This window comes from Podarcis muralis, chromosome 12, assembly GCF_964188315.1.
Source record: "Podarcis muralis chromosome 12, rPodMur119.hap1.1, whole genome shotgun sequence".
Classification (NCBI taxonomy): domain Eukaryota; kingdom Metazoa; phylum Chordata; class Lepidosauria; order Squamata; family Lacertidae; genus Podarcis; species Podarcis muralis.
The window spans coordinates 38998717-39058668 of NC_135666.1; the positions used below are offsets into that span (position 1 = coordinate 38998717).

General features: G+C 42.5%; 3 protein-coding genes across 9 annotated transcripts; 2 read left to right on the forward strand and 1 right to left on the reverse strand.

The window, feature by feature from the left end:
• The first annotated feature begins 8834 nt into the window (after positions 1 to 8834).
• GALNT15 (polypeptide N-acetylgalactosaminyltransferase 15) lies at positions 8835 to 28956 on the forward strand. 2 transcript variants are annotated; one of them, XM_028749762.2, is made up of 10 exons: positions 8835 to 10025; positions 13092 to 13258; positions 14323 to 14527; positions 20161 to 20328; positions 20545 to 20662; positions 21221 to 21415; positions 22558 to 22689; positions 24032 to 24133; positions 25763 to 25903; positions 26450 to 28956. In XM_028749762.2, exons 1-10 carry the CDS (start codon positions 9472 to 9474, stop codon positions 26582 to 26584), a joined length of 1917 nt encoding a protein of 638 aa, XP_028605595.2. In that variant the 5' UTR covers positions 8835 to 9471; the 3' UTR covers positions 26585 to 28956. The 2 variants fall into 2 exon arrangements, with proteins under 2 accessions (XP_028605595.2, XP_077793180.1); XM_077937054.1 differs by having other exon boundaries at positions 9874 to 10011.
• Positions 28957 to 29320: 364 nt separating this feature from the next.
• On the reverse strand, positions 29321 to 33649 carry DPH3 (diphthamide biosynthesis 3). The gene is made up of 3 exons (XM_028749761.2): positions 33414 to 33649; positions 32755 to 32829; positions 29321 to 30818 (listed from the first exon to the last, which is right to left on the reverse strand). The coding sequence occupies exons 1-3, from the start codon at positions 33519 to 33521 to the stop codon at positions 30753 to 30755; spliced, it is 249 nt and encodes an 82-aa protein (XP_028605594.2). The 5' UTR covers positions 33522 to 33649; the 3' UTR covers positions 29321 to 30752.
• Positions 33650 to 33816: 167 nt separating this feature from the next.
• OXNAD1 (oxidoreductase NAD binding domain containing 1) lies at positions 33817 to 59655 on the forward strand. Of its 6 annotated transcripts, none has more exons than XM_028749758.2 (9): positions 33818 to 34134; positions 35821 to 35927; positions 40454 to 40599; positions 42285 to 42348; positions 44567 to 44673; positions 51649 to 51790; positions 55269 to 55511; positions 56850 to 56958; positions 57528 to 59655. In XM_028749758.2, the coding sequence occupies exons 3-9, from the start codon at positions 40478 to 40480 to the stop codon at positions 57680 to 57682; spliced, it is 942 nt and encodes a 313-aa protein (XP_028605591.2). In that variant the 5' UTR covers positions 33818 to 34134; positions 35821 to 35927; positions 40454 to 40477; the 3' UTR covers positions 57683 to 59655. The 6 variants fall into 6 exon arrangements, with proteins under 6 accessions (XP_028605593.2, XP_028605591.2, XP_028605592.2 ...); XM_028749759.2 differs by having other exon boundaries at positions 33818 to 34091; XM_028749754.2 differs by lacking the exon at positions 33818 to 34134 and adding an exon at positions 34526 to 34634.
• Positions 59656 to 59952: the final 297 nt, after the last annotated feature.

The window sequence follows — 59952 nt, forward strand, 5'->3', positions numbered from 1 at the left end:
TTTGATCACATGATGAATGTTTCCTCATCTGTCTAGCTTATAATAGATCATGGAAATGGCAGAATGCCTGGTCTTTGGAGAAAGCCTAAGTTGCAAAGAAAATGGTTTATATCTCTGACTTGTGGCCACCACATTTATGATGTGCCAAACAGTAGTGTGGGAATGTTTGCAGTCTATTGGCACTTGTGCAAAAAGAGCAAAACAAATGTGCAAGAGGACCACAGGAGTTTTACGTTTTGGCAAACCCAGATGCTGATCTTACAGACCTATTAAAGGTCTTGGGGCCTTTACAGAACCATCAATTAGCATTCCCATATATTTCCATTGTGTGCTCCAAAGTTCACAATGGATGTACTCAACTTTACCTTTTCATAACCTCACCCACAACCCTCCTTCCAATCTACACATGCAATAAACACTTTGCTGGAATAGTCTAATTTTAACAGCGCACCTAATCTAGTCTTTGCAATGCTCTGTATGTGCTCACCTAGCATTGTGGAGATGGTCAAAAGACCTGGTAGTTACTGATTCCCTAGGGTTGCAATCTCGTATATTGTTAAGAGTTTTTTGGGGGTGGGAGGGGGGAATAGGCTGTATGCCCTTCTGACCCCTGGATCCAGCAAGTGTTAAAATATAAGTCAGGCTAGCTTCCTGATGAGGCGATCGCCTGGGTGATGGGCCATTCAGGTTAAACAAAGGAAAGGGGCTCTGTGTGTGATGGCAACGGGATGGAGCTTCCCCCCAGCTCACGGTTAGTTAGAAGAGAAAAGCCAATTTAGAGTCGAAAGTTGCAAGGATGTGGGCCAGATGTAAAGCAGCAAGCTGGGAGAAGAACGAGAGACAGAGCAATGTTTGATATCTGTTTGGGTCCAAGGCTGCAGATATGGGAGAAACAAGACTTTGTTAGGGTGTTAATGCTGTTGAACCCCCACCTCCACCCCCCATCCTAGGCTTGGGTTGCATATATGTGTAAACAAACCACATATAATAAAGGCACCACAGCCTCTGCTTAGCCTAATTTCTAAAGGAAACATGAACCCTGGGCAGTCGCCTGGAACCCCTAAAATCTCGCACCACAAGTTGGGGCGGTGTGCAACAGTGTACATTGAACTGAATGGCAGTTCCTTCTCCATATATATGCATAGGATTGCCCTGATTTATAGCCAATCAGACTGTATGCTTCCCCTACCAGCTGAGTTAATCTAGGGCTCTGATTCAGTCACCTACAATGACTGCAGATAAACAGAATGGACTGAAAAGGGCAAATGTCATCATCATGAGATCTGCTGTAGAAATAGTGTTATGCTGAACCTTTGTGTAGCTATAGTCACACCATTTTGAATACAACTGAAAAATAAAAAAATGGTATTAAACATTTGTGTGTGCGCGCACACACCCCCTGACATTGTTTGGCAATTTGAGTATCCCCACATGCACACACACAAAAACCAGAACTTGTTGGCCATCCCTGCTGTAGAATAAAAGCAGTGTGATACCTATCACAGATACTATGGCAGCAGATTTATTGCATTGACAGCAGGTTGGAATAGCATTTGTGGTCCTTTCGCACTTTATGATTTCATGAAGAACTGAACACTGATAAATGACCAGATATACCATTAGTTATGGATTGTACCACCGTGGTGTTTTTCTGCTTTATTTTCATTTTGTCGTTTGATGGCCAGTTTTCCCTTGTTAGATCAGAAGATCTGACTGAAGATCAGAATACGGACTATAACAATTAATCTTTTTTTTAAAATGAAATGCATAACATTTTTTACACTGAATAGGCCACTGCAACTGACCATACAATCCTGGGAAATGACAATAACAAGGTTGCCGTCTTCTGTTGGGTGTAATATTGTGCAGAGTTATTCTTTCCTCGCACAGTTTGAACTGAAATTGATGGAACAGATGGGTAACTACAAGCATATTGCAAAATGTAGGCGGGCAAGATTGTGAAATGCAACCCTGTTGTAATTTCAGAGTTCCTAAATAAAGATTTTTACAGCCCACATTGTTTGGCGATATGAAGGTTAAAAACGTTTTAGTTACATGCTTGAACCTTTACCTCTATAGAGCTCTTCTGAAATGTAACAAACTTGGTTAGGTCATAAAAACGAGCCTACAATGGGTGCTAGCATTTTGTGGAACAAAATTCTATTTCTGATCCATGTCACTTATGTGTCCAGTCATAGGTTTTTTCTGTCCCCCCCTTTTTTTTAATCTGCCTTTTTAAAAATAAAAACACAGTACTACCAAAAAGTCAAATTGGAATGTACATTTTCATATGTACTTTTGAACATGTCTGCTCTAAAAATGCACATCTCTAAACATATTTTATCTCAAAACACACTTTGCAAAATGCATTTTGATACTTTTTGTGTTTTGATCTTTATTGGTTTTGTAAAATACATCACAGTTATCATTCTCCGTCAGAAGTGTACACAAAGGAAATACTGAAGTGTTGGAAATAAAGTAAAGTTATATCATGAAGTATTGAGACTTCCCTCCACCCCAACATGTGTTTTCTACATTTCGATATTAACTGCATATTGAATAAGTCTAGTTGATATTTTATATGCCTGTTGTCTTTGTCATGAAGTGAGAGCTGGACTCACTGGAAGGACAGATCGTGAAGCTGAGGCTCCAATACTTTGGCCACCTCATGAGAAGAGAAGACTCCCTGGAAAAGACCCTGATGTTGGGAAAGATGGAGGGCACAAGGAGAAGGGGACGACAGAGGGCGAGATGGTTGGATAGTGTTCTCAAAGCTACCAGCATGAGTTTGACCAAACTGCGGGAGGCAGTGGAAGACAGGAGTGCCTGGTGTGCTCTGGTCTATGGGGTCACGAAGAGTCGGACACGACTAAACGACTAAACAACAACAACAGTTTATATTTATCCAATATTTCCATAAGTTATGTCACATTGCACTGCAATGTGGCATTTTGACACTTTTTGGCCAAGAACGATGTCACAACATTCAGAAAAGTGCAAAATCCGATAAATAGGTGTGTTCCAGTCCACAGATTAGTTCCAACTTGTGCATCAGGGATGTGCAGTTCAGGTTAGTTCACAAAAACCAAATTCCTCAAGCAGCGCTGTCCTTAGCATATGCGCAGCCGGGGTGCAAAGATCTGCCCAGCACCCCCAAATTTAGTTTAACACCAAAATTAACTTTTATTATGCTTATGTCAGACACCACACTTATGCCTTATCTCTTGTTTACAACCTGACAAGTGCTGCCGTTGTGAATGACAAGCGCCACCGCTGGCCCGGCACGTCTTTGGTAGATGAGTGCACAAAGTCGAAAGTCCTTTAGTGAAACAGTAGGTATACATTTCGGTAATACCTAGGTATATATGTATTTGGTTTTTCTAGCTTGATCAAAATTATTTATTATTTCATAACAGGTAGATAGTTAAGAAGGGACGCGGGTGGCGCTGTGGGTTAAACCACAGAGCCTAGGACTTGCCGATCAAAAGGTCGGCGGTTCGAATCCCCGCAATGGGGTGAGCTCCCGTTGCTCGGTCCCTGCTCCTGCCAACCTAGCAGTTCGAAAGCACGAAGTGCAAGTAGATAAATAGGTACCACTCCGGCGGGAAGGTAAACGGCATTTCTGTGCGCTGCTCTGGTTTTGCCAGAAGCGGCTTAGTCATGCTGGCCACATGACCCAGAAGCTGTACGCCGGCTCCCTCGGCCAATAACGCGAGATAAGCCCCACAACCCCAGAGTCGGTCACAACTGGACCTAATGGTCAGGGGTCCCTTTACCTAGATAGTTAAGAGTTTAGGCAGCTTCAGCGGTGGGCGCCTGGCGCCCCCCAGAATTTGGCATCTGGGTGCCCCGCACCCCCTGCACCCCTGGGTAAAGACAGCCCTGTCCTCAAGCATCCCTGGGGACAGTCATATAGAGATATCCAGGCTTCTGTAACTTCCTTCTGCACGTGTCTTATGGATCAGTTCATGTCCCAAATGTTCTTTCTGCCATCAGCATCCAGCCCATTCGCCATCAGAAACTATTCAGAAAATGCCAGGTGTCCTTATGACTGGCTGGTGGAGCCATAGTTCAGCTAGAAGAGTCCTCTAGTCTTGTGTCTTCCAGGTCAGCATCTGGGACAGTTCTAGAGACCAAATCTCATCTTCCTTCTAAATCAATGTCACCCTCATAAACACTAATACTTTAATTTTATAATCAATTGGCCAGGCACTACATCTGAGAAGGCTCAGTCAGTTTTCTTCCGTTTCGTGGAATCTCTCACCCACCAAAACATACCCCCATTTTCAAATAAAATGATGCAAGGGAAATGCCGCAATACTCTTGGCTGACCACATGCATATTGACATATAAATACAAGTTTCTCCCTAGGTAATTAATTCAATGACCCTTATCACAGAACGATTAACGTGGGGCAGTAATTTACCCTGCACAGTATAAGACCTCAGGGGACCATTGTGGCTAATTAAGGAACTTTGAGTCTTACAAGATACGATATTACAGAGATTAAGTTCGCTGATGCAGAGATCAAAAAGAGGCTGTCAGATGAACAATTGCTGCCAGTGCGTAAAATGCCCCCCTCTTTTCTCTCTTTGTTCCCCAAACTCTTTGAAAAGCACATTCCTAGACACTTCATTTCTTATTATTTTTGCAGAGTTCTACCCTAATTTGTGCTTTCTTTTCCTGACCGCATTTCAGCTGCTATCTGTCAGCTGCTAATTTTTTAGTCTTGAGACGTGACACTGTCAACAACGGCTGTGGTTACCCTCTGGCTGGATCGCAGATCCTGAGTAATCTGGGGCTGTCAAATGGGGGGATGAGACCCTTGAATGGTGAGGAGAAGGGGAGAAAAGGAAATGTATGCAGGCAACATGTGTGCCCCCCCAATTGCATGCTTAAGAAATGTTTAAAATTTGATTGAAACAGTCAGTTATGCTGTAACTCCATTGTAAAGATGCGACACCAGATGGTGCTGTAGAGCAAAAAACTTTGTCAATGTGATTTTATTTAGGGTTTTTTTCCTTTTGTTATAACGATCTGATTCATGAGTTATTTCCTGTCTATAGATCCAGCCCAGGTCAGGTCAGCTCTGGATTGTTCCAGGTTGGATCAGACCCAGAATCAGATCCGTGGGTGGGGGCAGGCACAGCCCTTCTTGCTCCTATTGTGGAATCATCAATGCTTAATAAAGTATTTAGAACAGTAGCTAGCTGTCTGGCTCTTCCAGTGTACTTACTGTAGCATCTACTTTTGGCACACTCCTGCAAGCACCTGAAAAGTAATATTAGTGTGGGTGTTATGTAGTGAGTTGAATAGGATCCAAAATGCAGCAGTCTGATTGGTCCCAGAACAATAGGATTCAGAATGCAGCAGTCTGATTGGTACTAGAACAATGCAGCAGTATGATTGGTCTGCAGGAGCCACCCAATCCAGCTCCGGATGGAAGTGAATCCACAACCTGATTGGCCTACAGGAGAATTCCAGAATTAGCCAATCACATGCAGCCCATTGTGTAAATAATGTATATAAAGCAGATACTATGAGGGAACTTTCATTCCTCCTCACCACTATGAGCTGAATAAAGAGCATGAAATCCACTCTCGACTCTGAGTATATTTCAGTGGATATGCCCCAGACTGGAGCGTAGTATATCTGAAGGAATGTCTCCACCCCCATCGTTCTGAGAGTCTTCTAGCAGTTCACTCACTGTGAAAAGTGAAGTTACAGGGAACCAGGTAGAGGGCCTTCTCAGTAGTGGCACCCTCCCTCTGGAACGCCCTCCCATCAGATGTCAAGGAGATAAAGAACTACACAACTTTTAGAAGATCTCCGAAGGCAGTCCTGTATCAGGAAGTTTTAAATGTTTGATGTTTTATTATGTTTTTATATGTGCTAGAAGCTGCCCGGAGTGGCTGGGGGAACCCAGCCAGATGGGCAGGGTATAAATAATAATAAAAACATTATCCATTTGTCTTGAGGGACAATGGAATATACCTCTGGGGGTGAAGTCAAACCGCTGCATTAGCAGTACAAAGTGACCTCTCTGCATGTGTATGGAAGTCTTGAGCTGCCCAGACGACAAGGCCATATTCTTGCCTCAGCCTCAATGATGTGGTCCAACGGAAAGCAGGACAATACATTTGGCACCAGCTTGGCTGCAGAAGTTGACAGAAGGTGGCATACAAGGTGTCTTATGGACTCTACTCTAGATGTCTGTAGGGTTTACTCCTTAGCCTTTTCTTCTACTGAAGATGTCTTGCAAGGCAGTAGAGGTTTAAGTCAGTCTTTTCCTTCTTCTATGTGGGCCCCCTTCCCAGGTTGATGAGCCTCATCTGCTCTTCACTTCCCTTTACAGCATGTGCAGAAACCGCCTTCTTGTCCATTGGACCCACTATTGGTCTCGTTGACTCAATCCACCAAAGCCTGTCCTCGTATGGCAGAAGAAGTCCCTAACTCACCGAGGGTTTGAGACTCATCGGCTGCCCTTACCTGGTTTAGTCACATGCTGACAGTTTCTAGGAGCCACAGGTAAGAACTGAGTGCAGGGTGTGGACCAAAGGTGGACAGACTACCCCAGAAGGAGCATGACATGTCCCCCACCAGAGGTACTGCCGATCCCCTAACACCCTCCACACCCCTTAGTGATGATAGCTGTGCATAATCTACTCATGTTCAGCTGGATCTGTCATGCACAGGCTCTCTCCCTGTGGCCACTGAAGTGTAGGTGGGTTCCTATGAGGCAAGATGCAGTGATACAGCAAGAACCTTTATTGAACTACATAACTGGGAAACAGGGGCAAAGCAACTGCTTATATACATTCCTGAAAGCCTGGGCCACTCCCACTCCCAACATGATTGGCTGTCTAAACTTCCAAGCTGCGAATCACGGCTCAGAGTTCAAGGGCCAATGGCAGAGGCCCAAATCCTGAAATGTTCTGTGACTGGACATCATGTATCGAATCAGAACACAGGAGCTCAGAATCCTTAGTCCAGACTCAAGCTCAGGCAAACACAGATCACTGAATACATAACAGCCACCACACTGCCAAGTACAGATGTGACTTGAAGCCTGCAGTCAAAGCCTATCAGTCAGTAGAAGAGCCTGTTAATCAATCCTGGCTTCTCCTTCTCGTTTTGTGGATGTGCCCAACACGGAAACCGACTGTGAGGAATATAAGCAATGGCGATGCAATTAATCCCACTTAATTGCATCGTTTTTAGATGTTAACATAGTCTGCCTCTCTTATTAGGCAAAACGTCGCTAAGTAAAATTCCAGTCACACATAATAAGCCTCTCTCCTTCTCCCACCAAGGCTGCAAATGTACTTTTAATCATACAGTCGGTGCTAAAATCCTTGTGAGTCATCAAGAGTTCTGAACATTGAGCTCCGATAACATCAGACATTGTGTTCTGAGCAATTCTGTTCTAATTTATTATTAACACACTACTAGAAAATGCCTTTGAAGCTCCCGAGCAGTAAATCATGCCAAACGCACCAAATAGCAGTGACCACAGCAAATAAATTACAGTTTCCAAGCTCCAAAATATTCATCATGGTGCTGTGGGAAGAACGAGGGAATAATTGCATTACAGAGCCACCCAGAACCCTTGGAATTCGTATCGTCAACCACATGGTTTATATAGATTTGTTTTATTCTCGGCTGAGCACAAGAACACCCAGGTGAACATTCTTGATCAGCTGTGCCCATCATTTGTAAATTAAAAAATGTAAAAAAAAATCGCATATATGAGAATGAGTATACTTGTGAGAATGAAGAAACCAGAGAATGTTTACCATATTTTTGAAGGTGATGGCTCTTTAAGTGGTTGGTGCTGGGATAAAGTGATTCTCTGCCCTTCCCCCTTTAATGCCACAAAATAACATTCCACAACAAAAATGACATTTTGACACTTGTTGGACTAGAGAGGAACTGAACTTAGAGGGACCAAAACGGACCCAGTCCTATGCTTAATAGGAGCAAGTCCCATGGAATGCAATTGGTCTTACTTCTGAGGAGACATGTATAGGATTGAACTGCTGATCTCTATGCCCCGGATGCTCCAGAGGTATCAGGGTTCCATTGTTAGTATTGCTGTATTAGCAGTAATAGCATTTCTATTATTTTAGACTCTCTCTCTCTGTGGCTCAAATCATATTACCTGCACGCAGAGGTCAGGGTTTGAGTGGCAACATTAATTAAGGCGGTTATTGCTCTTTTTGTAGTCTGTGGAATAGATACTTGCACTAGCAACTTTCTGATTATTTTTTCAATCATATTATGCACTTGCATGTCTAAACCCCGTAACCTGGCTCCATATAGAAATATCTGCTCTGCAAACCTTCAGAGCAGAATCAATTATCCTTTTTTTTTCAAGGAATAGTGTAGCTATTAAATTAGAGCTGGGGAATTCTAGTCACAAATCCTCATGCAGCTTTTAAGCTTGTTGGGTGATAGCCAGTCACCAGCTCTCATTCTAACCGACCTTACAGGGGTGTTGTGCAGTCATAAAGGGAGGGATCTTTGCTGCCTTGGCCTTCTGAGAAGGAAGGGCCGGATATAAATGAAATACCAAACAAATCCAGAATGAGTTCCTCCAACAGCTTGTTTTATTTTCATGATTCTTTGATAGTGTAGTAATGCATCAAAAACATTCTCAACTCCTGGAACAAAATGTGCCTTTTTTTTTCTTTTTTACAACAGACACTCCCTTGTTTAGGAAGGAAATTCTGAATGAGCATAATGAGTTGTACATCCTGATTGGTTTTCAGCTTCAAGATCTCCCCCACCCCCTCCTGATTCTATTGCTTGCAAGGATCTGATTTGATAGGTGAAGAACAGTGAGGGCATTAGGACCAAGAAAAAGACACACACACACACACACACACTGCTCTGTTATGTCTGGCAAAGTGTGTACTTATGTGTGAAACTGAGCCCCAGTAGTTTGCATCAATTGATCTCGAAGCATCAGAGGAGAGGAAGACAGAACTGTCAACTCTGCTTTCAACAGAAAGTCCTTTTCCTCTGCATCTCTGACAACATTTGGAATTTATTTCTGCTGTTGCAGCCAACCCATGGAGGAAAACCATCAAGACAGTTTGGAGTTGTTGTTTCCCCCCCCTCTTACAGAATTAGAAGGAAATCAGTTCAACTTTTAAGATACTTTTTAATGGACTTTTTGGCCGACTTGTCGCATTTTCCCCACAAACAGCAACAAAACTGGAACTCTGTACAATGACAAGAGATCATTCTTTTGCTCAGCGAATCCATCTAATCGGTGAGGTCTCCTTCCCAAGTAAATATAGCCATTTGAAGAGCTAGGATTTTATTTGCAAGTAAAGGAATGAAGCATCAGCGGTAATATCCAAGGCTGGTCTCCCAAGGGGTTGCAATGAAAGCAGACAACAGCTCCACGAGGCATGTGTGACTGGCTTTTAACATGACAATCTGTGTGACTTTGCTACTGAAACTATGTACCCAAGGACAAGGTGCAGGTATGGGCCACAGAAACTGCAGTTTCTCTTGCTGGTTCTGGTGCTGGCCTTTTTGCTGATGATGGTAACAATGCTGAACCCATCCGTCAAAGATCTGAACAAGGAGAGGATACCCCAGCCTGCAAGGTCTGTCCCTAAAGAAGGATACCGTGTGGATTTCGGCGAAACTCAAGAGATCTTAGATGCTCAGGAGGACAGCCAGCAGCATATGCCCCTGGAGGGGCTGCCGCCTTTCATCTCCCTAAAGGAGGATGAGCTCTTGGTGGCTGTAGGGTCACTCACAGCCAAGAGGAACCACAGCAGAACCAGGAAAGGATACCGAATGGTCGGGCAGCAAAGCATTCGAAGGCAAGAGGAGAGGAATCAGGTGCGAGGACCCGAGTTCCTTCTGAAGTCTCTTCCTCTGCCGGGTGGAGAAAGGACTGAGGCAAGTGAGCTGGCAATAGGTGGCCTGGAAACTTATGGGTTTAATGAAGCGCTCAGCAAACACATCCCTCTGCACAGGGAGCTACCTGAGGTACGGCATTCTTTGTAAGTAAAGCTTCCTAATTAACCTTGACCTTTCCAGTTCTCAAGAAACAAAAATTCTTTTGCCCCTCTCTGGAATGCAGATCTCTTTTATCTCAGCGTGAGATAAAAACAGAGCGCTCTCTCTCGCTCTCTGTGTGTGTGTGTGTGTCTGTGTGTGTTTGCTTAATAATAATAATTTATTATTTATACCCCGCCCACTCTGGGAGGCTCCCAACAGAATATAAAAAAATAAGATAAAACATCAAACATTAAAAACATACCCTAGATTAGAAGGGGGCTTGTGGCAGCAAGTGTTCACCCAGAATGAACAATATAAAACTTGGAAGAAAACAGCAGGCATTTTGTCACATCATCCATAACAAGCAAAAACAAATTTAAGAGCAACTGTGGAATGTAATTCATTGATACACTGTGATGTTTCTATTTTTTATTCTCTTTTCTGACCCTTACATAATACTGGCAAATCTTATTGCTTCTGATATGTCACCTTGGAAAAACCAGTTCAGACACAAAGGAATGAGCAACACACTGTTTGGGGAAAGTTAAAAAATTCACCACAGCTGCTTCTGTTCCACTTTCTTTAGCAATTGAAGGAATGGTACTCCTTCAACCAGGAGCATAACAAGTTTTAAATCTGAGTGTGCAGCTTTGCCGTTTAATAAGGTGGGTGGTGGCCTCTACTGGGAAATGTGGGAATGGCAGAACATTTGAAGAAAAACCCTTTTTTTAATAGCAGGTGCATAATTTCGGGGGTAGTTCTTTCTTGCCTCTAGCAACCAGTAACTATAGATGTGAGTGGCCAAGCTGTATGCTCATGATATCCATCTCATCTAGAAGATGAAATGAGTTTATTCTAGAACTAAATGACACTTGTACAGGAAGTACCCTGAGATACTGTTTAAACAGCTTATAATCCGGTTTTACGATGTATTTAATTCCCCCGCAGGAATCCTTGGCTTATAAGCAATACGGCTACTTAGGAAACGTATTATGCAAAACAGTTGAAGGATTGTATGCATCATATATAATCCTTATTAAGTTCTGTAATGCTACAATTAAGGATTTCATGGTGGAACTAGCACAATATGGGAAAGTCAGGAAAACAAAACAGATAAACCGATACCTTTTAAGAACTATTTCCTGCAAACTTTTAAGTTGCAAGAACACTGTCAGAGAAAACTCAAATGGGAAGAAACCAAGAAGGCCAGAATCGCCAAACCACTGATACCTGTAACGGCCTTACAATATTTTTGAAAAGGGTTCTCTTCTAAGTTATCTCAAAATGTGATACCTTTGACTGCTGTATCAACTATATTCTACAGTACCAAATTATGGAAGGCTTTTCACCAAAGCCAGACTAAACGTCTTTCCTTCTGCAGTGTTGAGAGGAGTTCCCTACCAGGACAGACTTTGCTCGTGTGCTCAAGACATCGATTCCATAAAACATATTTTGTTGCACTGTGCAAAAGATGAGCAAGCCAGGGCTGAACTGATATTACCCTTGCTGGTACCTTTCCCGGGAAAATCAGAGGCTCACTATGTCAGGTTTCTATTGGAAGACCGGACAAATGCTAGAACATTAGCAGTGACCAAGTTTTTATTGGTGGTTGCAAGAACCAATGATCCCTATATTCTGAACGAAATGCTTGTTTAACCTGGAGGTATGAATTGTGTATTGCTTTGTAACGATTTGTTGGGTCTCTGGACCGTAATAAAGGTTGATGATGATATTCTATAGTGTTTTCAGTAACTGAAAGAAGGATGGCAAAATGCAAGGCCATCCCTAACATTAGGTAAGAAGAAGCAGATTGTGGGTTTTATCAGCTCTACTGCTGCATCAGAGCATACATGCACATGGCCATGTACCTTCCATGAGTTCTCACAGGTTATCCTGAGTCATACAAGCCAATTTTCACATCACAGGGCTAAAGCAGAGCCACAAGGGCATCTCCACCCATGAAATCTTATTTTAATAAGGTGATATTGTCCTAAATGAAAGAGGATAAGCTTTGATTTTTACAGGAAATTGAAAACAGTCACTTGTTTTAATTAAAGCAATATATAACTTGCTGGCTGGCATCCATTCACTCACAAGGCAGGTGAATAATGGCAGCATTATAGCTGTCTTTGCATTACATATGGCATTGGATTCTAAGGATTTAATTATGCAGATGCAGGCAATTTCTGCTTGGCTGGCACATTCTGGGGTCAGCACTGATGCCTGAAACAAAAAACCCCCACACACTTCCGGTTTAGCACAGTTGTTCCAGGGCATGTATAGAGTTACAGCTAAACCAAAAGACCACTGATTTTAGGTCTGTTTGGAGGAATTTTATATTGCTAAGAATCTGAGCCTGTGCACATTCTTTATGCAACAATTTGGATGTATCAATATTTGTTTTTGTGTCTGTCTGAAGAAAGTTCTGTTAGTGAAGCTTTGGAACCATATTTTGGTCTGGACATATCCAAGAGGAGTCTGTTTTTATTCGTCCTGTTGCTTCAAGCTGTGCAATATTAATATACGCAATAGGGTCCCCAGATGTTGTTGGACTACAACTCCCATCATCCATAGCTAGCAGGACCAGTGGTCAGGGATGATGGGAGTTGTGCTCTACAGGGTTGGTGAAGTAGAATCTGGAGATTAGATATGGAGGAGAAATTGATAGAACACAATAGACTGGCTAGAGGGGTCAAAACTTGGAAACTTGGTATATCTTCATGGATTTTATTAATAAACAAGATATTAACTGACTTCCTCTGATTTTGCCAAGACCCCTGTTGTCAGACCTAATTCCTAAGCATTACTAGACTTGATAACAACATAACCTATGTCTGCTTAATTTTTCCTTGCATTGTGAATACTGTCTCAGTTGTGACAGTTTATGAAACCGGATGTCCTACTGAAAGATTGAAGTACTGAATTTTTTAGTTAATAAAATACGTGTATTTATAAGGTAAGATAGCCAGGCACAAGCCTGGTTCCATGTAATTTGTAGGGCTGTACTTAACAGCGAATTTAAAATAATAATAGTAATTTTCAGTGTTTACATTTTGTCCTTTACACAGGTGCTTGAAGCAAGAACCCAGCCTCAGTCGGCCTACAGCAAGTGTCATTATCTGCTTCCATGATGAAGCCTGGTCTACTCTCTTGAGAACAGTGCACAGTGTCTTGGATACAGCCCCAAAGGACTTTCTCAAAGAAATCATCCTTGTAGATGACCTGAGTGAGCAAGGTAGGTCTTCTTTTCGCTCCCACAGCCAGACTGTTCCTAACAGATGTCTGCAGAACACGGTATTAACAGGGTCATGTTCAGTGGCGTAGCATGGGGGGTGCAGGGGGGGCCGGCCGCACCGGGCGCAACGTCGGGGGGGGGGGGGCGCGCTCGCACTCGCAGCTCTCTGCCCCTACCTGGCTCACTCAGGGTTAGGGGGCGCAAATTATTTGCCTTGCCCCGGGTGCTGACAACCCACGCTACGCCACTGGTCATTTTGGATAAACAGAGGAATGGTTTGGTATGTTCAGTACTTTAAAATTCACATTGGCTTCTTTTACTTATTTCATTTAATTGTAGTGTCCATGGACCCCCACCCCAAGAAGAATTTGGATATTCTGTGCAGAGTAGCACTGCTTGGGTGATGGGCCTCGTGTGGTTCTTGGTGCTTTGACAAATGTCCAACCTTTCCACCCTCTGAAGCTTCCATTTTATTTCTTCAGTGAAGGCAGTTCAAACTCTCAGTTGCATATCATATATTTTGAATAGTGATTTGTTGCTAACAGTGAGGTACAGGCATGTGTGGTGTTGGGAGCCAGTGTGGTGTAGTGGTTAAGAGCAGTGGACTCGTAATCTGGTGAACCGGGTTCGATTCCCCGCTGCTCCACATGCAGCTGCTGGGTGACCTTGGGCCAGTCACACTTCTCTGAAGTCTCTCAGCCTCACTCACCTCACAGTGTGTTTGTTGTGGGGGAGGAAGGGAAAGGAGAATGTTAGCCACTTTGAGACTCCTTAGGGTAGTGATAAAGCGGGATATCAAATCCAAATCCATGTATGAATTAGTCCAACAACCAAGGAAACAATATAGAAATTGGTAAGACAGACAGGTAGTTAAACAGGCAGACCGGCAGGCCTAGATATTAAATAAAGCTCTTCTTTGCTTTGTTTTCTTCTGACTCTGTAGATTTCTGGGTCAGAGAGGGAAAAAGAAAATCTAGCCTCTGGAAACATTTGCAAGCTTGGTTCTTAGAGAGAGGTCTACAAACTCTGAACTAAAATTCAAACCATTGCTATTTCAATGGCAGGATTTCTGAAGTCATCCCTGAGTGACTACATCTCTAAGCTGGCAGGTGTGAAATTGATTCGGAGCAACAATAGGCTGGGGGTCGCCCGAGGCCGCATGCTTGGTGCTGCCCGAGCCACGGGGGACGTTGTGGTCTTCATGGACTCCCACTGCGAGTGTCACAGAGGTTGGCTGGAGCCTCTCTTGGACAGACTAGCCAGCGACAGGTAAATGACTGCTGCTCTCCTCCTGTTGTCTTGGTCTGTTGTTAGGGGACAATGGTTGCAGCCTAGAGGGTTGCCGTGGCAGAATGACTGATGCTGATCATAAAAGCTCAGGTTTTCATAAGCTACTGACAAATACCCAAACCAACATTGACAGCGGTTGACCTGTGGGTGGAACTAGGCATTGTCTTGGTAAACATGCATTTCCCAACCAACATTTACTGAGATAACAGGAGTGCAGAAGCATGGAGCATGAAGCACACACTCCCCAACATTTCTCCGATAGAAATAGGGACATCCTGTTCCATAATAACTTCTTTATTATTATTTATACCCCGCCCATCTGACTGGGTTCCAACCTATATAAAAACATAATAAAACTATGCAGGGCTGCCTTCAGATATCTTCTAAAGGTTGTATAGTTACTACTTATCTGCTTGGCTCAGGGAGTGCATAACTCCATACCATCCCAACATTTCTCCGATGAAAATAGGGACGTCCTAAGGAAAAGTGGGGCATTCCGGGATCAAATCAGAAACCAGGATGGCTTCTATAAATCTGGGACTGTCCCTGGAAAATAGGGACACTTGGAGGGGCTGAAGGAGAGCCCTGCTAGATCAAGCCTAAGGCCCATTGAGTCCAGTGCTCTGTTCTCACAGAGGCCAACTGGATGCCCATGGGAAGCTCGAGTGTCACAGCACTCTCCCTGCCTGCGTGATCCTTCAACTGGTATTAAGAGGCACACTGCATCAAACGTGGGAGAGGAGGGGAGATTTGCTTAAACCTACCCAGGCCTGCCAATTTTCCTCTACAGATGCCCCTCTCAAACTAGGTTTGCTTCCCATTTCAAAACTCAACTGAGAACCAATCCCAGTGATTCTCCTCTGAAGTGCCCCTCCTTAGTCTCCTAAGAGAAACCTGGGCTTGGCAATCTCCAGTTTCCTTTATTACACTGCATTCTGCCCTCTGCCTTAAGTTCTGCTCTCTTCCCTGACTGCCATTCCCTCTATTTCCGATGTTCAGACATGAGCACCGTTGCTTATAGAGCCAAAATGCTCAAAACAGAAGGGCCATCAGACTAGGGGAGACCCTTAGGTTTGAATAAGTACAAAAAATCTTAAGGGGGGGGACTAAAATGCGGGGGGGGGGCCCTTGAGGGCCAAGCATCTGTTCAGTGGTCATGGAATGCTGGCTGGCTGTTGAGGAGGTAGCAGAAACATAGCTGGAAGGGGGAATGGAATGGAATGGAATATGATGGTGGAGGGCATGGCTGGCTGGGACACTGAACAGGAGAACTCCATGCTGCAACATTTTGTTGCAGGCCACATATATGTCCTTAAAAAAATTGTTTTCTACGTACATCTAGTATTCACTCATTTCAAATTACGGTGCCTGGAGATGTGAGGTGCTTGGCTGCATTTGGTGTTCAGAGAGCTGATAAAATTTTAAAGGACTTGGGAAGCTTCTTGACAAGCAAAACACACACACACACACACACACACACACACACACCCTGCACACACACATACATTATGCTCAATAATAATTCCATACCATACAGGCACACTATAGGATGAGAAACCGAATCATATATTAACAAAATTAATTAGCATAATAAATGTTACCAGAAGGGATTGTATGCGCAATGATATTAATGCAGAACATGAATCCAGCAGGAGCGCCGACTTTTGTCCAATTAGCATTTTGGGGGAGACAAAATTGCAGACTTGTTGCATCATTGTCTTTTAGATCTCGCATTTCCAAGGCTTATGAAACATTCATAAGCAAACAGAATTTCTGAAAGAATGCATTAGTTCACACGCGAGACACTGCTAGAGCAGAAAAGAAAAAGCAGCAAAAAAACCCAGCTTCCTCGTGTTATACACTTGTTAGACACAATTTGTTTGTCCTTCTGCTTCTTTACAATATCCCGAGAGACAGTTCAGGAGGTAAGCATGGAGTGCCTATGTTGCTTGACCTGTTAACTTTAAAATATTTTTTCCAGAAAGGCCACACATCTCCCAGTCGAGTGTCAGGCCTGGGAGACTGGTGAAATGGCTTCAAGAAGGATGGGAGGCAACCAGCTGGTGCCTGCTGCATCTCTGTGCTTGAGGCTCAGCTGGGAAGCCTGCAAACACCATCACTGATGTGTTAAGTTTGGGAGGTTGACAAAGAGCCGTATCAGTTGTCTTTTTCAGTCTGCCACCTACTGCCTGCAAGGTTTCCAAGCGCGGCTGCATCTTTGGAGAGAATGAAGAGTGCCCCGTTGTTTTCCTCTGAACAATGGAAAACTCCTAGCTGAGTGCTAGGACAGGGCAACAGCCTGCGTTTCCATTCTGTCCTCAGGTTAAGAACTTAATTCGTTCTGGAGGTCCGTTCTTAACCTGAAACTGTTCTTAACCTGAGGTACCACTTTAACTAATGGGGCCTCCCGCTGCCGCCGCACGATTTCTGTTCACATCCTGAAGCAAAGTTCTTAACCTGAGGTACTATTTCTGGGTTAGCGGAGTCTGTAACCTGAAGCGTCTGTAGCCCGAGGTACCATTGGGTACCAGAATGGAATCCCTGTGACTTTTCACCAGCCTGACTCTTCTCTGCCTCTGGCTTCAATCATCTTATTCTTCTGTTCCAGCTTCTGCTTTTCATGCCTCTGATTCTGGACTTCTCTCTGCCACAGACTCTCCCAGCTCTCTGAGCCCTGTCACCTCTTCAGCTTCTGAAACCTGCACCTCCTAATCTCCTGCCTCTTCGTTGCCCCACCACCAAATCCCCAGGTTCTGAGCTTCCCCCCCTAAGTGGTCACCCAGCTGGTTCCTCCCACTATTCCTCTGTGTCCAACCAATCCGTGACCTATGGCATGGGCTATCCAAGGGGTGGATAGTGGTACCTTGGTTCCGCAACGGCTTAGTTGTCAAACAAATCAGCTCCCAAACGCCACAAACCTGGAAGTAAGTGTTCAGGTTTGCAAACGTTTTTTGGAAGCCGAATGTCTGACATGGGTTCTGATTGGCTGCAGGAGCTTCCTGCAGCCAATCGGAAGCTGTGCCTTGGTTTTCGAACAGTTTCGGGAATCGAACAGACTCTCGGAACGGATTAAGTTCAATAACCAAGGTACTACTTGTTTTGGTCCATCTGTCTCTGTTATGTACTGAAGTTCTCACCCTGGGCCAGCAGGGGGATACTGTAGATAGTTTTCACTTAGGTCGCAAATAAGGGATTGAAAGTGACGTTCAGTGATTGGATAGTTACAGAAAATGGTTACGGTTGCGTTCTAGTGGAGCTCTATATAAGCAGGCTGGCTGAACCCTTCAGCTCAGTTCTGTTCTGGCCTGTGAATAAACAAGAGCTGTTTGAAGAATCACTGTGTCGTCTGATATGTTCACCCACAACTTAACAGTCTCTGACCTGAGCAGGTGCTGTTTCATCTAAAACATTTTGGAAGCACTTTTTTTTAATACTGTAGAACTCGCAATTGTCACCCCCTGACAAAGACACTTGTCAAAATGCCCCGGGCTATTTAGGTGCAGTATATTCATAAAATGTGTTTTGGCATCTGCTGAGGTTCAAGGCCTCTCCTTTCCTTTTTTGGGTGGAAGGGGGAGAAATTTTTAATGCTTCCCGGCTTTTGTTTTCGTTTTCATATGTTTGGCATTTCTTTGGAATGTGTCCCTATGCAAAAAGAGATCCTACGAAACTTCAGCTTTATGTGGGTTCCAAAGGATGTGGTCAGTCTGCCCAAACTGCGAGCTGCATCTGGCTTTAACAATATACATACCAGAGCCATATGAGAAAATCTACTTTGAAAAACAAATTGAGGACAACAGATATGATTTATTGGGGCATGTTCGCTGCCCTTTTTAGAGTGTTGTATAAATCAATAACAATAACTATTAAAGTTTATTTAAGCTTAAAAATAGATGAATTACCGTAATTAACTTCAATATTTATATTAAACCTCTAAGAATAATGCACAATGTTCATGCTTATGTATAAACAGGGGAAGTCATTTCATTGCCAATTTTTTTTTTATTCAAAAAACAAAAAACCCTTGGGGTTTTTTAAACGAACTTCCATATTGCTGGGCTACAATTCCCAAAATACCTGACCATTTCACATGCTCGCTGGGCTGCTGAAACTTGTAATCCAAAGACATCTGGAGGGCCACAGGTTCCCACTCCTGACATATTCCAAAGAAAACATTTAAAACAGTCCCTCATGATCCAGACTCCCAGCTCAGTTGCCTGGAACCAGTGTTGCTAAGGCATTTTGAGATGGGGGTGTGTGTGTTAGGGTCCCCACACACACTGCCTGATTCTATAGAGTAACATTAGCAGATACTTGCCAGTAATTTATGCTCCGTTTCGAAGTGTTGAGAAGCTGTTGATTGCCTGCCAATTTTGAAGCAATAAATAAATAAAAATGAAAGGAATTTAAGAAGCACCTGCCAACTTTCTTCTTATTTTCTTTTGGAAATTGATGCCTTTGTAGTAAATTCACTATGAAAGATTATATTCTTCTGTGATTATGACAAAAGCAGATGCTTTCAAAAGAAGCACTTAAGTTCAAACAAGAGGTAAGATAGCACAGCTAATTTTATTATTCATTATAGTCCTTTGAGTCTGTAAAGTTTCTCCCTCTCACACACACACTTTTGGTTTTGCTCTGTAAAAAAACATAATCATTTGTAGCCAGACTGGACTTTGAATCTTAACTGGTGTAAATTTGTTTTGTGTTCATTTTATTTCCATAGGATCATGCTGATTTACAACCAGAAGATTTAATAACGTACATTTCCCCCTCTAGCTTAAACATTGTTCCAGCTACGCTATCACATTGACTCTTTGGGAATTTGGCAAATGACATACAGAGAGAAAGATTAAAATACATTCATTTTCCATTCCTTTCTTGACAATTCATCCTTAAAACTTACAATCCTTTCATAGCTATAAACCATGGGAATCTGGCACTCTTACTATTTTTGTAGCAATATCTTCATAAGAACATTTTAAATCTGTGATTTAGTGCCCCCCCCCTAGAAAAATAGGTTCTGGTACTCACCATGAAGTTGTTACAGTTAATGCCACACTTTTTAACAACGAAAAGAGGAGCCGGCACTGTGTGTGCTTTGCACACACACACACCCCCAAAAAAAGCAGAAGAAGGAGATATGATATCCGCTCAACTATTTCTTCCTACAGTCTCAGGGTTGTATCTAGCTAAGTGCTACTCAGACCAGACCCAGTGAAATTAATGGTCCTTCATAATGTCTGTCTATTTCAGCGGGTCTTCTCTGAGTAACACTAACTTTATATACAATGCTTTTCAAATGCAATTTGTTTTCTTGCCCACCGGTCAATCATTAAGTTATAGCATTTTTACTATGATTGCTTTAGCATTTTTTAAACTATTCATGAACAGTAATTACATTTCATGCACAACTGTTGGCTTAAAAAAAGTAACAACAAATCCCTAACAAATCCCATTTTTCCTCTACCCTGGGTTATTTTTCTTAAAGATTTGTTGCGCTTCAAGAAACCCCAGGGGGTTTCCCTGAGGCCGCTATCTTCCTCTCACACACTTTCAGCAAGTTTTGCAAATTATCCGTAAAAACGAACAGGACGTTTGTCTCTTTCCAGAAGACGGATTGTCTCTCCTGTCATCGATGTCATTGACTGGAAGACCTTTGAGTATTATCCCTCTGCGGGGCTGCAAAGAGGTGTTTTTGACTGGAAATTAGATTTCCACTGGAAGCCACTGCCAGAACTCGAAAAGAAGGTACGACTGTCTCCCATCAGTCCCATCAGGTAATGGTTCACCACCTATTGCTGTTACCTCTAAGAATCAGCTAACAAATCTCTCACAGCTGCTGGGGAGGTGGTCATATATCTTCTGACTATTATTTTGAGGCTTTTAAGACATTTATTTGTGCTATGCTACTTCTCTATGCATTAGGAAATACAGCAGAATTAAATATTAAAAAATGAAATGAAATAGATCTAACACATTTAAACATTCTCTAGGAGTCCAGCAATACCCGGAATAGCAGTAGCAGTGGACCGACATTATTTCCAAAATACGGGGGGTTATGATTCTGACATGACCCCGTGGGGAGCTGAAAATCTTGAGTTATCTATAAAGGTAAGCACTTGAGATAAATACATCTCATCTCTTTTGATAATCATGTTTTGACATGACATACCCCTCAACAGTCGTGAGGAAAATGGGGCATCTCTCTCTTTTTTTGCGTGACGGCATGGCAGCCATTTTGAGGGCCGTGGTAATCTTGTGCGGCGCCCTAAAGGCTGCAAAAAGCTGCAGAAAAAGCACATCTTTTGGGCCACGATCTCGCACAAGCGCATGGCATAACGTAGAATAACTGCCATAGGGCATTCGTAACACAAAATGGCTACTTGGAATGCATGGCTATTTATCGAAAGGATGAACTGAAGGGAAAGTGCCCAGGGATCACTGGCTTCCTGTCGCCATCTTCTTTCAGCTAAGCATGGGGCTTAAAGGGCATTGTTGGACACGAAATATACTCTCAGCAGCAGTGGTAGGTGTTGCCGGGCCTCGCGGCAGCGACGGCACAGCGGGCTCTTCCTATGTTGGGCGGAACTCAGCGCCTCTGTTTACATCCATGCCAAGACAGGATCGTGTTAAATCGAAAACGAAAACAAAGCTTCACTTCTGTTTCAGGCCTGGCTGTGTGGTGGCTCTGTAGAAATCGTTCCATGCTCCCGGGTGGGACATGTCTATAGAACAGGCATACCATACAACTTTCCTGCTGAAGAAGCTGTAGAGAGGAACAAAATCAAGATAGCTGAGACCTGGCTGGGTTCATTTAAAGATCTCTTTTACCAACAGGACAAAATGGCACGCTTAATTAAGAAGGTAAATTCCTCAGAAGTCGTTGCTCTTGAGGGAGAGCCAAATTAAAAGATTAAATTCTACAAAAATTGCACCCTTCAATTTTTGGCAACACCTTTCCATGCTCCTTTGTTCTTTCCTACTTTCTTTTGCTTCCCTTCATTTCTTTCCCATTTACTTCTGTAAAATAAATGTTCCCAGAAGATGGTTCCTTTTACATGATTTGTTCCATTTACCGCAGTGGCGTAGCGTGGGGGATGCAGGGGGGGGCCGGCCGCACCGGGCGCAACATCTGGGGTTAGGGCAAATCCACAGGTTAGGGGGCGCAAATCCACGGGTTAGGGGGCGGAAATCCACGGGTTAGGGGGCGCAAATTACTTGCCTTGCCCCGGGTGCTGACAACCCACGCTACGCCACTGATTTACCGTACATGATTTGGGCAGACTTTGCATAGATATTGATGTGACAGTCACGTGAACCAAAAATTCATGTTAAAGTCTCATTTTTAAGACCAAGGCTGGATCTACACTGATATGTAAAAACACTATTAAAAGCTATGAAAAAGTTATATAGCTCTCAGTGCAATTTCCCATTGCAGATGGATCGCTGCTCTGCAGTGCCCTCTTGTGTCACATTTTTATAACACATTTTTAACATTATAACTGACCAGTGTAGATTCGTGCCAGATATTTGTGTGTGTTTAATTGATAAAAGAAGCTGACTTTTCATAACTATATGAACAAAAACAGTAATGTTAACTTGTGTTCAATGAATGGTAGAAATAAACTACAATGCAGTGTGAATTACTGGTGCAGATATTCAAATATAAAAGTGTGTAGTGTAGTGGTTAAGAGCGATAGACTTGTAATCTGGTGAACCGGGTTCGCGTCTCCACTCCTCCACATGCATCTGCTGGGTGACCTTGGGCTAGTCACACTTCTTTGAAGTCTCTCAGCCCCACTCACCTCACAGAGTGTTTGTTGTGGGGGAGGAAGAGAAAGGAGAATGTTAGCCGCTTTGAGACTCCTTCAGGTAGTGATAAAGTGGGATATCAAATCCAAACTCCTCCTCCTCCTCCTCCTCTTCTTCTTCTTCTTCTTCTTCTTCTTCAAATATATATAAGGGTGTTTAACAACTTCGTAAACTATTCTATGTACTCGCCACAGACTGAGAAGCTGAACTGCACAGAGCGTGTTCTACTGCAAAAAAGACTGGGATGCAAAAGTTTCCAGTGGTTTATCTCAGATGTGTATCCTGAACTATACCCACTACAGCATGGACCAAGATTTTCAGGCAAGGCAAGTGAAATCTATACTGCTGTTGAGGCTCATTATTAAATCGAACTTTCTGGCAACTGAACTTTTTAGTGTTATTATTTATGTAAAGTAGGGGTCGCCAAAATTTTGAGGCCAGTGGACCCCTTTAAATTTTTGAGAAAGTGCCATGAGTTGCTGCCATGGAGGTACAGCATAACATAAATTGGCTACCACATCTAAAAGAGCAGAAAGACAGACAGGACACAAAATAGTGCAGGCACACCCCTAATCAGCTCCACCCCCCATCAATGGAAAACAACACTACATCAGTCATTGCCATGCATGCATATTGCTAATTAGAATTTTTCAGCAGTTGAATTTTTCAGTGTAATCCTATTTAAAGATGAGCCCCACTGAGGTCAATGGTATCCTCAACTCAATGGTACTCCTCCAGAGGAAAATCGCTAGATGGTACAAAAGTATGAAGCCATTTGCTCCAAGCTGATGAAGCTCTGTCCATAGTTGCTATACCAGATTGCAGCCTAAGTGAAATTGTGAGACTGCCAATCTGTACAAGCTTTCCTGAGAGTAAGTTCTACTGAACACAACAGGGCTTACTTCAGAGCAGACATGTGTATGATGTTTGGGGTTGCATTCTTAAAGAGAGCAGATGAAACATCAGACATTATGCTAAGAGGTGGAAACATAATCAGGTTTTGGAAACAAAAATATGGCATTGAGAAGGTTAATAATTTCAATCTCAAGAATTAAAATGCAACACTACTTTGTTAAATTTCCATGTTTGAAATGAGATTCCACTGTGCCTCTCTAATTCTGAAAAAAGCTAATTGCACACTATGTTTAGAGGTGTGCATCAACCACAAAGTGCCCACAAAACACTAGCAGGTACATCAGCTACCACTGTGGTTTGGCACTTCTGGCCTGTGAACCAAAATAGGTCCACTAGGCCTTCTCATTTGGCCCACACTCACCTGCCCTACACCTGATGCCATATATATAAAGCCTTCCAAAGCACCCTAATTCATTTTGGGATTCATCTGAATGTAATGCACACTCTTATTATTTATGTTAAAACACAAATGATTCTGTTCAGTCCTTATTATATGAATTTATTGAAACTTGCCTTGGTATGCGATGACTTTGATTAAAAATGTACATTAAATCTACAATCCTATACACACTTACCTGGCGGTAAGTCCCATTGAAGGCTATAGGGCTTACTTATGAATGGACACACACACACACAAATTGGATTGTAAAACTGATGCACAAACACACACAAAAATGATAAATGTAAAGGGGAAATAAATTTCTTTTTAACTCATAGTTTTTGCTTTATTTCAGTATCAATATTTATTTACAGCTGTACAATACTGGGGTTGGACTCTGTGCAGAGTACAGATCTAAACAGGATGCTGGTGGCGGCTGTCTCACGCTGTCACCTTGTAGTGACAATATCAACCAGGTAATTTGAGTTTTCAAAACATGCACACAAATATAACAAGTTAGATCCCTGCTTTGGAAAAAGGCTCTCAGATAGGGCCTTTCAAAGGTATTCCTAGCCTCATTTAGCCGAATGGGATTCTTTATAGGCATAAGGACTTTCCATAAATTTTGTAAATATGAATTCTGAATCCACCTGAAGGAAGAGTGCAAACGTGGCCTTCAGGAGTTGCTGCCTCACTAACTGGAACTGGGCCACTTCCCCCCTCACAAAAGCCAGTAGAACCAGCCACCTGGTGAGCTGGAGAGAAAGACAAAACCCATTGTCATCACTGCCTCTTTTATGGTTGCAATGATACGGTCGTGGATTGCAGTGACCCTGTTATTAGCTTTTCTAGGAGACTTTGTCAATTGAAGAGCAGGATACAGACTGGGATTACAGCAAAAAGTTGCAGTGTGGAGTGCTGCTGTTTATGATTCTGACCACTACATTTCAATTCTCTCACACCTTCCTCAATACGTCAGCCAGTATTTCTCTGTAACTGAGCACAGTCCTTCCACATTGGGCTGCTTTTATTTTGGTATTTCCACACCTTGGTGCCATTTTGGCCATATCAGCAACTGCATTCACAACCCAATCAGTCACCAGAAACAAATAACAACAACCTGTGTTACGTAGAAAAGAGTGTTAATGAAGCAACACTGGAGAGGATTGTAGGAGAGTTGCTCCTCAAAGTCATGAGTTGCTATGAGTTGCTCCTCGAAATCAAGTCGCAACTGTATTAACAGTTTTAAGAAAAAGGAAACAAACTTGCAAGACGTTTTCGTCTTGCGAAGCAAGCCCATAGGGGAAATCGTCTTGCGAAGCAACTCAAAAAACCAAAAACCCTTTCATCTTGCGAGTTTTCCGTCTTGCAAGGCATTCGTCTTGCGAGGTACCACTGTATAGGGAACAGTTTCAGAAACGTAGTGCGAATCCAAGAAATAATTGAAGGGAAATTGGAAGGAAGACTCAGAAGAAGGCCCAGATATAATCATATAAAGTACTGTAGATTAAGGAGGCTGGGAAGCAGACAGAGATATACATGGAGCTGAAAAGAATGGAGAGTTGTCAATGGTCAATAATGTGAAAGGCATGAGAATGATTCACCTAAAGTTACTTCCATAGGCTGGTTAAGCTTGCAGCTTGAGTCTTTCCCCGCTCTCGCCGTTATTCTATGAGAAGTTACCTGTACCACCACAATAAGCTGCAACATCAGTTAGTGTAAGACAAGTAGATTAGAACTGGATGACTTGCTGTTAAATCTCCCTTTGTTTTGTGCTAGTTTGTGGCTGGTTAAAAACAAACCCCCACAAAATTTTGCTATCTTAGTGGCCGAGATCAGCACCTACGGCTTCTCCAACCCCTTACATCTCCTTTTGTCTAAGCTAGAGCGTTCCTGGCTTCAGGTTTTGGTTGGCCTAGCCCATATCTCACAGCCCAAAGGGGAACATCTCATCACTTTCTTATTGGCTTGGGTGCCATGCGCAAAAAAAGGCATTTCCTTCTTTCATTTGGTGCTTATTTTAGCAAGCACAAACAGGAAATTATGTCTTCTAGCTCCCCACCCCCACCCCGTTCTCCAGTTGTGTTGTTCTTTTCCTTCCTTAGCACGTTGAATACAATGGCATGAAGGAAATCTGTTTTGGTTCCATGCCCCAGCTTTGCTTTGATGTTGAGCGTGAAAAAGTTGTCCTTCAAAACTGTACGAAAAAGATGGAAAACAGCTCACAGCACTGGGATATGAAAGAGGTATGTGGCAAGTTTGGCTCAAGGCTATACTAGCAAAAATAGCTTGATGGGTCAAGGCGCCTGGAGGTTTGCAAATACTTCTGTTTTTATGCCACAGTCCTGCCATCGGCTGCATGTAAACTATGTGTCCCAAACTAGACAAAGGAATGCTGCGCAGATCAAAACTGGGATGGCCTTTTTCAACCTGATGTTTGAGTAGGTGTGAGCATAGGCCCTCATCACAGGATAGGGTGTGTGGCTTGACTGCACCAACCAAGCAGCAGTGAAACAGGCCAACGCATTACAAGCCATTGCAAATCCATTCAGAGCAATTCCTACATTTCTTTGGGACTCTGGCAATCATGTAAAAATACAAGGTGCTTACGCTATTGTTTTATTGTATTGACCATTGTTTTATGCCACACCGTGCCCCGAGATCAGTTCATATATGATGGAATAGAAATGTCATACTTGAAAACAAAACAAAACACAAGATAGTGATTTGACATGACTGATAAATAGTATTGATGATAAGCCTAACATTATTTGATCTTTGTTCATGTGCAGAATGGAATGATTGTCCATATTCTTTCCGGTAAATGCATTGGGGCCATGAAGACAGACCTTTGTCTACAGAAATGTAACAAGGAGACCAATCTGATGTGGCGATTTGATCATTCATACCATGTGGATGAGAGATGACTATGAAGACCTCCCTGAACCCCACTATCGTTTCATCCATTTGATTCCAAGGTGCAAGAAAAGGGAGCCGAGTATGTTTTCTTGGAACAAAAAATGGACAACATAGCAGATGCCTAAGTCGTGCATTCCCACCCAAAATTTACCATAGTGTTTTGGTATAGCAGTGAATGCTGGGTTGATTCCAGGAAGCAGGAGATACAGAAGAGATGAAATGACATTTGTTTATGCTGCTTTCAGGTTGCATAGAATGCTTCACTGGGCAATATGGAAAGATATCATAAAGACCAGCTACACAGATGCAAGATACTGAGATATTTTTCTTTCAATGAATCTTATGGAACAAACTGCCAGAAGGCATGTGTTTAATTTAGTATGTTGTATAATTTATGAAAAGTAGGTTAAAACTATTCTTCTTGAAACTGGAAAAAATCATTTCTGAAGAGCATCAGTATGACTCAAATGGAGGCCTCACGAGCTAAACAAACATATCTGATAAATATATTGAAAAGTACTGTCAAGGGTTCTTTAAATGAACATCTCAAAACAATACCGTATATAAAAAGTTAAAACAATTCCAACACAGATGCATAACAGGACAAAGGCTTGTCAGCAGATGCTGAAAGACTAAATAGAGACAGTGCTTATGTAGTGTTTTACAGGAAGACATTCCAAAGGGTGGGGGCCCCTACACTCAAAGCCCAGCTTCAATAAGGAATAGAACAGGCCACCTGAAAATTTGCCCCAAGCGAATTTTCTCATGTTAGTCTTTGTTTGCCACTGAGCCCAAGGAACACAGTGGGAGAAATCATGTCCAAATACTTATATGTGGAAAGATTGTGGTCATAACTTTGCCAGGTCAATGTCAAACACCAAAGCCAAATGTCTGGAAAGGTTTTTATGCTGATGTAAATCTAAATTAATTCAAATGCATAAGATGATTTCAAATTTAAGCATATATTGTTGTGTGTGGCAAATATGTCCCCACTTACTCCATAATGGGAGTTCAAGGGAACCTACAAAATGCTTGTACTGTTCACAGTATGGATTGCATATAGTCTTATCAAAGGTAAAGCCCTATTTTTGCAGGTGATGACGACAAAGCTGTCTCAGCCAGTGAAAGGGAGGGGCGAAACCAAAAAGACAAGATACGCTCCTGCTTTGTTTGGTATGGAAAAGAACCAAGGACACAGCACGACTACTTTTCTTTTTTTAAGAAAAAAAACAGTGAGCAAGGAAAACTCGATTCTCCCGAGTGGAAATTCTACATTTGGGTGGTCTTTCACGATCTGTGTGGGGCTGGCAAACAGAACTGCTGAACGAAGTTTGGCTTAACTTGGCAGGCTGACAAATCCTCCTCTGAGAAGAACTTTTAATTTTGGTAGCATACTGACAGAATTGAACTGGTTCAGATCACTGAATAGATCAACTTATTTTACGGACTTCTAAAACGTTTCCTCAAAAACGTACCAACGTCTGAAGTCTGCGCTATTGCAATCTTTAGCTTTGGAACTTCTTAGATTAAGAACCCTGTAGAGATTCAGAGAGAATTTGCTCGTCAGCTTGGGAAGTGAGAGCAATCAAAGTGAAAAATCCGTCTTTTCTGGGCAGGCTTCTATGCTTTTGCAGAGCAGGCCAAAATTCATCTTGTCAGTCTAACTACGCATCTACGGTGGGGAAAGCCTGGTCCCACAAATGACAGCTCACACATTATGGCATCCACAAGAAAACCAATGCAAACAAACCTCCATACAGCAGCATATATGTGCAGAGGAGCTCTAGGGAGTTTCTCTTGTAGACAGTGCCACAGGCACTTTTCATTTAAACATAAGGTTGTGCTGCCTCTAAGCTGCTGCCTGAAGCTTTTCAAGCAACTTCTGTGTGGAAACCATAAGGAAAAGACGAAGGAGGACAAAACAGCGTTCTTCAAATACCTCAAGAGCTGACACATGAAAGAGTGGAGTCTAGTTCTCTGCTGCTGCAGAGGGCAAGACTAGGTCTAATGCAGGGATCGCCACACTTTGTGTCTCATGGGTATATCTGCAAACCAGATAAACAAAGGCCACTCTATACAACTTCCATCAGCTCCATCCAGCACAGTCATGCTGGGGCTGGAGTTGCTGGAAGTTAACAGTCCAAAAGATCAGGAGGCCATCAGTTGGAGGAGGTTATTTCTAAGGTCAAGCAGGCATCATACCTTTTATGTTTCTGAAGGGCATCAGTGTTGTGACACCTTCAGGGATGAAACCTTTGGTTGCTGCCATGAACCTTTCGATAAGCAATGCCTGCTTTGTGCAATGCGTAAAACAGGCTGTGGAGCTAGTTGATATATATTCATATGGTTTAAATGATTTGTCAGAATTAAACCAAATGAAATGGGGGGGACGGGACAAAAAAACAAAACAAAGGCCATTCTAGTCTAGCATGGGTTTCACAAAACAGAACAACAACTATGTATTTCAATATTAAAGTGATTTTTAAAATAACCATAGTGTATTAGATGAGATTCCCAAGCTTGCCTCACTTTTACTGCCAACAAAGCAATCAGAAAATCCAAGTCAGTACTCAGTAGTTCTGCCACTGTGATATTCAAGGGTCAAATGGTGCAAAAACTATTCTAATGGACAAGATCCTTAATTTTATAGCTGGAGCAGAAAGTATAATGTTTTGTAAAACCTCATTTTCTACACAAATTCATCACATTAAAGCAGAAATATTAAACAACTGAAGAATAGCAAGTTCATTTAAAATGCAAAATAAATATTTTTTACTTTTCAGACGTATTGGTACTTTAAAAATATATCAGTCTACAAACTTTCAGTGCCACCTATTGGCCACCCAAAGCAACTGCTGTTAACAAATGGAATTAACAGCAAAGAAACATATTTGATTGATGACAAGTCAGAAAGGAGATCTCAAAGTCTTACAAATCCACAATGCCATTCTGCGCGGTTGCAAGTTAAATAGATTGCTTGATTCTAAAGATTCTTGTAACTCCGCTACTGGATTATTAGTGGAAAACAGTAAAAATGAAATCAGTGTGTGCCTGTCCACAGCTCCAAGATTAGGAATTTAAATATTAAATTGTAAGCCTGAAGGATTTACAGTTGTGTGGACAGGACATCTAATCATTTAAAACCTGATATTTACGTGCACTTAGGAATTCAGGAAAAACAGATTGAAGTCATCAGGGCAGATATTTTCCAACTCAGAATCAATGTAATAAATACACGGAAAGTGTCACCAAAATCTCACATCCTGAAACTGCAAGCCCAACTGAAAAGTCCACTCACAAACCAAGTCAGTAAGGCAGTGATGAGGATTATAGATACAAATATAAGAAGGTAGCAGTAACGGGATCTCTCTCTAGGGAGGCTAGCTGATGTGGCATATATAAGAATTAATAGTTTATGTAAGTTTAAACAGAATTAAGGCAAGCCAACTGAAAACAGGTACAGGGAACCTGTGGCCCTCCCGATGTTGATGGATTACAATTCCCATCAGCCCTAGCAAGTGTGACCAATGGCCAAAGGTGATGGGAGTTGTAGTTTAGCAACACCTAAAGAGCCACAAGTTCCCCATACCTGCTGTACAGAAAGATTGGGCTCCATATTTGGAAATACCAGGTCTGGTGTTGCATTTGCTTACAGCAACCCACCAAGAAAAACAGAAACGTCATTGTAAGCTATTCAGTTTGGCAAGATAAGAGAGTTTAGCATGATGCAGCTTTGCAGAAAACAAAAGATCATCAAGACAACTGGTATAAGCTTGACTTTAAGAAATTTAGCCTCTAATACAGAACCCCCCTCTTTAAAAAAACCACAGCATAGTCTTCTTGCTAATATTATAGGAGCTAGCAGCTCGTTCTGTACACCACATAGAAGAATCCATTGTCCAAAAAGTGCAACAAGCACTTCCAACACTTTCATGTATTGTGGACTGTTACCATTTTCAATCTCACGTGTGGAAGATTACTCCATGTATTTAAATATATTAATAACTTATGCACACAAATACATGAAATTTTTTGACACATCAGTTCTTTTTCTCAAACTATTGATGCAGCTGATGAGAAAGAGCAATTTGCTATATGCAGAGTCTCTTCAGAACAGGCGTGCTTGCATCTTTCTGCCCAAATTTTCCAGGAACAGCAAAGTTCATCAAGCGATCATCAGCATTTAACCAGTTCTTTGTTTGCTGCTGGTGCAGAGACTTCTTCGCCACACATAAACTGTTCCTAAAATAGATATTAAAAAACAGGTGTCATACATTTTCTCAGCAGTCACTGCCACCCCTGTCTAAAATTCATGCTGAATTTGTGGTCTCCCAAACTGATTACAATTACATTTTGCAAGCAAATTATTTCGCCAAGTGCATGGATGTCTCAGAAGGTGAAAACTAAAGATAATGCGTGATACTTACAGTATCAGACATGCGGTTTCCTGTCTGTGTTTGAGCAGAACATTGTGGCCAGCTGGTCCTCTGCTCCTCCAGACAACTGGATAATAGCCTGTAATAATTTTGTCTTTTGGACTGTCATCCAGATGTACCCTTCATGTGACTCTTGTCTTGTGCATGTGTGCTCACAGGTTGATAAGTGTCACACGAGCCTCATGCAATTAGACTTCCTCTTCTTCTACTTCCCACTGTAGCCCCCCTCCCGCAAAATCTGATCTCCCAACTGGTTAGAGCAGATTTTGGGTGTGCATGGGAAACTGCCGAGATGAGGAAATGAAGGGAAAGCCCTGCAGGCTCAAGTGTTAAATCAGTTCTGATGGCTGGTGAACACAATCAGATGTCACCATATGTCATCAGGTCCTAGGGCTTCCATACATTCGTGATTTCAAAGGCAGAATTGACTTTTGGGGGGAATTTCTGAAAGGTATGGCTTTTTCCTGGATCATGGCAAGTCAATTGGGGGCGGGGTGGAAATCACATTTTTGGGCGTTTTTGTGAAAAAAAATAAGCTGAACAACTTTGGGTCTTCCTTTAAAAAGTTCAACAACTTTCATGGTGTTCTGGTTTTTACTTTTTGAAATATGGCAACCCTTTTAGATCCAGACCAACGTAATTACACTTAGTTCCCACTGAAATTAACAGGACTTAAATGAGAACAGCAGTCTAGAACAGGGTGGATTTGATTTAAATCAAATTGATTTAAACCACGATTTAAATCACTAGTCAGTAAGACTTGATTCAAATCATTATTTTTTTACAGAAAAACATTCCTGCTGGTATAATATTAATATTTACAACCAGATAAAGGTTTCGTTTTTGGAATAATAAATTTTCAGAGTAGTTTTTACAGTTATATCAAAAATTACTGATTTGGTTATACTATTAGAAATACATAGACAGATAATTATGAAATTATTGTGAGGTTTAACAAGGTAGCTGTTTATATTTGGACAAGTTTTCTGCTGTACTTTATTGGAAGGAGAAAAATAATCATTTCCTTAATAACAATTTAAACGATAACATTATAGCATATATATATCCATGTTTGTTAACTGATGTGGTTAAACATTAAAAAACAACCTTAAACAGAGTTTTAGCACACATGAAAAACTTAAAACAAATCCTTATTTCCTGATGAATAGCCTTTGGACTATAATGTAACTTAAATAGAAAACTATCTTTAGAAATATTTTTCCCTCCAAAAATATTTTATTTTAAAAATCCAATTTAAATCAAAAAGATTGATTTAATTTTTTAAAAAAATCTGATTATTTTGATTCTTACTTTTAAATCATTGCTTTTTATCCACCCTGGTCTAGAACAAACCAAACAGGAACAGAGAACACATCCTGATAGTCATAGCATGAAACATGAAACCTTTGTTGCCTCAAAGCTTTAACTGTTCCTATAGCACAGTTTACTATAATTCTCCAACACTTTACATGAAGAACAAGAAAAAATTCATAAAGAAGTGTATAGGGAAAGGCCGTAGCTCACTGGTAGAGCATCTGCTTTGCATGCAAAAGGTCCCTGATTCAATCCCTGGCATCTCCAGGAAGGGATGACAGAGACTCGCATCAGAAATTCAGGAGTGCCACAGCCAGTCACTGTTGACAATGAGCTAGATGGGCCATTAGTTTGGCTCTGGATAAGGCAGTTTCTTATGTACACATTTATGAGGACAAGCACCTCAGGTGCCCCAGCCGATTTCTCACCTTATCGTAGATGACTTTTACTATGAGTGAGCAGCTTGGACAGGTGGCTACATCTTCACCGTTCTCCAGATCCTCCTGCAATGACACACAAGTCTATCATCGCCTGGACAGGGCAAAGCAGTAACCAGTCATTCTTGAAGGAGACGAGCACTTCCTTGTTTGTGATAAAGAGTAGAGTATCAGCACAATTCAACGCTCTTGTCAAAGGTTAGTTAGATCCAAGAGGCAGAGCAGAGAGCCATGTAGAAGAAAACAAAGCGTAAAAGCAGGAGTAATAATAATATTAATAATTTATTTACACCCTGCCCATCTGGCTGGGCTTCCCTAGCCACTCTGGGCGGCTTCCAACAAAATATTAAAATACTGTACAGTAATGCATCAAACATTAAAACCTTCCCTAAACAGGGCTGCCTTCGGATGTCTTCTCAAAGTCTGGTAGTTGTTGTTCTCTTTGACATCTGGTGGGAGGGTGTTCCAAGGGGCGGGTGCCACTACCGAGAAGGCCCTCTGCCAGGGTTCCTGTACCCTGTACACTCTCTGTTCCCTGTACACACTCAGAGGAAACAGCCCCGTCAATAACGCCAGATCCAAACCTTCTCCCTATGTATGAAGGCACTTCTGAATTCAGAATACACGCGTGCGCGCCCCACTCCGCTTACCCGCGTGATGAGGAACCGGTCCCCGCAGGGACACGGGTAGCTGTAGGTCTCCGTCTCCTCATCGAACTCGAAGTCCTCGATCTCCACTTCGTCGTGGAAAACAGACATGCCCCAGACCGGATCTACCGTCTCCCCGATGAGCAGCTTTCTACTAACGCCGACCGGGTGCCGCTGGAAACGGAAAAACTACACGCCGCCATCTTTGTCCCGGGTTGACGCAACACTGGCTCGCTGCACCAATCATCTGTCAGGAAGAAGAAAAAAAAGCGAACGACGTCACTCTCGCGATGTCTTGGAAACCAATCGTAGATGGAGTGCACCCTAGAGCAACACATGGACGGAAGAAAAGGAAAAAACCTATATCGGCTGCACGTGAGATGGAAGCACCCGGTTACTGTTTCCGCCTTCGAGAGCGGAGTGACGTCGCTCTGCCCCTCTGCGTCTCTATGGTGAAGCCCTTCTACGCTTTCTTGAAGAGCGGGAAAGCGAGTTCCGATACTGGGCCGGAAGTGCCGAAATCATACCGGCGGACTTTGGCTTCCCGCCCCCTCTTCGCAAGATGCCGTTGTTGTGCAGGAGAGGAAGTGGCGGTGCGGGTGCCGGTTGCTCGTGACTGGGCCTATTAGGCTGAGGCCTTCGCTAGGCCGGGCGACGCGTCCTGAGGAGTCTGCGGGGGGAGTAAGTCGCCTCCCTTCGCCCTTTTGGACCCCGCGAGAGGCGGGTGAGTCTGAAAAGGGACCCGCAGGAGTAATGAGGCGGTGGCAACCCGCGTCCTGTCCCGCCGGAGCGAAGCCCCTTCAGGGGGACCTCCACTGGGCTTTATTTAGGACGTGCTCATTTATTATATCGCATTTATATCCCACCATTTTTTCAACCCGAGGAGCTCGAGGTGGCGTACATGAGTCTCCCCGCCCCATAACCACCCCCCACAACAACCCCGTGAGGTAGGACAGAGCGAGTGAATTCTTGGCCCAAGGTCACCCAGGAAGCTTGGTAGCCCAGTCAGAGTGTATGCCTGAAGGAGCGTCTCCACCCCCATCGTCCAGCCCAGACACTGAGGTCCAGCTCCGAGGGCCTTCTGGCGGTTCCCTCATTGCGAGAAGTGGAGTTACAGGAAACCAGACAGAGGGCCTTCTTGGTAGTAACACCCACCTTGTGGGACACCTTCCCATCAGATGTCAAGGATAAAACAACTACAGAACTTTTAGAAGACATCCGAAGGTAGCCCTGTATTGGGAAGTTTTTTTTATGTTTGTTGTTTTATTGTGTTTTCATATGTTCGGGAAGCCGCCCAGAATGGCTGGGGAAACCCAGTCAAATGGGCGGGGTATAAATAATAATAATAAATTTTCTGTTTGTCTGGAGGGTCAGTGGAAGACATCTGAAGGCAGCCCTGTATCAGGAAGCTTTTTTTAAAGTTTGTTGTCTCGCTGTGTTTTTATATTTATGTTGGAAGCTGCCCAGAAGGATTGCGGCAACCCACTTGGATGGGTGGAGTATAAGCAGTACATTTCCCCCCTAGGAAAATACAGTCGTACCTTGGTTTGCGAACGTTCTAAAACATTTTGAACCCTGAACGCCACAAACCTGGAAGTGACTGTTCTGGTTTGCAAAATATTTTTGGATGTCCGACAGGACTTCAGCTGCTTCCTATTGGCTGCACATTGGTTTCCAAACGTTTCGGAAGTTGAACGGACTTCTGGAATGGATTCCATTCAACTTCCAAGATATGACTGTAGGTGCCAGTACTCACCATGAAGTTGTTACAGTAAGTGCCACACTTTTTAACAACAACAACAAAGAGAGGTGTCAGTATTGTGTAACCTTGAGTACCCCCCTGAAAAAAAGCACTGAGTACAGTATAAGTAATAAATTACTGTTATTAGAATTAGAATTTGAATTCTGGTCTCTCCCAGGTCCTGGTCAGACATTAACCACTACACTGCCACTGGCTCTTTCAGACAAAGCTTTCCTTCCTCCCACACGGACACAAGAAGAACCCTGCTGTGTCAATCTGTAGGTCAATCCTTCTGTTTGTTTGTTTGTTTACATGATTTTTTTACCCCTTTCCTCCCATCCCCAATTTATCCTCACAACAACCCTGTGAGGTTGGCTAGGCAGAAAGATAGTGTATGAAGGGGATAGCTGAGTGGGGATTTGAACCTGGTTCTAAGTGCTCCATACTGGCTCTCCCATCTAATCCATCATTCTTCTTGCCACAGTAGCCAATCAGATCCTGAAGGCAATTGGTGCCCTGCTTCCGGCCACTCCTGCCAAAGCTGGTTTTTATTGGCACTCTTTGTGGTTATTGCTGGGTTTTTCATATACCCCCACTCCCTGTTCAAAAAATCACTTTGTGCTTGTAAAGTATGGCATTGTGAATAGCTTTTATTGTGTTTGCCTTCAGGAAAACTTTGAGGGGTGAGTCAGTATTGGATGAAGAGCCTCTTTTATCTCTCTCAGTAAGAGTGATTTGTCCTCCAGTGGGCTGTAAACTGAAAATTGGAACTGCAGGTTGGTTAGGTTTAAGTAGTTCTTGCCTACATTTCAGCCTGATGGCAGATCATTTTCAGTGTATTGTCAGTCATAGTTATTAATGAGCCATTTAAGGTGTCAAAATTAGTCCAAACATAAGAGATACATGAGTGCTGTGGTATCTGAAATAAGGCGCATCTGTTCAGTTCAAAGTTTGGTGTTAAGGCTGCACTCATTCTCTCTCTCTCTCTCTCTCTCTCTCTCTCTCTCTCTCTCGTGTGTGTATAAACTCAGGGAAGTACTTCTGAGTAGATGTACATAGGATTGGGCTGAAAAATAGCTTTGTGGAAAGTTGTAGCCTGAAAACTAAACTGAGCACACCCAACATAGAACCAGAACATTATTATTTTTAAAAAATAAACACACAGCTCACCTACTCAGTTGTAGTTCTCAAATGCATCTGTACCAGAAAGGTTCTGACTGTCTCTGGAAAATGTTTAGGCTCTGATCATATCTTACCTTGACATCTGGCAGGTTTATTTTCCAATATATTTGTTTCCCATTATTTAAAATAGACCTCTCAAGTGACTTCATTTGGCAAACTCTCTCTTGCATCTGTCACATTTTGATGCAAACAAGTAGGGCTTTGCAAAACTGAAAATAGTACAAAAGATGGCTGTCTGCAACCAAAACACAGTCATTGAGATGTGTTACTTTTAGCCTGCAATCCTGTAGAAATTTCTTTATGAGTAAGCTCCATTGAAATCAGTGGGGTTTATCCTGAGTAAAGATATTTAGTGTTGAGCAATATGTACACTACATTCCCACAAGTGAAACAAATATTTTTCTATGTATGCGTCCATAGAACATTTTACATTTGCTTTCTCTGATGCCCAGGACAGATATACAGTGGTGCCCCGCAAGACGAATGCCTCGCAAGACGGAAAAACCGCTAGACGAAAGGGTTTTCCATTTTGGAGGTGCTTCGCAAAACGAATTTCCTATGGGCTTGCTTCGCAAGACGAAAATGTCTTGCGAGTTCCTGCAGGTTTTTTTCCCTCCCCCCCCCCTTTTCCCCAAGCTGCTAAGCCGCTTAACAGCTGATCGCTAAGCCGCTTATCAGCTGATCCGCTAAGCCGCTTATCAGCTGATCCGCTAAGCCCACTAATAGCGCTAAGCCGCTAATGGGCTTGCTTCGCAAGACGAAAAAACCGCAAGACGAAGAGACTCGCGGTACGGATTCTTTTCGTCTTGCGAGGCACCACTGTAATGCTCACAATATGCTATCTATGGTTAGGAGATTTTTAGCATGTATTGGAATCATGAGTATCTTATCCCTCCTTTTGCATGGGTTTGCCCCCCTCTTCCTTTTTCAGACTCCGTGATGCATCACTGTTCAAGATAACCATGCTCAGAACACAGTTGGTATAGTTGTAATGTTGCACCAAGGAAAGGAAGATTTATTCATGATATGAAAGGAGGGCGGTGAGGCAAGAAATATATGGCTCCCAATCAACTCCATTGTTGCAGTTATGATTTTGAGATTAACACCATTACATCAGTATTGAGCCTGAGCACAGATGTTGGATTATTCTTTGACAGTGCAATCCTATACATGTCTACATGGGAGTAAGTCAATGGAATTTAGAACTGTAGAATCCTAGAGTTGAAAGGGACCCTGATGATTATCTAGTCCAAACCTCCTCAATGCAGGAATATGCAGTTGTTCCTTGGGGATCGAACCTGTAACCTTGGTGTTATCAGCACTATACTCTAACCAACTGAGCAATCCTCTCAAGAAAATGTTTATGGAACTGCAACCTGAATTACCTATTAGTTGAAACTAGTTTCACATATCGTAAAATCCAGGCAGAAGAATAGGTTTCTGTTCAGCGTTTATCTTAGAAAATGAATACTGTTGTTTTATATGATCTCCTGATCATTCTTGCAAATGTATAGCAAGATTGTAATGATTTTAGCTAACTTGCGGAGCCAGTATCTTTTGTCCCTGCTTATTTAATTTAGCATCCACATGTGCCCAGAAGTGGTGATAAATGTATATACATCCCCACCTGTGTTTGAATATATCTGTAACAAAGTGTTGTGAAAGCTGCCAGCATTCATGGGAGAGATAGAGAGAGGAAAATGTGGGGGAGAACTGAACAGGTTTGTTTGTTTTATTAGCCAAATGTGTTGACATTATAAGAGAGCTCTGGAGATTTGATGACTTTAAGGAGTCAAGGAGTCAACCACTAAGCTATTCTCAATGACATAATGAGATTAATACATGTGTATATCAAAGTTCACAGGAATGGAGCTAAATCATACAGAAGAGAAACTTCATCTTGGTTCTTGAAGTGGCTGGTTGTTCTAAACTACCTCCTTAATGTCATGGAAAGAAACATTTGGGATTTGGGGGGGGGGGGGGGGTATTGCTTCTTAAAGTCAGAGTGGTTAGCCACCAGCAGATGTCACTAGTTGACACAAAAAGTGTTGTACAGCATGTTGCAGCTGTAAAGGCCTATACAAACTGTGCACATAACACACTTAAAAATAGACAACAAAAAGAGTGGAATATTAAATGCAGTAGTTGTGTCTGTGTTATAAAGCTGTGAGTTGAAACACTATACAAATGTTGTGATCTTAAGCATGTTAGCTTTGCACTAAGTGCTATTGAACTTAGTGGAACTTTTCTAAAAGTAAAGAGAATTGAGTCCTTAACATCTGAGGGGTCGTTTTGGGGAAGGCTATACCAAAAACACCATAAAAGAAGCTATAGCTGTTTTTTTGTTTGTTTGTTTGTTTCTTTGTCTTTTAGCATAATACAAGTTAGACTACACAACCTACTTAAGAGCCAGGACTATTTTCTAGTTCTTACATTTATTACATTGTGTGTGCACTTATTAATTTTCTTGGAGTACCTTCTGAGAAGACCCTTGCTTATTACATGGCCAGCAGATTATCATCTGGTGACAACCCAGAAGTAGGCCTTCTTGGTGTTAGCACTCATGAATGCCCTTCCTCAGATAATTTGCAAGGCCGAAACCATAATGACTTTTAAACAAATCTTTAAAGGATCATCACTGGCTCCCAGTACATTTCTAAGCACAATTAAAAGTGTTGGTACTGACCTTTAAATCCCTAAACGGCCTTGGCTCAGGACACCTGAAGGAGCGTCTCCACCCCTATCATTCAGTCTGGACACTGAGGTCCACTTCCAAGGGTTTTCTGGAGGTTCCCTCACTGCGGGAAGTAAAGTTACCTGGAACCAGGCAGAGGGCCTTCTCGGCGGTAGCACTCTCCCTGTGGAACGCCCTCCTATCAGATGTCAAGGAGATAAAGAACTACACAACTTTTAGAAGACATCTGAAGGCAGCCCTGTTTAGGGAAGTTTTTAATGTTTGACATTTTATTATTTTTGTATTTTGCTGGAAGCCGCCCAGAGCGGCTGGGGATGCCCAGCCAGATGGGTGGCATAGAAATATATAGTAAAAGTAACAATGATGTATAATCTTTAAAAGTGAAAAAGAAAAATTGAGTACTCCATTAGTACCTGTACTATGAATCCTCAAGGACTTGGATTTTGTTTTAGTAAGAAGTGGAATACTGGGCTTGATTCATCTCCATGTGGTGCTTCTTGTGTGCTTCTCTGTTGAATTAGACCCATCTGCTCAGGTGGTGGCTCTGAAAACACACTGGGTTTAGCATGCATCACTCAGTGTTTTATGATGAAAGCACACACGCTAGATATGTATTTTAATGTGTGAAATCTTTGTGCCGAGAACCCAAATCCGAGCTATATGATGCTTCCTAAAATAACTCTTTGTACCAGTTGTGAGAACCTGCATTTACACACACACCCCAACTTCATAGCCCTCTGGGGGTTGTGGCACAGAGATGAAGAGAGAGATGGGGTTGCATTGAAGGGTGCGCTTAAAGTTATGTTAGCCTAAGATGTTCGGCTTAATGATTTTAAAAAATATGTAAATAAAAGGATAGTTGCCATTCAGGAGCCTCCATCTCCTCAGAAAGGGTGACATGAAGCAGTGGTTGCCAGCATTTAATTGGGTTTGCCTCTCTGTTCAAGAATATTCAGTGGTATTACTCCCTGGCCTGTCCTCTCCCAGTTCTTGTGTTCCATTGCACACACACAAACACACTGGCTTGTAGTACATCAACACATTCCCTAAAGGGCATTTGTTAACTAGGAGAGACACATATAGTAATGAGAAGAATCTTGTCTTCTGGTTAGGTGTCTTTGACTGAAGCAGCTGTAGTCTGAGAGAGGGATGTGTTTATGATGTGAGTGCCTGTTTCATGGAAAGTTTCTGTGATGTCAGCACTTGTCCAGGAATGAGCTCATTTCACTTAAATCACCAAGCCAGCAACATACTTTTTGTGATAGGTAACTCCTCTTTTAAATATTTGGAAAAGATGTTATTTTTTTCTCCTTAGAATTGTGCAGGTCTGCTGTTTGACACTATTGTTGATACTTGCTAATTGAACAAGTATTTTAGGAAACTGAAAACTACAATTGTTAACTGTGCTGTTTTTTTAAATTGCAGGTGCTTATAAGACTAGAGAACGCTATGGTCTGTGCTGCTGTTTTTGCTATTCCTCCGTTGCTGAGAAGTACTGCTGGAGTTCTTCCCATTTGTTCTTCTATCTTACATCTGAAACATGTGGCGCTATGTTATTGCACAGTAAATGGGTAAGATATTTGTGTCCTCTAAATACTAAAATACATGCTGAGATATGGAAATATCCCCATAATACATTTATTACATTTCTTCGAATTTATATGTCACTTTTAATTTCAAAAAGCCCTGAGGGGTTCGCAAATCACACCGTCATTTACATAACAGAGCAAATTAAACAAACAAAAAAATATTCACCCTTAAAACAGCAGCATATGGGAAACAATCCCATAGAGTCTTCTACATGTAAATTTTTCCAGAACCTAATTGGTGAAAACCTTGAGAAAGCTTGAAGGGATACATTTTTGACACACAGTGAAACTGGAGTAAATATTATGACTGATGGACCTCCAAAGGCTTGGTGTTTCACAGAGGATACTGCAGCCAAGAAGGCCCTCAACTGAGTTGCTACCTCTTGGGGCTCAGCTGGCAGTGGCACCCCAGAGGGGTTTTCTTCCAAAGATCTCATTGGCTGGGCTGGCACAAGGCAGGAGATGAATATTTGGGTCATTTAGGGCTTTAAAAGCTCATGGCAACAAAACGGGCTTAAAAGTGAACAGGCAGGCAGTGCAGATTGTGGAGAATAGGTGTTACGGTGACTCTGAAATGGCATGCTGCTCAGTAATCGGTTGGCGGCCTTCGACACCAGTTGCCATTTCCAAGCCATTTTCAAAGGCAGCCATGTGTAGAGCACATTGCTGTAATCCAGGCTTGAGGTTATCAGGGCGTGGATCACCGTAACAAGGTCCAGGAATGGCCGTAGCTGCTGAATCATCTGCAGCTCAAAAAAGTGTATTTGGAACTTCAATGATGGATCTCGGAGTATGCACTCTTGCTTCAGGCACCCCATAACAGTTTGTCCAACCACCTCCTAGATTCAGGAGCTGCCCACCAACAGTACCTCCTCCGTCTTGTCAGTTTATTGGTCCTCAGTCATCCCGTTATTGTTTCCAGATACTCATTAAGTACCTGGAAAGAAATCCCTGGATAAGCTCTCCTATCATCTTCATACAGATGATGAAGATTAGAAGATTTTATGGATGATAAGTCTATGAACCGTGATAACTAAATGGAAGCTCCACATTCAGACGCTCTATACCAGGGGTCAGCAAACCTTTTCAGCAGGGGGCTGCTCCATTGTCCCTCAGAACTTGTGGGGGGCCCAGAATATATTTTTTTTTTTGGGGGGGGGGAATGAACGAATTCCTACGCCCCACAAATAACCCAGAGATGCATTTTAAATAAAAGCACACATTCTGCTCATGTAAAAACACCAGGCAGGCCCACAAATAACCCAGAGATGCATGTTAAATAAAAGGACAAATTCTACTCATGTAAAAACACGGTGATTCATGGATCATCCGTGGGCTGGATTTAGAAGGCGACGGCCGGATCCGGCCCCCAGGCCTTTGTTTGCCTACCCATGCTCTAGGATATTAGATCCTAGGCACAAAATGCCCATTGCCTATATATTTGTTGACTTCCAAAGGCATAATGATGGTTACTGTTGGAAACAGTGCTGGATTTGACAGACTTTGTCTCTTCTGGCAGCTCAGTTCTGTTCTTGGCCTTAGAGTTTTGCTGCTAGTGACTAGCGACAACTGAATCCTAACTTTAAACAGGTCTTCAATGAGCTTTTTTATTTAAGCTATACAATAAAAATGGGTAATGACGGTCTTAATTTGTCTTTCATTCAAAGCAACATGAAATCAAAAAGAAAGCCAGATCATCTGGAGAGAACAGCACATGACTTTCGACAGGAGGTTGGTATCATATAGCCTGAAATCTACCATGTGCCAAAGAACTTGGATAAGTTTGGTGGAGACTTGGCCCTTCTGTTTAGGGAAGTTTTTAATATTTAATGCTGTATTGTTTTTAACACTTGATTGGGAGCTGCCCAGAGTGGCTGGGGAAACTCAGCCAGATGGGCGGGGTATAAATAAATAAATGATGATGATGATGATGATGATTCTCCTCTCTGTGATTCTGTTTCATTTATCATCTTTTTGTGATTACACGGTTTCAAGATGGCTTGTTTCTAACAAGCAGTAGTCAACATTAACACAGTTTGTCAGGTCAGACAAAACAACAAGCTGCGGTTAAGGAAAAATGGAAGCAAAATCTCCCAGACTCCTCATGACTGTGCTGGAGGAGTATGAAGGGAAATGAGGGACAGTCCTATTCTGCTTCTTAGCTCTAGCTCAAACCTGTTTCCCATAACAACTTTGCATGCAGGATCTAGTCATGGCTATAATATTTTTGTCCGCAGATTAGGTCACAGGTTAATGTGAACAGGGTAAGGCTAGTCATTTCCTACCCTGGGGCTTCACTGGGGCTAGCATGAAAGCCGTAAATGATTTAACTAGCGTGACTGTTATTTCGTTGCTGTTGTTTGACATTGTCTATTAAAGTTATAAAGAAAAAAGTGTGTTAGCTTTTAACTGGCAAGTGTCCTGTTGTTTTACTGGACAGTAGACATGTTCAAATATTTTTTTAGGGAGAAATTCATTTCCTGCCATGTGTTTCAAATTAAAATGTAGCTTGGTTACATTTCATTTGTTAGACGCCAATCCTGCTGGATGGGAAATGACAGAGTCATAGCTGGAATTTGATGAGATTATGGTGTTGGTGGTTTTGTTTTGTTTTTTACATCTCTGTACTTTTGGACCTGCATGAGTCATCTGAAGAACCTGGCTTTTCAGAATATTAAAGTATATGTAGTGAGCACTATAATTCCAAATAGTAGTTTAGAGTGTGCAGGCTGTAAAAGTCAGGAAAACGCAGCAGAGTTAAGGCATGAGCTAGACTGAGGCCTTTGGAGAGCCATGGTATAGTGGTTAGTGTTTGACTAAGACTTGGGTTTAAAGCCCCATTCAGCCATGAAGCTTGCTGGCTGACCTTGGATCAGTCACTGGCCCAGTTTGCACACAAATTTAAACCATAGTTAGAAATAAAGTATGATTAAATGAACACAAGTGCTTTACTGCACCCCTTCTCCTGACTGTGTCACATGGGGGAAGAAACAAGGTGGAGTCAAGCAAACCTAGGTTTGTCAGGGCTTGTGGTTGGTACAAGAGCCTGGGCTCAGACATTACAGTGCAAGAAGCCAGGCTCCGGTTTGTTTAAGTGGCACAATCAGGAGCAGCAGTGGTGCAAAGCCCAATGGTTGGATGTTACATGAAAAATAGCTCAGCATTTCTCAGCATAAGCTACTTCATTGTGTTGCTATGAAGTTAAAATGGAAGAGGGGGGAACTGCCCAGAACTTAATGGAGGAAGGCAGAGGGCCTTCTCAGTAGTGGCGCCCGCCCTGTGGAACACCCTCCCATCAGATGTCAAGGAAATAAACAACTACATTTGGAAGACATCTGAAGGCAGCCCTGTTTAGGGAAGTTTTTAATCTTTGATGTTTTATCATGTTTTTAATATTTTGTTGGGAGCTGCCCAGAGTGGCTGGGGAAACCCAGCCAGATGGGTGTGGTATAAATAATAAATTATTATTATTAAAATAAATAAACTTAAAATGAATTCCCACTACTGTTCCCAATTAGACCATCAACAAACTCAGTTTCCTATCCATTGAAGAACACAGTGATGCAGAGATCTTAAATTCATAGACACCCTCCCCCCTGTGCGCGCAGTTTATGGGATTTAGCGAGAGAAAGGCATCAGAATGAAATTCCTAATCCTTGGGAATAAAAGAATTGCAAGGCTACAATCCTAAATGCTTCCTGGGAAATAAGCCCCACTGTACATAGTGAGACTTACTTCTGCATTAGCATGCTGAGGGTTGTTCTGTAGATGTTTGAGTCATTGTAGAATGGGGTGTAGGACTGAGGCTCCTAGTTGTCTCATTTCAATATTGGTGATGGATGACTGGAAGGAGGTTTCAGCACTTTGGATATTCTCACTATTGAAAATGTTGAGATTCTTTCTTGAAACAGTAGTGGTGGTATTGGTAACAGTGATTTTTGTCTTTTAGATCATTTCCAAAGCAAAAGTGTGTGGAATCACCAGCGAATCTGAAACAGTTAAACGGCTCCGTCTGGCAGTCACAGATAAAGAATTTACTTTTAAAGCAGGACAATGGTAAAGTTCCTTCTTCTGGATTTATTAAACAAGAGGGGAAACTTTTGGGGGCAAGCCTAATTTTTCGAGACATTTTTGCAAATTGATCCAAGCAATCAGCTTCTGTGGTATTCACGGAGACATGGGCTTTTCCTCTTCTCAGCTTTCTATGAAACAGCTGGTAAAAGTGGTTTGGGAATTTGTCCAAATTTTATCTCCATGGAAAACATGGCCCTGCTTATCAAATAGAATAAACCTCAATTATAACTCTTTTTGCATCGCCCCAATTTGCCGCTTTGTGCTACATTTTTTCCTGAGAGAGCTGTATCTTAAGAATTCCAAAAGCGCACTCCACATATAAATCTCCTGGGCGACAGAGTGCTTTCTGTGCGTGTTGCAAATGCTTTTAGTTCATATCACCACGTGCTGCAGGAGAAACCTCTTTTGAAGACTTTCAAAAGCAAGTTGCATTACAGCATGTGGGAAGCCGCTGCTCAAAGAATGAGAAAGTCAGCAGTTTCACAGGGGATGCCCTCATAGAATCATAGAGTTGGAAAGCACCCAGGGGTCATCTAGTCCAACCTCTCGCAATGCAAGAATCGGCGAAAGCACCCATGACAGGTGGGCATCCAACCTCTCCTTAAAATCCTCCAAGGAAGGAGAGTCCACCACCTCTCGTGGGAGTCTGTTCCACTGCTGAACAGCTCTTACTGTCAGAAAGTTTTTCCGAATGTTTATTCCAAATCTCCTTTCTTGTAACTTGAATTCGTTGGTTCATGTCCTACCCTCAAGAGCAGGAGAAAACAAGCGTGTTCCCTTTTCCATGTGACAGCCCTTAAGCTAGTTGAAGGTTGCTATCATACCTCCTTTCAGTCTCCTCTTTTCCAGGCTAAACATACCCAGCTCCTTCAAGCGCTCCTCATAAGGCTTAGTTTCCAGACCCTTGATCATCTTGGTTGCCCTCCTCTGCACACGTTCCAGCTTGTCAACATCCTTTTTAAATTGTGGTGCCCAGAGTTGGACACAGTATTCCAGGTGTGGTCTGACCAAGAGCTCTTTGGATCCTGGGCACAGCTGGATCTAAAGATATGCTTCTGCACAGGGTTTTACACACACTGCACACTAGAGCATCGCACAAGAGAAGTGAAACTGAATCCAAATACATTGGTCCACATTTATAATGGCTTCCAAAACTTCATGTTCAAGTGGAAGCATACAAACCATCCTGGACTCTTACTGTAGTTTTGTGCAAGCTGTTTTGAAAAATCTTGTTAGAAAAGGACCAATGATTATTTTCCTTCTTCTCACGTTTCCTCGGATCCAATTCGCAATTTTGGTCTCCTTATTGAACAGTGCACATTAGAATTAGTTGTTTGGGGTGTATTGTGCGATGCTTTCAGGATCTGTGAGTTTTTTCTCTGGACAATTCATTTGACACTTTGTAGGCTGAATTGGGTTCTGTGCTTGTCAGGTTGGGGCATTCCTGCCCTCCCAGCCCCCTTTTTTCTTTATTTTTGTTGCTCCATCTGGTGAACAGGTTTCATAGGAATCGAACTTTATCTGATAGGATGCTAATAGCATGAGCAACTAGTTCAGTGTTAATTTTGCTGCCTTTTACATTTAGAACAAGAAAACAAGATGTTGATTGCAATAATTCATGTTTGTGGAGCAATTTGCAGCAGCCTTTGCACATGTGCACAGATGCATACTAAATTTGTGCTTGCTGGTTCTTGGAAAAACATTTACCCTTCAAAAATGTTTTGGTAATTATCATACTGAAAACTGGATTCTGTAATTATAATTACTCTTTTCATTATCTTCCTTTTAAAGTATTCTAATTCTGTTTGGCATGCTAACTTTCTGCCAGTGCAGCCCATAAGTGTGATTGTGTTCTAATGAGAGATACTAAGAACTAGGCCACGAGAGAAAAGGTTAATCGGCCTACTTTTGTAACGAAGTGGCAGGGTTTCTCTTCGTAATGCAAACATGCACAACTCCTTTGCATAATATAAAAGTCACATAGCCGCTTCCAAGGAGCTAGTATTTTGTTCAGGATATGCCTACCGTATTTTTTGCTCTATAAGACTCACTTTTTCCCTCCTAAAAAGTAAGGGGAAATGTGTGTGCGTCTTATGGAGCGAACGCAGGCTGCGCAGCTATCCCAGAAGCCAGAACAGCAAGAGGGATTGCTGCTTTCACTGCACAGCGATCCCTCTTGCTGTTCTGGCTTCTGAGATTCAGAATATTTTTTTTCTTGTTTTCCTCCTCCAAAAACTAGGTGCGTCTTGTGGTCTGGTGCGTCTTATAGAGCGAAAAATACGGTACTTTGAAGATATGTCTGCTATCACAGATGCAGCTTGCCAGAATCTGCATAGAAGTATCTCTTAGATTGTTGCATGCTTCAGTCTCTCTTGAATAGTAGTCGTGAAAGATACTATTCTTTTTTTGCTTTAAACTTTCCAGCCTACTTATTATAAAACTCTATTGCTGTTTGACTTAACAACTGTTACCTTCTTAAGTAGCTTTGTAAATAAGCCTGCAAAGTTTACAGGCCCAGAAAAATGTTTATTAGTCTGCCTGGGGGGCTAACAGATGATGCTTGCTGCATTTCTATGGAAGAAGAGCTTCCCTTCACTGGTAGCCCACTTGGTTTCCATACTGGGTGTAGAGGAGGCACAAAGCACTCCATCCCTCTTCTGCTAGCCCACTTACTCACTTGCATGCAGTTCCTTGTCACCTATGGCGAGCAGGTGAATGATTAAACACGGCTGCCATAAAGATTAAAGAAGCAATATGAGTGTTGGTGTTTCGTAGAATCATAGAACTGCAGAGTTGGAAGGGACCACGTGAGTCCAACCCCTTGCAATGCAGGAATATTTTGCCCAGTGTGGGGTTTTGTTCTTCAAGTCTTTCCTGCATGGATTTTATAATCCACAGAGAAAAACCGGAAGATGGGATATCTTGTGGCATGGTGGGTAGGTGGGTGGCATCTTCCTTGGCAGCAAATTAAGACTGCAGCCTGATCCAAACTCAAGTTGCCATTATACAAATCTATGGTGCAACCGCCTTTGGAATACTGTGTGCATTTCTGGTCGCCTCTCCTCAAAAAGGATATTGTAGACTTGGAAAAGGTTCAGAAAAGATAAGCCGAAATGATCAAGAGGATGGAGCAAGGAAAGGTTGCAGCACCTGGGCCTTTTGAGTTTAGAGAAAAGGTAAGTAAGTGTTGACACGATAAAATATTCATATGGTTAAGTGCAAGTAGATAAATAGGTATCGCTCCGGCGGGAAGGTAAACAGCATTTCCGTGCGCTGCTCTGGTTTGCCAGCATGCTGGCCACATGACCCGGAAGCTGTACACCGGCTCCCTTGGCCAGTAAAGCGAGAGGAGTGCCGCAACCCCAGAGTCGGCCACGACTGGACCTAATGGTCAGGGGTCCCTTTACCTTTACCTTTACAGGACCCCTGGACAGTTAAGTCCAGTCAAAGGCGACTATGGGGTTGCGGTGCTCATCTCACTTTCAGGCCAAGGGACCCGGCGTTTGTCTGCAGACAGCTTTCCAGGCCATGTGGCCAGCATGACTAAACTGCTTCTGGCACAACGGAACACCATGAGGGAAACCAGAGCGCATGGATACGCTGTTTACCTTCCCATCACAGCGGTACCTATTTATCTACTTGCACTGGCATGCTTTCAAACTGCTAGGCTGGCAGAAGCTGGGACAGAGCAACTGGAGCTCACCCCATCGTGGGGATTCGAACCGCCGACCTTCTGATCGGCAAGCCCAAGAGACTCAGTGGTTTAGACCACAGCACCACCTGCGTCCCCTCATATGATTATGTATGGGTGGCATGGAGAAAGTGAATAGAGATGGGTTTTGCTCTCATAACACTGGAACTCATGAACATCCAACGAAGCTGAATACTGGAAGATTCAGGACACGTAAAAGAAAGACTTTCTTCACACGGTGCATAGTTAAACACTGGAACTCGCTCCCACAGGAGGAAGTCATGGCCCACTAACTTGCAGAGCTTTAAAAGAAATTCTCGGAGGATCAGGCTATCAATGGCTTCGCTTAGCCTTCAGGGTCAGAGGCAATAATGCCAGCGAATACCAGTCGCTGGAAACCAAAGGAGGGGAGAGTGCTCTTGTGCTTGGGTCTTGCTGGCAGGTTTCTTGCAGGCATCGGGGAGAAGTTCCATTCATACTGATTTTCTCACCATGCAATCACGTGCATGCGTAAGTCCCATGGTTGTCAGTGACGTTTACTCCCAGAAGCATGCACAGGATTGCAGCCTGAAGTATCCAAGCACATAAGGATCGGATCACACAAAGTAGCCGTAGTCCTTGCCAATTTGCCAGCTTTAAAATGTAGAGGTTCTCGGGTGGCCTGAAAGATTTTACAAAATCCCAGCCTTAACCTCTATGCTTGGGTAATACACCTTCGTGTAAATAAAGGGAGGAGCCCAACTCCATTCAAGTTAAGGGGAACCTTGTAGTTGATTTTCATGAAAAATTGTGCAACTGTTTGCCCCGGACGCAGAGGTTGACGCAGAAATGAGTTTCTGCACATAGATTCTGTTTTAAAGGCTGTGCAACAGGCTGTGCGTAGAGCAGGGAAAGCCAATACCAATCATGAAATCCACGTGGGGGGGAAACATTTGAAAGGAAAGCGATTTTTAATGGTCCTTGGGAGGCGTTCCAGCATATATTATGAGGAACCACTTTCCTCCCCTCCTAATCAGGTTTCTGTTCATCTTGGGTTGATAGCCTGTTTTATATAGCACTTGTTAGGTTTAATTATGAATAAATGCATATAAATATCATTTATGTGCATGCAATTATATACAATATCTATAGCTTTCTGTGTGGAATATGTTACAAGCTCTTGCTGGTATCTGTAATTAGTGAAGAGCTTCCGTGATACAGTCTAGCAGGTTAACTGTTAGGGAATTCGCTTATGCTTGATACTGTTTCACAGTCAACTTATACTGCAGTATCTTAATAAGACTAAATGGGTCTTGCTTCCTCTGTTTATCACTCTCGTAGGCAAACAGGGTTTGATGCACAGGGTAAGAGCCTCTTGAAGCAAGATTCTGGAGCATCTAGGTGGGCAGGTGCTTTTCAGCAACCTCAGTTTGGTCATTGTCATATTTTAAATAGGCTCTCATTCTCCCAAGGCTGCTTTAATGGTCCAATTTTGCTATTTAAAGTTAACTATGGATTAATGTGAGTGAGGAATGTGCACTGTGATGGTCCTTCTCTCCTGCTGCACTGCCCATACAACAAGCCAGAGTCTGGCTTGTTGTGCTGTCTAAACCTAGATTCATGGTTTGTTTGGGAGAAACAAGCCTGGCTTTGCATGGCAACGACAAGCCAGACTCTGTTTTGTTTTATCTACGGTGCAGCAAGAGCATTTGAGCAGTGTCTACCACCAGGCTGGTAGTTGAAATTAAACCATGGTTTGTTTAAAACTATGGTTTAATGTAATGTGCGAACCATGCCATTGTTTCACCACTGTGGTTCTGTACAATAGAACCGGTCTTAAATCTTTTATAGATCATTTTGGTGGCTTTGTTAATTTACAATCCTGAGGTGTATTCATGCAGTTATTTTCTTTGTAACTTAACATTGGTACATCAAAATGTGTATTGCATCATTAGTTATACCAGCAAACAAAAATCTTTCATTCTCTTGTTGCTTTAGCTTGTTGGTGTACTGGTGCCCTTTCCTGCATTTTCTTTCATCTCAGTCGGTTATTCATTTTTACTGGTACTAATTGTTACAAGGTCTCTCTCACACATAAGTGCAACCTTCCACGAGTAGGGCCTCAGAGGGCTTTTAAAAAATATATTATTTTATATAATAGTTGCCCAAAGTATGCACATATGCACACTCTCATGGAGGAGATTTCTTAAAATGAGATTGTGAATTAGCTAGTGCAAATAAGCTCTCTAGCTCCTGCCTTTACGGAATTGGTAAAGTGTCAATGGGCAAATTTGCACAAGAGCAGCTTTGAGGCATTCCAGTGATAATTGGGAAGAGTATTTGTCCTCACAGAGGGGATGGGGGTTGTCGTTTTAAATGAAGTACTAGCTTTTGAACAAAACCCAAGCAAGTAGGGCACTAAATACAGTCACAGGTTAAACACCCTGCTCAACTTGTACTAAATTAAACTGTTCAAACATCTAGTGTTAACATTTAGCAGGTGAATTATTTTGCCACTAGAGGGTGCTATAATGCAGCTTGGAAAGTATCATTTATAAAGGGTCTTTTTTTGACCTCAAGGTAGCTAGACTTCATAATCTGTGACCTCTTGTATGTAAAAAAAAATATTAAAAAAATTTCAAAGCTCCCCGCTCCTCCTAGATGCTGGTTTGGAAAAATAATTGAGTAGTGTTGATTTTGGAAACTTGGTGAGAAATTCGCCTTTCGAACTTAACTCATCTGGAATGGTTGATCATGATGTGGAAGCAGACTTTTGTAGCTGAATGAACGTAGTCGTGTGGACTTGACTTTACAGAGTAAAATGCATACCGCACTTGGGTCTGTACCCACCCGTCTCCTTGGGAGATCTCCAGAAGGCTAAAAGATGGGATGTTAATACAATCTGTGCTACATCAATAAGTTCCTTTCAATTATACAGAAGCAATCAGCCATTCTATCTGGCTGCACCTGAGGGGCAGGTAACACTGCAAGGTCCATTAGGTTGGCTTGGCTGGGACCAACTACCATTCGCCTCCTCCCTCCATTGATGAAACCGTCAACTCCAGCAGCCCTCCCTTCTTGTCATTATTATTATGTGGCATTTTGTAAGGAACCAGAAAACAAATAATGTGTAGGATACATTCAAAACCTGTCCTAATAAATAAAACTACATTACAAAGTTGAAGAGATGGCAAACTGGATCTTTTAAATGGAGGATAAAAAAGAAATTTGCTTTAGAAGACACTGAACAGAGGACTTTTCTTTCTTGAATCTGTTTTTTCTCACAGGGTAGACTTCTTTATACCTGGAGTTGCTGTAGTTGGTGGATTCTCAATATGTTCAAGTCCCGGTCTGCTGCAGCAAGAGGGAGTTTTGGAACTAGCAGTGAAGCAAACCACACACCCTCCTGCTCATTGGGTTCACACGCAGGTATTTATAAGCTACTTAGTGCTGTTAGTTGTCCTCATTTTTTAGTGTTGTTTTAAAAATTATTCCACTGTTTCAACTATTATAACTTCCCTTGAGATCTTCAGGTGAATGACACTGTACAACAATCTTTTAATAGTCTGTCCAGACTAGTATTCAAGTCAAATTTCATTTCAGTTTTGTACCTCCTTGTCACGGGCTGCGGTGGGAGCTTTAAGTTCTCCTACAAAGGTTTCTCCTCCTTCAAAGGATAGGTGTAGTTTCTCTACAAAAGCATTTCCTTTTCCTTGAATTGAAAGCTTTACCGTTTTAACTCAACCCACTTTTCAAAACTAAATTTATGCAATTGCACACACAGTTCTCCTTCCTTTGTGCATCTGGTCCAGTATCCTGGGAGTGAGGAGCCTTGGGACTGGTTTGTGAAATAGCCACCTTTAGCTTTTGTTAAAGCAAATTGGCAGGTGACCAAGGCACACAAACGTGACACAGATTTGCAAATAGTAAAAGTGCAATTCTGAAGGGGGAAAAATTGGGAGAGAGAGAGTTTGGATTTGATATCCCGCTTTATCACTACCCGAAGGAGTCTCAAAGCGGCTAACATTCTCCTTTCCCTTCCTCCCGCACAACAAACACTCTGTGAGGTGAGTGAGGCTGAGAGATTTCAAAGAAGTGTGACTAGCCCAAGGTCACCCAGCAGCTGCATGTGGAGAGGCGGAGACGCGAACCCGGTTCACCAGATTACGAGTCTACCGCTCTTAACCACTACACCAGTGTTTCCCAACCTTGGGCCTCCAGCTGTTTTTGGACTACAACTCCCATCATCCCTAGCTAGCAAGACCAGTGGTCAGGGATGATGGGAATTGTAGTTCAAAAACAGCTGGAGGCCCAAGGTTGGGAAACACTGCACTAGACCACACTGGCTTGGGACACCTGCCAGGAGAAAGGGCAGCTATAGGCTTCTGACCTGTTTATAAGCTTGTATCTGTTTTATCTGCTGCAGCATGGAAATACCAGAAAGTAAAGTGACTGGTGTCAAGACATGTGGACTCCTGTCGAACACAAGTCTCTTTAACAGAGCAAATACAAAGGTCTGCTGTGGTGATCTGGAGCTACACTTAACTGTGGTTATGTTTGTTTAGTTATATCATACTTGAAACATCTCTAGGCTGCTAATCGGGGCAAGCAAGGCATCTTTCATAAAAGCACGCTTCAAGAAAATGCCATTTTTTTTATTTGGGGCCTTACTTCTGTTCTGTTGGGAGTCAAGAGAAATATGCTTCTCTCTCGCTGACATTGTATTTGTTGACTAACATTTCAGTGTAAAATCAATGCCGTCTGATCACTTGAGCAAAAAGCATCCCCGAGTGAGCCCTAATCCATCGGGTACCATGTGACCATAAAAAGTGCTCCTACTGTTCTTAAATAGGTTAGTTTCATGCGCCATTGGAATTTCAATAAAATAACTCACTTTGAAAGATGTTCTGGAGAAGTATAGAGCCAGTGTTACTGGACCACACATGCTAATACAAATCCTTGTGGAGATTTCCTATTGATTTCCCTGTTGCTCATTAGGGACCTCTCAGAACCTAACTTCATAATTATCTGCCTCTGAGGCATCTCTTAGGAGTTTTCCTTCCTTCCTTCCTTTCCCTACTTTAATTTTTTAAATTAAATTCATAGTGGCACAGCACTGAAAGCAGTTAAAGGCATTAGCTAGTTCTGGGGAGAGCATGTCAAGACACTGGGATTAATGGTGATCTAGAATTGCTGATTATTATTCAAGGTTTTTTATTATTAAAAAAATCTATGTTGTATCAATTTGTAGCCTTTAAACTGGGCATCTGTATCCCTAAAATGAACACTGTCATCTGAAGAGATTGCAAGCCTATGCCTCTTAAGAAAAATGTGGAATGATTATAGAGCCAATGCAACTAATCTTAGATATTTCCATTGCATATGATTCTGTGGTACGTTTTTCTTAAATTATGTAGTGAATTGTGAGATCTAAACAATAAGTGGTTTTGAATCTCTTAGTAGCAGTATCTATCATCTATATCTATCATCTATCTATTGTTTTATTATGCTTTTTATTGTTAACTCTTTGGGCTATTTTAATTTGTTTTAAGGGATGTATACTGTGCATTTGAAAATAGCTATAAAAAGAGTGGCTGGACTGGTTTAGAAATCATTGAATTGTAGACAAGGCCTAGTTTGCATGTCTAATGGGCTCGTGTCTTAATCCGAGCAAATTTTATTGTGTATGCAGATAAATATATAACTGTAAATTTCAAAGTACTTTTTTAATGCAAGATGCAGAAGGGCACAGTACTGTTCAGTTTTATTCCCCTTTCTGTGTGCAAGTAGAACACGTTTAGCCTCACTGATTCTCTGGGAGTGTTTCCGCTTCTGATGTTTTATTGGGTGGGGAACCTTGGCATCTTAACTCTGTGTGCAGAGTTCCAGTCCTGCAACAGGGCTTTTCTCCCCGTCCCCATATGCAGTGTCCAGAATCCCTGAAAATGCCAGGGGACTTTGCAGAATGGTGTGGGTTGCAGAAGAGGTGGAAATTTATTTGCTGATGCAGGGGATGGTTCCCCAATTTCTGCTTCCACTTGTGCTATGCCTATTGAATCCCAACCACTTCAGTGCTTGAGTCCAACATGACAATATTAAATTTTCTTTTGACTTCTCTCACTTTCAGTAGTTAGAAAATGTTAACTTTTTAAACAAGACGTTCAACAAATTTTTGGCCATATCTTTAAAAACAACTTTCATATAGTTCATCTGTTTTCGCCCCAATGAGGTCATTCCACATAGTGCTTACTTAAAGATGTGACCCAAGTTGACCTGCGCTGTGTCAGTCCAGATTTTACTCCGCATAATTTGATTTTCCATGGAAAGGGTGTGTACACTTTTTTATTCCAAATCCACTCCTGTCTGTCTGTGACTGGTAACCCTTTTTGGCTACCATGTCGCCATAACAGCTGCAAAGATTGATTGATAGGATTGTAAGCTAAACACTGAAATGAATGCAGGCTTGCTTGTTATGTTTTTTGGGAGAGCACGGACAGCATTTCCTTTTAAAAACCCATTACCACTGCAGAATAATTTCTTCCCACTCTCTAACATTCCTCTTGGGAGCATTCATCTAAAAATACAGCTGCTCAACTCCTGGGACTTTTGAATCCCTTGCGGTCCCAAGTTCTCTGAACATCACACTCCTTTGTTTTAAGCCAGTATCGTGGAATCGGAGGAAGAATGTAACCATATATCGTTATCACTTGGAGCAATCTGCCAAATGACATTCTTAACTTTGGAGAATGTGTGTATTAGAATAATCTAACTTTTTCTTCAACCGAGAGGCATGTAGGAGTGACTTTTTGGATACTGCTCTGTCTGATTTACTTTCAAGCCCTTAAATCAATCTCTCTCTCTCTCTCTCTCTCTCTCTCTCTCTCTCTCTCTCTCTCTTCTCCCTTAGTGTACACTTGGCTCAGAGGTGGCCTTGCGAGTGGGAGGCAACTTCTTCTTTGATCCTCAACCTGCCGACGCCCCTGCAAACCTCGTGCTCGTAGCTGGCGGAGTCGGAATTAACCCCTTGTTTTCTATACTGCTCCATGTCGCAGACCTTCAAAGAACTCGAGAGAACAAAGGATCTGGCTACAAAATGGGAACGGCAAATCTGTTCTATTGTGCAAAAAACACTCACGAGCTGCTCTTTAGGGTAGGTGGCATTATATAATGGTGATGGTTATGAGCATTTGTACCCTGCTGTTCAGCCAAAAGGCTCCCAGAGCAGCTTGCAATCAATTAAAACAAGATAGCCCCTACCTGCAGGCTTACAAACTAAAAAAGAAAAACAGCACACAAGGGAAAGGGACGGAGGAAAGAGACGTACATTCATAACACACAAATATATATATATCCATTATTTGCTTTACCCCAAGATTTGCTTGGGTTAGCTCTGAGACTGATTGGGTAGAGATGAGCAGAGAGAGGGGCATCCTTTGCTGAGGTAGCTGGTCTCTGCTGCCTACTCCTCCCTTGGCAGAAGTGGTCATAGTCTGCCACTCCTCAGTCAATGCAGCTGTCAGGGAACTGCCATCGGCTCAGAGGCGAGAAATAGAAGGGCAGTTGTGTTACAGGAAGCCTCCGAAAATCTTGCGAAGCAGTTCCTCTTCTGGGGAGGAGGAAAGCCTCACCTCCAGTGGGGAAGAGGTGCAAGGACCAGAGGATGCTGGTGGGAGCCTTAACACTGCTCCTGAGCAAGCCGGACAGGAGGGAAACACGCCCTTGCCATCGCCCATCCTGTGCAGTAGTCTAAGGCGCAAAGAGGGAAGGAGAAGGCTGGGGGTAACGAAATTCTTATGTTGGGGGAGGTCCAAAAGACGACCACTCCCAGATTCTGCTAGCGATTGAGCCAGACATGAGCTTTGGGGCTCTTCACTGTAAATAGTTTGCACCAAAATAAAGTAAATAGTTTGCACCTGTAAAAGACGAGTTGGAGTCTTGCCTGGTTACTCTTGAGCAACCGCAACAGCCATTGGAGTATGAAGGCCAGACAAGGGAGGCCACTCCAGACATGAGCTGCTGCTGCTGCTGCTGCTGCTCCTCTTCTAGCTGACCTTCAGACCTTCACTCCAGAGGCAGTGGCCTGTGGAGACGTTGATCAGAGTCTGGGAGGGGCGTTTCTTCCCCACTGGGCATGAGAAGTCATGTTCTCCTGCCAAGGTTTCCATCTTCCTTTTTCATCCCTGCTGCCAGGTCACATGTTTGTGTTTCCTCCCTCCGCATCTGCAACTGTGCTAAGGAGGAGAAACGTTCATGAGAGTGGGGCAGAAAAAGAGTGGCCATCTCCCAAAAGCTTATTTGTATGTCTGGACGGCATTGTAGGAAGTATTCCCCAGCTCTCTTGGGCTGTAGGAGATGAGAAAGTTCCATTATCCTTTGCTTGAACAGAGTGCTGTGTTCTTACACTCGTCTTCAAATCTGTGGGGTTGGGATTAAGCATCTGCTTTGATTTATCGGGCTGTGGCTTGAGCAAATATCATTCGCATTCCAGAAACATATCCTTGGTTTGAGGAACACATTTCCTGGAAGAATCACATGCAGTTTCCATGTTACCAAGCAGAGTTCACCAATCTGTGAAAATCTTCAGCCTTACATCAAGGGTATGTACTGTACGTTAAAAGTATTCACTGCATTGTGAGTTAGCGTTAAGGGGACATAACTCAATTTGATTCTCTGGCTGCCTTTTCATGTACATAATTCTGGTCCGAGACTTAATAAGGAGTCTCTGTGATCCCTGTTGCATTTCCTCAAAAGTAATTCCCATTGTTGTCAATGGGCTTTCTCCCAGGCAAGCTTACATGGGATTGCAACCTAAGTGAGAATATCGTACCCAAAGTTGGACAGCTTCTCTGCTACATTCAGTGATCTTGTATCTCCTAATTCTCATTTACCATTTTCCCCCGACAACTTTATATTTTTCTTGGTACTAACTAACTTAATCGTGTTTCACCTTATGCCACAGCTCAGAAGTTTTGATCTCTTCCTGGGGTTTACTGTTAAGGAGAACAGACCTTTGTCTTAAACAATAAATCTAGTAAGGACTGCAGTAAATTTGTTGTAAACTGCCCCACGTAGCTGAAACAGACCCAGCTGTTGAATAATGGTGGTTTCTTCTTTTGAGTTATTAAATAGCTTCATAATTTCCCTTATTTCTTGTGTTCTGTATTAGAAGGAAGAATCTCTGCAGATGATCTAGAAAAACACATATCCACGGATACTTTGTGGTATATCTGTGGTCCACCTGCAATGATTGAATCCATCTCCAAAGTGCTAGTAAACCTTGGTGTGACTCAAGATAAAATTTTCTTTGAAAAGTGGTGGTAGCACACAGCAGTTCTTCAGCGGAAGTTAAAAAGAAAGAAAATGAAGCACGCACGCACACACACACACACACACACACACATATATATACCGTATTTTTCGCACCATTGGACGCACCGGAGCAAAGGACGCACCTAGTTTTTAGAGGAGGAAAAAAAGTAAAAAATATTCTGAATCAAATGTTGTATAAACTACTGTATTTAATAAACAACCAGTATATCAGAATCATATTACAGCCATGTAAAGTGAACAGCAGTCAACAATGGCATTAAGAACCATCATCACTGTCATTAACAAATGAAGAGAGACTTTAAAGTTTGAGTACTCTTCTAGTCTTCTGTGAACCCCAAGAACTCATCACTGCTAGAGTCAGAATTTGTGGAGCTCAGTTGCTCACAATCACTGACATCACTTTCTTCGCTATCTTCATGTAAAATACCATCTTCGTTACCATCCAAAGCATTGCTAATGCCACATTTTTTGAATGACCGGACAACGATTTCCTCCTTCACCGAGTGCCATGATGTTTTCACCCATTCACAAACTTGAGTGATAGTGGGCCTCTTCATTCATCCAGTGGGTGTCAGATCATGATTACCAGCAGCCATCCATTTGTTCCACTCTTCTCGCATAAAGATCTTAAATGGCTTGTTGATGGAAACATCGAGAGGTTGCAACTGGCTGGTAAGACCTCCAGGAATTACAGCAAGATGAGTCTTCACTTCTTTAAAGCACTTTTTTGTAGTTTCGCTAATATGTGCTCTAAACTGGTCAAGTACTAATAAGGCAGGTTTTTTCAAAAGCCCTCCAGGACGTTTGGACCACACTTTTTCAACCCATACTCTCATTCCATTTTCGTCCATCCATCCTTTCTCATGAACATGTACAACAACTCCTCGTGGAATCACTTCTTTTGGAAATGTTTTCCTTTTGAAAATTAACATGGGTGGCAATTTGGTGCCATCTGCACAGCAAGACAACACAACAGTGTAATGGGTTTTCTCATGTCCAGAGGTTTTCACGGCGATAGTTTTGGCACCTTTCAGATCAACCATCCTATTAGATGGCACATCAAAGGTTAGTGGGACTTCATCCATATTCCCAATCTGGCCAATTTCAAATCCATTTCTCTTCCTAGCATCAATTACAAATTTATGAAAAGACAGAATCTTAGATTCATATTCTTCTGGCATTTTTTGTGCAGTTCTAGTTTTAGTGCGCATAGCAAGGCCACATCGCTTCATAAATCTGTAGCACCATGATGGTGAGCCAGTAAAATCGTGAATGCCTTTCTCTAAACCAATGCGTTTGGCTTCATATATTATCATTTTTGTAGAGACTGCGAAGGTTGCAAGCAGCCTCTCCGCTGCGCACTGACGGCCCTGAGCTCCTCCAACTCAATGGGGAATCCCAGGGCTTCCCCAGCCAGCCCCCTAGAGCGGCTCACGGGACGGAGGTCAAGTTGCAAGCAGCCTCTCCGCTGCGCACTGACTGCCCTGAGCTTGTAGCACTGATTGGGGAATCCCAGGGCTTCCCCCAGCCGCCCACGCAGCCTCTCAGCTGCTTGTCGGGCTGAATAGGGAAGCCCGGGGTTTCCCCAGCCGCCCACACAGCCTCTCCACTGCAACCTGAGCTTGGAGGGGCTGGAGGGGGAAGTCAGGACCACACATTCGCTCCATAGGACGCACAGACTTTCCCCCTTAGTTTTTAAAGGAAAAAATGTGCGTCCAATGGTGCGAAAAATACGGTATATACATATACTATAATATATACACACTGATGAATGCTGAGAGTTTGCAGAGAATGTTCTTTTCCCTTTGCCCCAATGAGATCTTTATCTATGAAATTATGTTAACTTATTATAAACCTGGCCAACCTATCTTTACAAAATGTACTGTGTTTATTTTTGTATCATGACAAACTGGTGTGTGAGAGAGTGAACTGTAACCTCTAAAAATAAATAATATATTTCCTTACACGTTTTCTGAACTTTTTATTATAACTATAATGTTTGGGACAAGAAAGGACAGACGTGGGCTGAAGGCCAAGGGGAAACTCAGGCATATCGAGAGAACTGCACACAGGGGTAAGATCTACCTCTGACAGAGGGCTATTTATTCCCCTCTTTCTTTTTTCTTTCCCTTTTTCTTTTGTTGTTTTTTTTTAAATGATTATTTAGTTTTTTTATGGTATCATATGCTGAAATTTTCAATAATATTTTTTTAACTGCAAACACTGTGAAGTTTTGCTGCTTGTTTCCTCTCTTGACTGCT

Bases quoted from the DNA above. Each gene is read 5' to 3' on its own strand.
- GALNT15 (XM_028749762.2), top strand. From the start codon at position 9,472: ATGTACCCAAGGACAAGGTGCAGGTATGGGCCACAGAAACTGCAGTTT. The intron at 20,663-21,220 runs GTAAGCACTTGA...CTTCTGTTTCAG, and splicing joins ATCTTGAGTTATCTATAAAG to GCCTGGCTGTGTGGTGGCTC. The intron at 22,690-24,031 runs GCAAGTGAAATC...ATTTATTTACAG, and splicing joins GACCAAGATTTTCAGGCAAG to CTGTACAATACTGGGGTTGG.
- DPH3 (XM_028749761.2), bottom strand. From the start codon at position 33,521: ATGTCTGTTTTCCACGACGAAGTGGAGATCGAGGACTTCGAGTTCGAT. The intron at 32,830-33,413 runs GTAAGCGGAGTG...GTGTCATTGCAG, and splicing joins ACCGGTTCCTCATCACGCGG to GAGGATCTGGAGAACGGTGA. The intron at 30,819-32,754 runs GTGAGAAATCGG...TATCTATTTTAG, and splicing joins TAAAAGTCATCTACGATAAG to GAACAGTTTATGTGTGGCGA.
- OXNAD1 (XM_028749760.2), top strand. From the start codon at position 40,478: ATGGTCTGTGCTGCTGTTTTTGCTATTCCTCCGTTGCTGAGAAGTACT. The intron at 44,674-51,648 runs GTAAAGTTCCTT...TTTTTCTCACAG, and splicing joins ACTTTTAAAGCAGGACAATG to GGTAGACTTCTTTATACCTG. The intron at 55,512-56,849 runs GTAGGTGGCATT...TTCGCATTCCAG, and splicing joins CTCACGAGCTGCTCTTTAGG to AAACATATCCTTGGTTTGAG.